The following is a 72,089-nucleotide window of genomic DNA, read 5'->3' on the forward strand; positions in this document are numbered from 1 at the left end:
ACCACATCTTAGATGATCCAAACAGTTGAGCTGCCCGGTTCTGAGCATCCAAAATCACACCCTTAGGGTAGAAGAGGTCATCCAGCTCAGGTAGCCCGGGCAAGTCATGCAAAAACGCCCCCGCGCCAATAAAGTTCGACAACAAAGACGGAACAACTTTCCATTGGTTGTGTCCAGGGAAGTGAAAGCAGGACATGTCTTCGGCTGCAGTTGATTCCAGTGCCTGAACCAGAGGGGAGAAACCATATTGGGCCGCTCCTGAAGGTTCAACAAGAGTAGCTTCAGTTTCAGATATTCTTGGCTTGTTCCATGAAGTGTCACAATGTGATATGGCATGTCGGCTAGGTGATTCCTGCGAGACTAAAGAAACTCTGGATTGGCACATGAGATGGAAGAAGGTGGAGATGAACATACACTTGACTCGTTAGCATGATCGATCAAAGATTGCAAAGTAGGTAATCTATGTTGTAATCATGAACAACGTCGGACAACGCAAACTAGAAAGCATCTTCAGTTAAGCAGTGTCTGAATGAAAGCAACACATTCATCAGTAGGAGCACACTAGAACAGAGCCGACCAGCTCCCACGCGGTCATGCTCAAGCGGTGCGGGCTTGCGGCCACCCTTCGTCTCCCATCCCCGTTCGCCGCGCCTCGAAGGCCCGCCCCCTCCCAAGCCCCGTAAGCGCATGGAGCCCCCTCGTGCCCCACTGTGGCAGCACGTCATCGCCGGCTGCACCGGCCACCGGTGGAGCGTCGTGCCGGAGCAGCCGTCTGCCAGCGCGTCCCGTAGTACACGGATGCACTGTTCCCTGATAGATGTAGTGCCTGGCGGATGCAGTGAATGTCACGAGGAAAAACTAGTGTTGTGTTGGCCAGCCGGACCATAGCAAGCAATTCGACGAACAGGTTGTGTGCACTGGAGTAGAAGGCGATGAGACTGACACCATTGCGGATCGAGGAAGTGCAGGAGAGGAGGTTACCGTGCGTAGAGAGAGGAGGGGTGGTGGTATGCTGCTGGGAGGAAGAAGCATGGCCGACTGTCTAGTCGTGGTCGAACTCGCAACAGTGACCTTTTTTTTTTTGAAAAACGACGAAGCAGAGTGATGTTTTTTTTTTGAGAAACAACGAAACAGAGTGATGTGCAGGGGGGGAGGGGGGGGGGGGTAATCTGATGTAGTGTATATGGCCGTCTCATTTTCGGCTCAAATTTGAGTTGGCTTTGCATCGGCGCGGACAAAGCGTGGACGCACGTGATACCCGCCTTGATCATCTCCATGGTCCGCCTCCCTTCCTCATTGGTTTCCCACTCCTCACTGCCGTAGCCGCCGCCGCCTATTCCCAGCCGTACAACACCGGCAAGGCACAGCGCCGCATCCAACAACCTCCCCAACTTGGATTTTCCTAGCTGGCTTTGAAAAAAACTAGACAGTTACACCTCTTACATATAAAAAAAGATAAAGATGTTCGCAAATGTAAAATATGTTTTCAGGAAATTAAAAATGTTTGAAAATATGTTCTCAAATTAAAAAATGTTCTCGAGTACAAAATGTGCTCATTTGAAATAACAAATCTCAAAATCTGAAAGATGTTCCGTAATAAAAATATTCTGGAATACAAAAAATGTTCTCCAATTCAAATAATTATTAAATTAATTAAAAATATTGGATTAAAGTGCACCATTTTTTATAATTTGAGAACTTTTTTCTGAAAATAAAAGGAAACAAAAGGGAAAAAAAGAAGAAAAAGGTAAACAGGGGTAGAGAAAAGTAAGACAAACATTCTAGAAGGTTCCTAAAATATGGAAAATTTACAGTCAAAATCTTCCCGCTAACTAGCTAAATGGGCCAGTGAAATTAGTCGCTCGCCTGGCAAAATCTGTGCGATTGGCAGATTATTTGTTGCGATAAGAAGTAAATAGGATTCGCAGATCCACCCCCCCCCCCCCCCCCCCCCCCCGCCGAAATAATCATGTCGCGGCCAAAATTTGCTTCACGTGTTGAAATTTTTGGAACAGCCCACGAGCGAACTGAGGCCACCTATAACTCTATGCCTCGCAAAAGAAAGACTCCCTATATGTACAAAAAGCATAAACATTCCCAAGAACGCGGACAATAACTAACTAGGGGTTATCTTTTACAAAGGTTGTCTCCAACAAAATTTTTTTTCAAAAAAGAAGGATTGCCCCCGGCCTCTGCATCAGAATGATGCATGCAGCCCTAACTGAGACATGTGATGCAACACATTGTAGTTAACCGATAGTTTTTGGTGGATTTTTGCCACGGATCATGATGAGAGGTTGATGAACATGTTTTTTTTTGGCTAGATATAAATTTCAAACTAGAATATCTAGTGATCTGAGCGTTCAAATGATGAACCGTTATGTTCCCTGCGTCGATATCTTCAAAACAAGGGACCATGTTAATAAATTTCAATGACTTTCTTTTTCCCGAATCAACTTGTATTTCGGACTCCGACCGTAGTAAACTACGGGATTACAGTTAGACTTTTTTCTATATTTGGATGAATTTCATCTCAAAATTCAAAGATTATTCGGCCAATTCGTTTGAATTTTCAAAAATTCAACCATTTCGGAGCTTGATTTATCTTTTCTTTTTTCAAACGAAACCCAAAATCTTGCACGTGATTGATGCACACCGGGATCTCCAAGTCGATACAACGGTGATGAAAATAGGGTGTGTCTAGAACACATCTAGATGTGACATAACTATGTCACATCTAAGTTTTGTTTGTGGCCCTCTTACTTGTTTTTTTGCCTGATGATGTTTTTTCCTTCGCCCTGGGTGCCTTGCTGTGTTTTCTTTCGTACAGTGCCCCCGACTGGCCAACACCATTTTATACACTTCGAACAGTAATAAAAGTAATAAAGAAGTGAAGGCATCATGGATTGAACAAGGAACCTAACAACTTATTTGCGCTCTCCACTTACCACTTGATGTGATTAGATTACATGTACTAAGTGGAACGCGCAACATTAAGAAATCATCAGCAGCGACATAAACACACAGAGATCGGTTTTTGAAACTCGAACCTTTTTAAATCGTTGACTTGCAATTGGCCCCCTACAAACATACGTCCCTCCTAGTTGCAAGTGGATGGTTGCCTTGTAACTGGGCCCCAACAAACATATGCCCCCTAGTTGTGAGTCGATTGTTGACTTGCAACTGGGCCCCTACAAACATACGCCCCCCTAGTTGCGAGTCGATGGTTGACATGCAATTGGGGTCACTATTAAAAAGTATGATGCGTCCTAGTTGCGAGTCGATGTTTGACTTGTAACTAGGCCCCGACAAACATATGCTCCTTCCTAGTTGCGGGTCGATGGTTGACATGCAACTGGAGTCATTACAAAAAATTATGGCGCGTCCTAGTTGCAAGTCGATGGTTGACTTCCAACTGTGTCCTACAAAGATTCGTCCCCTCTAGTTACGAGTCGATGGTTGACATGTAACTGGGGCCACTACAAAAAAGTATGAGACGTCCTAGTTGTGAGTCGATGGTTGACTTGCTACCGGGCCCTACAAACATGTGTTCCCCACCTAGTTGCGAGTGATGGTTGACTAGCAACTAGGGTCCTACAAACATATGCTCCCCCTATTTGCGAGTCGATGATTGACTTGCAACTAGGCCATTACACACATACATCCCCTAGTTGTGATTCGATGGTTAACATGTAAATGCGGACACTGCAAAAAAGAATGACGCGTACTAGTTGTAAGTTGATGGTTCACTTGCAACCGGGCTCCTACAAACATAGGTCCCCCTGGCGAGTTGATGGTTAAGACTTGCAACTGGGGCCCTACAAACATATGTCCCCCTTAGTTGCGAGTCGATGGTTGACATGCAATTGGGAAAACTACAAAAAAGTACGACACGTCCAGTTACGAGTTGATGATTGACTTGCAACTTGGCCCCTACAAACATACGCCCCCCCTAGTTATGAGTTGATGGTTGACATGCAACTGGGGCAAATACAAAAGAATACGACGCGTCCTACTTGTGAGTTGATGGTTAGCTTGCAACTGGGCCCCTACAACACATACGCCACCCTAGTTGTGAATCGATGGCTCACATGCAACTAGGGCATCTACAAAGAAGTACGATGCGTCCTAGTTGCGGGTCGATGGTTGACTTGCAACTAGGCCCCTACAAACATATGCGTCCTTGTTCACATGCAACTAGTCAATGGCTCACATGCAACTAGGGCCAGTACAAAAAAGTCCGACGCGTCCTAGTTGCGAGTCGATGGTTGACTTGCAACCCGACACCTACAAACATACACCCCCACTAGCTGCGAGTCGTGGTTGACATGCAACTGGGCCACTACAAAAGTATGACGCGTCCTAGTTTCGAGTCGTTTGTGGACTTGCAACTAGGCCACTACAAACATACGCCCTCCCTAGTTGCAAGTTGATGGTTGATTTGCAACTGAGGGCCCTACGAACATATGCCCTCTAGTTGCAAGTCGATGGTTGGCTTGCAACTGCACCCCCCCCCCCCCCCCCGCGACAAACATACGCCCCCTAGTTGTGAGTCGGTGGTTCACTTGCAACTGGGGCAACTACAAAAAAATTGATTTTCGTGATGACTACTTGTAAATGAGGCGACTACAAAAACTACAAACTAGAATTGGGAAATTTTCTTTTTGTGAACAAACAACTAGGCAAACACTTGCATATGTAGTATACAAAAGAAATCAACATGGAAAAAAAGTGCATTAAAAATAGGGGAAAACAAAAAAAACATGCCCTGGCATATGTGTACCACACACCCGCCAGGTCAGGTCATCTCCTTCGGATTTGTATCAAAACAATAGAAATGGAAGACCATGGGAGGGAAGTGACGACTCGAGGGAGGCTGCTGTATCGATGTGATATACTCTCTGCTAGACCCGTCTATTCTAAAAAAAAGCCCAACACAAACGAAGGCAATGCCGGCCCAACAAAAAAAAGAAAAATAAAGGCAAAAGCAGCCCGGCTCCACTGTAGGCCTTCCGGCCCAACATGCTCTACAACATGGCGTGGATCGATCACGACATGTGCGATCACTCGAGCGCGAAAAATAAAGACACGTAGATCAGATGGCTGGACATCTAATGTGAGATCACTAAATTTCATCTAGATGTGTTTTAGCAATCCCGCTTAAAAAAATCAAAAAGAAAAAAAGAAACACAAACACGGAAATGGCGGAAAAACACATGGACAAGGATGCACATATAACTCGTGCTGGGACAACAACAACACGTGAGCCGTGCTAAAAAGATATGAATCTTGAAAATTGCATATATATATATATAGAGAGAGAGGAAAAAAGAAGAAAAAGAACATCACAGCCTAAAACAAAAGGGAAAAGCCAAGCCTAAAACAAACAAGAGAGGGCAAAAAAAAATGTCGGTAGCCCACGTAGAGATGCCAAAGAGCAGCACAGCAGGCCAATAGGGGCAATATGAACAGTGACATCTTTTTACTGTTACCTGCAACTGGCCCTCCCCAACGTCCAATTATATGCATTCCTGCCTCCGCCACTGACAACGGCACCGTGCAACAGGAACAGGCCGACAGTAGCATAGAGCAGCATACACACAGCCCACACACAAACAAAACCACAGCCGTGCAAATACAACAGATGGCAGTTCGAATCTTAGAGCCTTCAGATCATGTGGTGGAGAGGTTAGATGTGACATAGTTAATTTTTATCTAGATGTGAGTTAGCCAAACTGATAAAAATATATAAGCTGGTGAAAGAAATTTCTTGTTGGTTGATGTTTGGCACCGCAAAAGTAGCGGATTGCCAAATTTGAAAAATCATCACACAGACTTCTCTTTTTATGATCACATTCTATTAGCACCAACCTATGAATTCATGAATCTAAATTTCAAACCACACATGTATAGAGTTACTAATTACATCCAGAAGACTTGGGCGTCAAAATATTCATTGTAACTGGACACGTAGTAAGAGCGAGCGCGCCAGCAAGCCTTGGCCACGGGTTCGCCGTCCTCGTCACGCCCGACACAAAAGAATGTCAGCCGGAGAAGACAGGTGCCGCCATTGCCCAAGCACTTCTGTTCGTCTTCCCCCTCGGGTGCTCTCAGGCGCTCCATGAGACAGTACTCACTCCTGCCTTCGTGGGATGCCATGGGCACGAGCTTGGCGTCGACGTGGCTCCATCCAGCTGTGGTGTCTTTGTCGAGGCAGAACAGCTTCTCCCTGCCGACCTTCCACTCCGACGGCTCTGAAGCGACATTGCCGATGCAGAGGTATCCGTCGACGTCTGTGCGTCTCCAATGGCCGTAACGGTGGTCGTTGACGGCGTGGAGCCCAAGCCACGCGTCTAGGTCACCGTCGTAGTGGGCATGGCCGACGACTGGCAGCTGCCAGTCGCCGCGCTCTGTCCACTCGTGCCTCGTCGTGCTGAAAGAGAAGGTCGTGTTCGCGTTGCGATCGGAAACCAAGATCTCATAGTCATGCGGCGGCGCTCCTGGCGGCGCGTGCACTGCATGCGCTGTGATGTTATCGGCATAGAAGGGGAGCATTAGAAGATTTTCGTTCCAGCTCCAACACCACCGCGATGAATGGGACAATGGCCGCCAATCCCATAACATGTCGCGGCCGGGGCCGCTGCGGTCACCGCCGTCGTTGGTCAAGCAGTGCAAGCCCGAGGCACAGCCGCCTACATACTTGTAATACCTCTCCGATCCATTGGACTCGAACATGTACAGCCTGTTCCCGACGGCAATGGCGGCCTCGTAGCCACCAGCGAGCAGGAGGGTTTTGGGGAGCTGAGGCGAGACGACCTGCACGGCCGTCTTGGTGTCGTAGATGAGGACGCCGCCGAATTCGTCGTCTTTCCCCCACGGGTCTATGGTGGGGCTGGTACATATGGCGACGATGCTGCTGCCTACGGCGGCGAACTGGGCGCGGTCGCCGATGGTCGGAAACCCCACGCGGAGGACCGGAGGCTCCGGGAGGCGCTGCGTGCGGCCGTCCAGACCGTCGTCGTTGGTGAGGTCCAGCTTGTGGATGCCGTAGCCGTCCTTGTGGTCGTCCACCACCAGGTATAGATGCCGCTTCGTCGTGGCCACCGCCGCCGCCGCCCGTCCTTGTGAATCGCCATCGGAGTTGGAGGCGTATCCCCGTGAACCGATCAGGTTTTTGCCAGCAAGAACGGCTGTCGGGTGGCTCGCATGGCGGTGGGCAGGCCGGAGACCGGAGAGGAGAGGGTGCGACCGGCTGAGGACTGAGGAGCGATCGCCACGCCAACATTGCGGCGACTGCCAGAGCCTAGGGTTTCGGAAGACCCACCTACGATCGGTGAAGGGTAATTATTTGCAAGCCCATGATAATACAGCTCGACCATTGATCTCGATCTGCGGCCGCCGCGCAGCTCAGCCGGATCATAGGATGGAAACCTTGCGTGCATGGGTACTCCTTCGTGTTGGATTTCTCATCTCTCACCCGGTCACCCCAATATTCATGTACCGCCACTTGACAAGTACTCCCTGTGTCAACTAATATAAGACTTTTTAGATGAGGGAGTACTTACTCATTCTGAATTATAAAATGTTCTACTCCATCTGATCAGCGACAATTAATATGGCTAGAAAGGAGTAACTTTTTTCTGAATCATGGCATGTTTTAGTGTTTCTTCATTCATTTCAATCTGTATGTAGTTCACACGGTGCAACTTACAAAAAAAACTGTTAGGTGCAGTTCAGAAAAAGGCACATAGTATTATGCATTTTCCCGCATGGAATCGATTTCATACAGATCAGACAAGGCAATAAATTCAGTACCTGACAAACTATAGTTAGTTTCCATGGAGAACCCTAGCTAGATTTTTTTCTCTAATCTTGGTTAAGCAATCTGTACAACTGTGGGAGGTACAATAGAGCATGATGATATGGAACATTATCCAGTACATGCATCTAAAATCAGACGAGGATGAACTGGTCGCATCGTATATAGGGGAAGAAGAAAAGAATCTTCTGACATGCTCAACTTCTGAGGAAGGAATCATGCTAAGCTTTTATAAGTAGCCTTACTTGCCTATCATGCTTTATCATTGAACTTACAGTCTCTACGACTACGACCAACACAGTCTGCAAAAAAATTAAGACAAACGTTAAATTACACTCCCTCAGTTTGAGCGTCAACTAATTCCGGAAGAAGGAAGTAGTATAATAAAGATGTCAAAAGGTCAAGTAAGAGAAACTGTACATAATGCAATCAGTCAGCATTCTAAGCAAGTTAATAAACACGACTATTTAAGCTGAGATGTTTGCTACCTCAAGGAACAATCAGCCAGCATTCTAAGGAACATTCAGTATTGTGCTCACAGAGGGATGGATAGTTACCTGAAGGCAGGTGTAAGTCAAACCAGTGGCGAAGTAGAAATTTGCGTTACCAGTACCCTGTCAATATTTTCATGTTAGTAACACTACACAACATGTGTGTGTGTGCGCGCGCGCGTGTGTGTGGAGAGAGAGAGAGAGAGAGAGAGAGAGAGAGAGAGAGAGAGAGAGAGAGAGAGAGAGACCGACCCTCCAGATCCATAGGTTATGCATGACAGGGCTAAGGAGAGAGACTCCAATATATCCAAAAAACAAGAAGAAGGTGAATTGCATCTCTGCAGGATGGAAAGTCAAAGAGCATTATATAACTTCTTATGATATTAGACACTAATTCAAAAATATTGATAACCGGCATTTTAGGTACTGGCTAATTCATTGGCGAATAGGCCTAGAAGTCCCAGATATAGAGCTGAATCTCCAGCCTTCAAGATAAGCATCATGAATTTAGGAATAAAAACAAGAGAGCAAAACACGAAACTAAACTAAACGTCAACCTTCCTTATGCAGCCAAGGGGTTAAATTCATCAGAAATACCATGTAAAATATACTCACTGAGGGATAAGATTTCAGCATTGCTACAATATTATTGTTGTGTAAACAAAGGCAAGGAAGCACGGTCGATGCTTCAAACAGATAGCCAATGGCAACACCATAAAAATGATGTTCATATTAAAGACTATAAGAAAGAAGCTTCTCTGAAGAAGTCAAAGACTTCGGCAAAGAAATACCTGCATTAATCCTCAAACGAATTAGATTATTCAAATTAACTTGGTTTCCAATTACACTTTCTTAAGACTTACCACAACACGCCAATATTTGGTGATAAATCCTTCACTATAAGGATAAAACCATATGTCCTGCAAAACCAATGCACACAGGTCAATTCTAGGCATTTGGTAACACATAAAAGCCAGTCAATTGGAATGCACACAAGTCGATAATAGGCATTTTGGTAACAGATAAAAGCCAGTCAATTGCAACAAAAGACAACTTTGAGTAAACAACAAAGCTGACATGTTGGGGAAATGGAGAGGATAGGAAATAATGCTGATCAGAGTATGCAAATATCCAAAATTAAATTGAATTCATAAATAAGAGATGTATTCATTTCTCCTTTAAAATTCATCGTGAATGGGCAAAGTCTTAACAGAAAATATTACAGTCTTTCACATGACTTTTGGCTACAAAAGAATTAAATGGTCGAACATCTTACTTTTCAAACATCTCCGGAAGGCCACCCACTTTATTTAGAATAATGCTGTTCAAGAACAGCACATAACATGACCAGATAAAACACCCACAATATGAAGTGGAGTATTGGTTTCCATGGGAATTGTCCAAAACCTTTTTGGCTAGTGCTTTTTCCATTATCTGACATGTCAAGTTTATTGGCACTTGAGCCTTTTTGAAGAAATACTTTAGTTGGAGGGGTATCTGGACCATAACCCAATAAAAGAACAACCTAAAAAACTAACAGTTAGGAGATCAGCAATGCAGATAAATGGCATGTACATACCATCGAACATGAAAAAAAATGGTTGTGGCACATACAGGTAGAATTAGAATTGCAGGATAAAGAGAAAGATGTGTTGCCATAACATATCCAAAGGCAGCAAGCGGTGCAAGACCTACAAAAATAACAAGAGTGTTTTAACTGGCATTAGACTTGGGCAATTCTAGGTTATCTGAAGATCAATATACTATCTTCCATAAAAATGTTATTAACCGAGGATTTGCCAAATAAAAGGCCAAGAAACAATAAGGCAAACTAATAGTTTAAGTAACATAAGAGATATATTGAAAAACAGAGAAGGCTGGAGGGAAACACATCGAGTTCCACTTACGTGAACAGGCTCCATGTAACATTATCACGGCCATTAAATTGTCAACTGGTGATGTACATGAACCCACACAGGTGATTATTGTCGTCCAAGGGTTCCACACGTATATTAGAGAAGCAAGTATCACCTGCGCTTACGTTCACTGTAAGTATGCGCTTACGTTCACTGTAAGTATCAACAAAAAATGATAATTAGCAGTATAAGCAATTACCATTAGTACGCATCACAAGCACAAAGCATCTGACTCAAAGAGAGTGATGTTCCATTCACACCTTTCCAGACAAGGGTGTATATTTTCCGCTTACGAACACCAAATTCGCACTATCAGGCAAGCTGAGGATTATACACATTAAATTCCATGAGGCAAATCCATAACCCTTTTTATTCCTAGTAAAGGAGAAGTCACAAAAGTGGGTTTCCTTCTTTAAGAAAATATGAACCTTAGAATGATAACTACTTTACAAATAAAACATCTCCAAGATCTCACTTTCAGAGCATGTACGTCACAAGTATCAAAAATTCAAAGCCATTGTGGTCATTCGTACATAGCAAAATAAGTAGAGAGTGGTACCAAACAAAAGGCAAGTTTCTATAACACTATATAGCATACCAATTATCAGGTTAAACACACCGTTGGATCTAATGTGATCGGACAACCCATATTGAGTCAAATCAATTCCATACCCACGAGGCAGTACATACATTGTTTCGATCTTAAAAATCTGACGACCAGTTTCACACGGATTCACGGCCAAGCTCATGGCCGCACTTCCTTTGTCGTTGGTGTCAGAAGTCAGTAATTAGTAGAAGCCTTTAGAGATTCATGTGCATTCCTCTGTCCAAGATACCTTTCTTTTCTCACGTGTGCTCACCATGCTGGTAATTTCTCGAATATGTCAATATGTCAGTTACCCTATTGCACGAAGATTTTTATTTTTGGGACTGGTAAGATCAGTTCGTTGTACACTGTAAGGAGATGTATTTGCTTGCACGACGGTACACGTGGAGCAATGAAAGAAGGCTGCCAACCATGGAAAAGGTCGACCACGTGTTCACTACAAACTCCTGAGAGGACTTGCACCCGTCCTGTCTGCTTATGGCGCTTGGATCCGCAGTATCCGACCACTGCCCACTCTCACTTGACTTGGATGCTGCGCTCCACATGGGTAGGAGGTTTCGGTTCGAGGCGTTCTGGCCAAAAGCAGAGGGGTTTTTGGACATCGTGGCAGAGGCATGGCACTCGGTCCCATCTTCCGGTAATCCGTTCAAAGTGTTGGATTTGAAGCTCCGGGCCACTGCCAAAAACCTACAACGGTGGAGTGAGCGGTGGACCGGGAACATCAAGATGCAAATCCTCATCGCTCATGAGATCATATTCAGGCTTGATGGGGCAGCGGACAAGCGCATTCTTACGGATCATGAGCATGGGCTACGAAAAGTGTTAAAGAGGAAGCTGCTAGGATTAAGCTCTTTGGAAAGAACAATCGCCCGACAATGATCCCGCATGCTTAAGCTCAAGGAGGGGGCGCCAACACTGGGTTCTTCCATCGGCACGCATGTCATAGGCAACGCAAGAACGCCATTCTCACCTTGCGGCTGAAGGAAATATGCCCTAGAGGCAATAATAAAGTTATTATTTATTTCCTTATATCATGATAAAAGTTTATTATTCATGCTAGAATTGTATTAACCGGAAACATAATACATGTGTGAATATATAGACAAACAGAGTGTCACTAGTATGCCTCTACTTGACTAGCTCGTTAATCAAAGATGGTTATGTTTCCTAACCATTGACAAAGAGTTGTCATTTGATTAAACGGGATCACATCATTAGTTGAATGATTTGATTGACATGACCCATTCCATTAGCTTAGCATCCGATCGTTTAGTATGTTGCTATTGCTTTCTTCATGACTTATACATGTTCCTATGACTATGAGATTATGTAACTCCCGTGTGCCGGAGGAACACTTTGTGTGCTACCAAATGTCACAACGTAACTGGGTGATTATAAAGGTACTCTACAGGTGTCTCCAAAGGTACATGTTGGGTTGACGTATTTTGAGATTAGGATTTGTCACTCCGATCGTCGGAGAGGTATCTCTGGGCCCTCTCAGTAATGCACATCACTTATGTTGGAAATATGCCCTAGAGGCAATAATAAATTGATTATTATTATATTTCCTTGTTCATGATAATCGTTTATTATCCATGCTATAATTGTATTGATAGGAAACTCAGATACATGTGTGGATACATAGACAACACCATGTCCCTAGTAAGCCTCTAGTTGACTAGCTCATTGATCAATAGATGGTTACGGTTTCCTGACCATGGACATTGGATGTCGTTGATAACGGGATCACATCATTAGGAGAATGATGTGATGGACAAGACCCAATCATAAGCCTAGCACAAGATCATGTAGTTCGTATGCTAAAGCTTTTCTAATGTCAAGTATCATTTCCTTAGACCATGAGATTGTGCAACTCCCGGATACCGTAGGAGTGCTTTGGGTGTGCCAAATGTCACAACGTAACTGGGTGGCTATAAAGGTACACTACAGGTATCTCCGAAAGTGTCTGTTGGGTTGGCACGAATCGAGACTGGGATTTGTCACTCCCTGTAAACGGAGAGGTATCTCTGGGCCCACTCGGTAGGACATCATCATAATGTGCACAATGTGATCAAGGAGTTGATCACGGGATGATGTGTTACGGAACGAGTAAAGAGACTTGCCGGTAACGATATTGAACAAGGTATCGGGATACCGACGATCGAATCTCGGGCAAGTATCGTACCGCTAGACAAAGGGAATTGTATACGGGATTGATTAAGTCCTTGACATCGTGGTTCATCCGATGAGATCATCGTGGAACATGTGGGAGCCAACATGGGTATCCAGATCCCGCTGTTGGTTATTGACCGGAGAGTCATCTCGGTCATGTCTGCATGTCTCCCGAACCCGTAGGGTCTACACACTTAAGGTTCGGTGACGCTAGGGTTATAGAGATATTAGTATGCGGTAACCCGAAAGTTGTTCGGAGTCCCGGATGAGATCCCGGATGTCACGAGGAGTTCCGGAATGGTCCAGAGGTAAAGAATTATATATAGGAAGTGCTATTTCGGCCATCGGGACAAGTTTCGGGGTCACCAGTATTGTACCGGGACCACCGGAAGGGTCCCGGGGGTCCACCGGGTGGGGCCACCTGCCCCGGGGGGGCACATGGGCTGTAGGGGGTGCGCCTTGGCCTATATGGGCCAAGGGCACCAGCCCCAAGAGGCCCATGCGCCAAGAGAAGATAAAAAGGGGAGAGTCCTAAAGGGGGAAGGCACCTCCGAGGTGCCTTAGGGAGGATGGACTCCTCCCCCCCTTGGCCGCACCCTTCCTTGGAGGAAGGGGCAAGGGCTGCGCCTCCCCCCTCTCCCTTGGCCCTATATATAGTGGGGAAAAGGAGGAGCAACAAGACCTAAGGCCTGGCGCCTCCCTCTCCCTCCTGTGACACATCTCCCTCCTCCCGCAGCGCTTAGCGAAGCCCTGTTGGAATCCCGCTACTTCCACCACGCCGTCGTGCTGCTGGATCTCCATCAACCTCTCCTTCCCCCTTGCTGGATCAAGAAGGAGGAGACGTCGCTGCTCCGTACGTGTGTTGAACGCGGAGGTGCCGTCCGTTCGGCGCTAGGATCATCGGTGATTTGAATCACGACGAGTACGACTCCATCAACCCCGTTCACTTGAACGCTTCCGCTTAGCGATCTACAAGGGTATGTAGATGCACTCTCCTTCCCCTCGTTGCTGGTCTCTCCATAGATAGATCTTGGTGACACGTAGGAAAATTTTGAATTTCTGCTACGTTCCCCAACAGTGGCATCATGAGCTAGGTCTATTGCGTAGATTCTATGCATGAGTAGAACACAAAGTAGTTGTGGGCGTTGATTTTGTTCAATATGCTTGCCGTTACTAGTCTTATCTTGATTCTACGGTATTGTGGGATGAAGCGGCCCGGACCAACCTTACACGTACTCTTACGTGAGACCGGTTCCACCGACAAACATGCACTAGTTGCATAAGGTGGCTGGCGGGTGTCTGTCTCTACCACTTTAGTCGGATCGGATTCGATGAACAGGGTCCTTATGAAGGGTAAATAGCAATTGGCATATCACGTTGTGGTTTTGCGTAGGTAAGAAACGTTCTTGCTAGAAACCCATAGCAGCCACGTAAAACATGCAAACAACAATTAGAGGACGTCTAACTTGTTTTTGCAGGGTATGCTATGTGATGTGATATGGCCAAAAGGATGTGATGAATGATATATGTGATGTATGAGATTGATCATGTTCTTGTAATAGGAATCACGACTTGCATGTCGATGAGTATGACAACCGGCAGGAGCCATAGGAGTTGTCTTAATTTATTTATGACCTGTGAGTCAACATAAACGTCATGTAATTACTTTACTTTATTCTTAACCGTTAGCTGTAGTAGTAGAAGTAATAGATGACGTGACAACTTCAAGAAGACACGATGATGGAGATCATGATGATGGAGATCATGGTGTCATGCCGGTGACGATGATGATCATGGAGTCCCGAAGATGGAGATCAAAAGGAGCAAAGTGATGATGGCCATATCATGTCACTATTTGATTGCATGTGATGTTTATCATGTTTATGCATCTTATTTGCTTAGAACGGCGGTAGTAAATAAGATGATCCCTCATTAAAATTTCAAGAAGTGTTCTCCCCTAACTGTGCACCGTTGCTACAGTTCGTCGTTTCTAAGCACGCCGTGATGATCGGGTGTGATGGATCCTTACGTTCACATACAACGGGTGTTGACGAGCCTAGCATGTACAGACATGGCCTCGGAACACAGCAAAACACTTAGGGTTAACTTGACGAGCCTAGCATGTACAGACATGGCCTCAGAACACAGAAGACCGAAAGGTCGAGCATGAGTCGTATAGAAGATACGATCAACATGAAGATGTTCACCGACGTTGGCTAGTCCGTCTCACGTGATGATCGGACACGGCCTAGTTGACTCGGATCATGTAATCACTTAGATGACTAGAGGGATGTCTATCTAAGTGGGAGTTCATAAGATGAACTTAATTATCCTGAACAAAGGTCTTTGCAAATTATGTCGTAGCTCGCGTTTCAGTTCTACTGTTTAGATATGTTCCTAGAGAAAAATTAGTTGAAAGTTGATAGTAGCTATTATGTGGACTAGGTCCGTAAACTGAGGATTGTCCTCATTGCATCATAGAAGGCTTATGTCCTTAATGCACCGCTCAGTGTGCTGAACCTCGAACGTCGTCTGTGGATGTTGCGAACATCTGACATACACATTTTGATAACTGCGTGATAGTTCAGTTAAACGGTTTAGAATTAAGGCACCGAAAACGTTTTTGAAACGTCGCGAAATATATGAGATGTTTTGAGGGCTAAAATTGGAATTTCAGGCTCGTGCCCACGTCAAGAGGTATAAGACCTCCGACGATTTTCTTAAACCTGCAAACTAAGGAGAAAAGCTCAATTGTTGTGCTTGTGCTCAGATTGTCTGAGTACAACAATCGCTTGAATCAAGTGGGAGTTGATCTTCCAGATGAGATAGTGATGTTTCTCCGAAGTCATTACCACCAAGCTGCTAGATCTTTGTGATGAACTATGATATGCCAGGGACATATATGATGATCCTTGAGATATTCGCGATGTTTGACTCCGCGAAAGTAGAAATCAAAAGGGAGCATCAATCGTTGATGGTTAGTAGAACCACTAGTTTCAAGAAGGGCAAGGGAACAAAGGGATACTTCACGAAACGACAATTCAGCTGCTGCTCTAGTGAAGAAACCCAAGGTTGAACCCAAACCCGAGACTAAGTGCTTCTGTAATAAGGGGAACAACCACTGGAGCAGAATTACCCTAGATACTTGGTAGATTAGAAGGCTGGCAAGGTCGATAGAAGTATATTGGATATACATTGTGTTGATGTGTACTTTACTAGTACTCCTAGTAGCACCAGGGTATTAGATACCGGTTCGGTTGCTAAGTGTTAGTAACTCGAAATAAAAGCTACGAAATAAACGGAGACTAGCTAAAGGTGAGCTGACGATATGTGTTGGAAGTGTTTCCAATGTTGATATAATCAAATATCGTACGCTCCTTCTACCATCGAGATTGGTGTTTGTGTTGAGCATAGACATGATTGGATTATGTCTGTCGCAATATGGTTATTCATTTAAGGAGAATAATGGTTACTCTGTTTATTTGAATAATACCTTCAATGGTCTTACACCTAAAATGAATGGTTTATTGAATCTCGATCGTAGTGATACACATGTTCATGCCAAAAGATAGTAATGATAGTACCACCTACTTGTGGCACTGCCACTTAAGTCATATCGGTATAAAACGCATGAAGAAGCTCCATGTTGATGGATCATTGGACTCACTCATTTTTGAAAATTTTGAGACATGCGAACCATGTCTATTGATGTGTATGCATGAAGAAACTCCATGCAAATGGACCGTTTGGACTCACTTGATTTTGAATCACTTGAGGCATGCAAATCATACCACATGGGCGAGATGACTGAAAGCCTCGGTTTCAGTAAAATGGAACTAGAAAGAAAATTGTTGGAAGTAATACATTTTGATGTGTGCAGTCCAATGAGTGCTGAGGCATGTAGTGGATATCGTTATGTTCTTTCTTCACAGATGGTTTGAGTAGATGTTGAGTACGTTTACTTGATGAATCACGAGTCTGAATTATTGAAAGGTTCAAGTAATTTCAGTGTGAAGTTGAAAGATCGTCGTGACAAGAGGATAAAATATCTATGATATGATCATAGAGATGAATATCTAAATTACGAGTTTGGCACAGAATTAAGACATTGTGGAAATTGTTTCACAACTAATACAGCCTGGAACACCATAGTGTGATGGTGTGTCCGAACATCATAACTGCACCCTATTAGATATGATGCATACCATGATGTCTCTTATCGAATTACCACAATAGTTTATGGGTTAGGCATTAAAGACAACCACATTCACTTTAAATAGGGCACCACGTAATTCCGATGATATGACACGGTATGAACTATGGTTTAGAGAAACCTAAGCTGTCATTTCTTAAAAGTTTGGGGCTGCGACGCTTATGTGAAAAAGTTTCAGGCCGATAAGCTCGAACCCAAAGCGGATAAATGCATCTTCATAGGACAACCCAAAAACAGTTGGGTATACCTCCTGTCTCAGATCCGAAAGCAATTGTTTCTAGAATCGGGTCCTTTATTGAGAAAAGTTTCTCTCGAAAGAATTGAGTGGGAGGATGGTGGAGACTTGATGAGGTTATTGAACCGTCACTTCAACTAGTGTATAGCAGGGCACAAAGAGTTGTTCCTATGGCACCTACACCAATTGAAGTGGAAGCTTATGATATTGATCATGAGACTTCGGATCAAGTCACTCCCAAACCTCGTGGGATGACAAGGATGCGTACTACTTCAGAGTGGTACGTAATCCTGTCTTCGAAGTCATGTTGCTAGACAACAATGAACCTACGAGCTATGGAGAAGCGATGGTGGGCCTGGATTCTGATAAATGGCTTGAGGCCATAAAATCCGAGAGAGGATCCATGTATGAAAACAAAGTGTAGACTTTGGCAGAATGGCTCGATGGTCGTAAGGCTATTGAGTGCAGATGGATTTTAAAAGGAAGACGTACAATGATGGTAAATGTCACCATTAAGAAATCTCGACTTGTCGTTAAGATGTTTTTCTGACAAGTTCAAGGAGTTGACTACGGTGAGACTTTCTCACTCGTAGCGATGCTAAGAGTCTGTTGGAATTATATTAGCGATTACTGCATTATTTATGAAATCTTGCAGATAGGATGTCAAAACATTTTTTCCTCGACGATTTTCTTAAGGAAAGGTTGTATGTGATACAACCGGAAGGTTTTGTCAATCCTGAAAGATGCTAATAAGTATGCAAAGCTCCAGCAATCCTTCTGAGGACTGGAGTAAGCATCTCGGAGTTGGAATGTATGCTTTGATGAGATGATCAAAGATTTTGGGTTTATACAAAGTTTATGAGAAACTTGTGTTTCCGAAGAAGTGAGTGGGAGCACTATAGAATTTCTGATGAGTATATGTTTTAACATATTGTTGATCGGAAATGACGTAGAATTTCTGGAAAGCATATAGGGTTATTTGGAAAGTGTTTTCAATGGAAAACCTGGATTAAGCTACTTGAGGATTGAGCATCAAGATCTATAAGGATAGATCAAAACGCTTAATGGTACTTTCAAATGAGCACATACCTTGACATGATCTTGAAGGTGTTCAAGATGGATCAGTCAAAGAAGGAGTTCTTGCCTGAGTTGTAAGGTATGAAGTTAAGACTTAAAGCTCGACCACGGCAGAATAGAGAGAAAGGACGAAGGTCATCCCGTATGCTTAAGACATAGGCTCTACAGTATGCTATGCTGTGTGCCGCACCTGAAGTGTGCCTTGCCATGAGTCAGTCAAGGGGTACAAGAGTGATCCAAGAACGGATCACAGGACAGTGGTTAAAGTTATCCTTAGTAACTAGTGGACTAAGGAATTTTCTCAATTATGGAGGTGGTAAAAGAGTTCGTCGTAAAGGGTTACGCCGATGCAAACTTTGACACTAATCCAGATTATTCTGAGTAGTAAACTGGATTCGTATAGTAGAACAGTTATTTGGAATAGCTCCAAATAGAACGTGGTAGCTACATCTAGGAGATGACATAGAGTTTTGTAAAGCACACACGGATCTGAAAGGTTCAGACCCGTTGACTAAAACCTCTCTCACAAGCAACATGATCAAACTCTAGTAAACTCTTGGGTGTTAGTCACATGGCGATGTGACCTGTGAGTGTTAATCACATGGCGATGTGAACTAGATTATTGACTCTAGTGCAAGTGGGAGACTGTTGGAAATATGCCCTAGAGGCAATAATAAATTGATTATTATTATATTTCCTTGTTCATGATAATCGTTTATTATCCATGCTATAATTGTATTGATAGGAAACTCAGATACATGTGTGGATACATAGACAACACCATGTCCCTAGTAAGCCTCTAGTTGACTAGCTCGTTGATCAATAGATGGTTACGGTTTCCTGACCATGGACATTGGATGTCGTTGATAACGGGATCACATCATTAGGAGAATGATGTGATGGACAAGACCCAATCATAAGCCTAGCACAAGATCATGTAGTTCGTATGCTAAAGCTTTTCTAATGTCAAGTATCATTTCCTTAGACCATGAGATTGTGCAACTCCCGGATACCGTAGGAGTGCTTTGGGTGTGCCAAATGTCACAACGTAACTGGGTGGCTATAAAGGTACACTACAGGTATCTCCGAAAGTGTCTATTGGGTTGGCACGAATCGAGACTGGGATTTGTCACTCCCTGTAAACGGAGAGGTATCTCTGGGCCCACTCGGTAGGACATCATCATAATGTGCACAATGTGATCAAGGAGTTGATCACGGGATGATGTGTTACGGAACGAGTAAAGAGACTTGCCGGTAACGATATTGAACAAGGTATCGGGATACCGACGATCGAATCTCGGGCAAGTATCGTACCGCTAGACAAAGGGAATTGTATACGGGATTGATTAAGTCCTTGACATCGTGGTTCATCCGATGAGATCATCGTGGAACATGTGGGAGCCAACATGGGTATCCAGATCCCGCTGTTGGTTATTGACCGGAGAGTCATCTCGGTCATGTCTGCATGTCTCCCGAACCCGTAGGGTCTACACACTTAAGGTTCGGTGACGCTAGGGTTATAGAGATATTAGTATGCGGTAATCCGAAAGTTGTTCGGAGTCCCGGATGAGATCCCGGACGTCACGAGGAGTTCCGGAATGGTCCAGAGGTAAAGAATTATATAGAGGAAGTGCTATTTCGGCCATCGGGACAAGTTTCGGGGTCACCAGTATTGTACCGGGACCACCGGAAGGGTCCCGGGGGTCCACCGGGTGGGGCCACCTGCCCCGGGGGGCCACATGGGCTGTAGGGGGTGCGCCTTGGCCTATATGGGCCAAGGGCACCAGCCCCAACAGGCCCATGCGCCAAGAGAAGAGAAAAAGGGGAGAGTCCTAAAGGGGGAAGGCACCTCCGAGGTGCCTTGGGGAGGATGGACTCCTCCCCCCCTTGGCCGCACCCTTCCTTGGAGGAAGGGGCAAGGGCTGCGCCTCCCCCCTCTCCCTTGGCCCTATATATAGTGGGGAAAAGGAGGAGCAACAAGACCTAAGGCCTGGCGCCTCCCTCTCCCTCCCGTGACACATCTCCCTCCTCCCGCAGCGCTTAGCGAAGCCCTGTTGGAATCCCGCTACTTCCACCACGCCGTCGTGCTGCTGGATCTCCATCAACCTCTCCTTCCCCCTTGCTGGATCAAGAAGGAGGAGACGTCGCTGCTCCGTACGTGTGTTGAACGCGGAGGTGCCGTCCGTTCGGCGCTAGGATCATCGGTGATTTGAATCACGACGAGTACGACTCCATCAACCCCGTTCACTTGAACGCTTCCGCTTAGCGATCTACAAGGGTATGTAGATGCACTCTCCTTCCCCTCGTTGCTGGTCTCTCCATAGATAGATCTTGGTGACACGTAGGAAAATTTTGAATTTCTGCTACGTTCCCCAACAACTTAAACCTTGCAAGCAATGCAACTAATGAGTTAGTTGCGAGATGATGTATTACAGAACGAGTAAAGAGACTTGCTGGTAACGAGATTGAACTAGGTATTGGATACCAACAATCGAATCTCGGGCAAGTAACATACCGATGACAAAGGGAACAACGTATGTTGTTATGCGGTCTGACCGATAAAGATCTTTTTAGAATATGTAGGAGCCAATATGGGCATCCAGGTCCCGCTATTGGTTATTGACCGGAGACATGTCTCGGTCATGTCTACATTGTTCTCGAACCCATAGGGTCTGCACGCTTAAGGTTTCAATGACAGTTATTATGAGTTTATACGTTTTGATGTACCGAAGGTTGTTCGGAGTCCCGGATGTGATCACGGACATGACGAGGAGTCTCGAAATGGTCGAGACATAAAGATTGATATATTGGACGGCTATATTCGGACACCAGAAGTGTTCCGGATGATTTCAGAGAAAACCAGAAAGCCGGAGGGTTACCGGAACCCCCCCGGGAGAAGTAATGGGCCATATGGGCCTTAGTGGAGAGAGAGAGGGGCAGCCAAAGGTGGGCTGCGTGCCTCCTCCCCCCCTGGTCCGAATTGGACTAGGAGAGGGGGGGCGGCGCCCCCCTTTCCTTCTCCCTCCCCACTTCTTTCCCCCTCCTAGTAGGAGTCCTACTCCTACTAGGAGGAGGACTCCTCCTTGGCGCGCCATAGGGGCCGGCCGGCCTCCTCCTCTCTTGAACCTTTATATACGGAGGCAGGGGCACCCCAGAAAGACACAAGTTGATCCATGTGATCATATTCTTAGTCGTGTGCGGCGCCCCCTGCCACCATAGTCCTCGATAATATTGTAGCGGTGCTTAGGCGAAGCCCTGCGACAGTAGTACATCAAGATCGTCACCACGCCGTCGTGCTGACGGAACTCTTCCCCGACACTTTGCTGGATCGGAGTCCGGGGATCGTCATCGAGCTGAACGTGTGCTAAAACTCGGAGGTGCCGTAGTTTCGGTGCTTGATCGGTCGGGCCGTGAAGACGTACGACTACATCAACCGCGTTGTCATAACGCTTCCGCTGTCGATCTACAAGGGTACTTAGATCACACTCTCCCCTCTCGTTGCTATGCATCACCATAATCTTGCATGTGCGTAGGAAAATTTTGAAATTACTACGTTCCCCAAAAGTGGCATCCGAGCCTAGGTTTTATGTGTTGATGTTATATGCACGAGTAGAACACAAGTGAGTTGTGGGCGATATAAGTCATACTGCTTACCAGCATGTCATACTTTGGTTCGGCGGTATTGTTGGACGAAGCGGCCCGGACCGACATTACGCGTACGCTTACGCGAGACCGGTTCTCCCGACGTGCTTTGCACATAGGTGGCTTGCGGGTGACAGTTTCTCCAACTTTAGTTGAACCGAGTGTGGCTACGCCCGGTCCTTGCGAAGGTTAAAACAGCACCAACTTGACAAACTATCGTTGTAGTTCTGATACGTGGGTAAGATTGGTTCTTGCTTAAGCCCGTAGCAGCCATGTAAAACTTGCAACAACAAAGTAGAGGACGTCTAACTTGTTTTTGCAGGGCATGTTGTGATGTGATATGGTCAAGACATGATGCTGATTTTATTGTATGAGATGATCATGTTTTGTAACCGAGTTATCAGCAACTGGCAGGAGCCATATGGTTGTCGCTTTATTGTATGCAATGCAATCACGCAGTAATGCTTTACTTTATCACTAAACGGTAGCGATAGTCGTGGAAGCATAAGATTGGCGAGACGACAATGATGCTACGATGGAGATCAAGGTGTCGCGCCGGTGACGATGGTGATCATGACGGTGCTTCGGAGATGGAGATCACAGGCACAAGATGATGATGGCCATATCATATAACTTATATTGATTGCATGTGATGTTTATCTTTTATGCATCTTATCTTGCTTTGATTGACGGTAGCATTATAAGATGATCTCTCACTAAAATTATCAAGAAGTGTTCTCCCTGAGTATGCACCGTTGCGAAAGTTCTTCGTGCTGAGACACCACGTGATGATCGGGTGTGATAGGCTCTATGTTCAAATACAACGGGTGCAAAACAGTTGCACACGCGGAATACTCAGGTTATACTTGACGAGCCAAGCATATACAGATATGGCCTCGGAACACAGAGACCGAAAGGTCGAGTGTGAATCATATAGTAGATATGATCAACATAGTGATGTTCATCAATGAAACTACTCCATCTCACGTGATGATCGGACATGGTTTAGTTGATTTGGATCACGTGATCACTTGGAGGATTAGAGGGATGTCTATCTAAGTGGGAGTTCTTAGGTAATTTGATTAATTGAACTTAAATTTATCATGAACTTAGTACCTGATAGTATCTTGCTTATGTATGTTTGATTGTAGATAGATGGCCCGTGCTGTTGTTCCGTTGAATTTTAATGCGTTCCTTGAGAAAGCAAAGTTGAAAGATGATGGTAGCAATTACACGGACTGAGTCCGTAACTTGAGGATTATCCTCATTGCTGCACAGAAGAATTACGTCCTGGAAGCACCGCTGGGTGCCAGGCCTGCTGCTGGAGCAACACCAGATGTTATGAACGTCTGGTGGAGCAAAGCTGATGACTACTCGATAGTTCAGTGTACCATGCTTTACGGCTTAGAATCGGGACTTCAACGACGTTTTGAACGTCATGGATCATATGAGATGTTCCAGGAGTTGAAGTTGATATTTCAAGCAAATGCCCGAATTGAGAGATATGAAGTCTCCAATAAGTTCTATAGCTGCAAGATGGAGGAGAACAGTTCTGTCAGTGAGCATATACTCAAAATGTTTGGGTATAATAATCACTTGATTCAGATGGGAGTTAATCTTCCATATGATTGCGTTATTGACAGAATTCTCCAATCACTGCCACCAAGCTACAAGAGCTTCGTGATGAACTATAATATGCAAGGGATGAACAAGACTATTCCCGAGCTCTTCGCAATGCTGAAAGGTGCGGAGGTAGAAATCAAAAAGGAGCATCAAGTGTTGATGGTCAACAAGACCACTAGTTTCAAGAAAAAGGGCAAAGGGAAGAAGAAGGGGAACTTCAGGAAAAACGGCAAGCAAGTTGCTGCTCAAGAGAAGAAACCCAAGTCTGGACCTAAGCCTGAAACTGAGTGCTTCTACTGCAAGCAGACTGGTCACTGGAAGCGGAACTGCCCCAAGTATTTGGCGGATAAGAAGGATGGCAAGGTGAACAAAGGTATATGTGATATACATGTTATTGATGTGTACCTTACTAATGCTTGCAGTAGCACCTGGGTATTTGATACTGGTTCTGTTGCTAATATTTGCAACTCGAAACAGGGACTACGGATTAAGCGAAGATTGGCTAAGGACGAGGTGACGATGCGCGTGGGAAACGGTTCCAAAGTCGATGTGATCGCGGTCGGCACGCTACCTCTACATCTAACTTCGGGATTAGTATTAGACCTAAATAATTGTTATTTGGTGCCAGCGTTGAGCATGAACATTATATCTGGATCTTGTTTAATGAGAGACGGTTATTCATTTAAATCAGAGAATAATGGTTGTTCTATTTATATGAGTAATATCTTTTATGGTCATGCACCCTTGAAGAGTGGTCTATTCTTATTGAATCTCGATAGTAGTGATACACATATTCATAATGTTGAAGCCAAAAGATGCAAAGTTGATAATGATGGTGCAACTTATTTGTGGCATTGCCGTTTAGGTCATATCGGTGTAAAGCGCATGAAGAAACTCCATACTGATGGACTTTTGGAGCCACTTGATTATGAATCACTTGGTACTTGCGAACCGTGCCTCATGGGCAAGATGACTAAAACACTGTTCTCCGGTACAATGGAGAGAGCAACAGATTTTTTGGAAATCATACATACAGATGTATGTGGTCCAATGAATATTGAGGGTCGTGGCGGATATCGTTATTTTCTCACCTTCACAGATGACTTAAGCAGATATGGGTATATCTACTTAATGAAACATAAGTCTGAAACATTTGAAAAGTTCAAAGAATTTCAGAGTGAAGTTGAAAATCATCGTAACAAGAAAATAAAGTTTCTATGATCTGATCGTGGAGGAGAATATTTGAGTTACGAGTTTGGTGTACATTTGAAGCAATGCGGAATAGTTTCGCAACTCACGCCACCCGGAACACCATAGCGTAATGGTGTGTCCGAACGTCGTAATCGTACTTTACTAGATATGGTGCGATCTATGATGTCTCTTACTGATTTACCGCTATCGTTTTGGGGTTATGCTTTAGAGACGGCCGCATTCATGTTAAATAGGGCACCATCGAAATCCGTTGAGACGACACCTTATGAACTATGGTTTGGCAAAAAAGCAAAGTTGTAGTTTTTGAAAGTTTGGGGCTGCGATGCTTATGTGAAAAAGTTTCAACCTGATAAGCTTGAACCCAAATCGGAGAAATGTGTCTTCATAGGATATCCAAAGGAAACTATTGGATACACCTTCTATCACAGATCCGAAGGCAAGACTTTTGTTGCTAAATTCGGAAACTTTCTGGAGAAGGAGTTTCTCTCGAAAGATGTGAGTGGGAGGAAAGTAGAACTTGTTGGGGAACGTAGCATAAATTCAAAAATTTCCTACGTGTCACCAAGATCAATCTATGGAGTCATCTAGCAACGAGGGAGGAGTGGATCTACATACCCTTGTAGATCGCACGCGGAAGCGTTCAAGAGAACGGGGTTGATGGAGTCGTACTCGTCGTGATCCAAATCACCGATGATCCTAGCGCCGAACGGACGGCACCTCCGCGTTCAACACACGTACGGAACGGAGACGTCTCCCATGCCTTGATCCAGCAAGGAGGAGGGAGAGGTTGATGGAGATCCAGCAGCACGACGGCGTGGTGGAAGTAGCAGGATTCCAACAGGGCTTCGCTAAGCGCTGCGGGAGGAGGAAGATGTGTCACGGGAGGGAGAGGGAGGCGCCAGGGCTCAGGTTGGTTTGCTCCTCCTTTTTCCCCACTATATATAGGGCCAAGGGAGAGGGGGAGGCGCAGCCCTTGCCCCTTCCTCCAAGGAAGGGTGCGGCCAAGGGTGGGGAGGAGTCCATCCTCCCCAAGGCACCTCGGAGGTGCTTTCCCCTTTTAGGACTCTCCCCTTTTTCTCTTCTCTTGGCGCATGGGCCTCTTGGGGCTGGTGCCCTTGGCCCATATAGGCCAAGGCACACCCCCTACAGCCCATGTGGCCCCTCGGGGCAGGTGGACCCACCCGGTGGACCCCCCGGGACCCTTCCGGTGGTCCCGGTACAATACCGATGACCCCGAAACTTGTCCCGATGGCCGAAATAGCACTTCCTATATATAATTCTTTACCTCCGGACCATTCCGGAACTCATCGTGACGTCCGGGATCTCATCCGGGACTCCGAACAACATTCGGGTTACCGCATACTAATATCTCTACAACCCTAGCGTCACCGAACCTTAAGTGTGTAGACCCTACGGGTTCGGGAGACATGCAGACATGACCGAGACGTTCTCCGGTCAATAACCAAAAGCGGGATCTGGATACCCATGTTGGATCCCACATGTTCCACGATGATCTCATCGGATGAACCACGATGTCAAGGACTTAATCAATCCCGTATACAATTCCCTTTGTCTATCGGTATGTTACTTGCCCGAGATTTGATCGTCGGTATCCAATACCTAGTTCAATCTCGTTACCGGCAAGTCTCTTTACTCGTTCTGTAACACATCATCCCGTGATCAACTCCTTGGTCACATTGCGCATATGATGATGTCCTACCGAGTGGGCCCAGAGATACCTCTCCGTCACACGGAGTGACAAATCCCAGTCTCAATTCGTGCCAACCCAACAGACACTTTCGGAGATACCTATAGTGCACCTTTATAGCCACCCAGTTACGTTGTGACTTTTGGCACACCCAAAGCACTCCTACGGTATCCGGGAGTTGCACAATCTCATGGTCTAAGGAAATGATACTTGACATTAGAAAAGCTTTAGCATACGAACTACATGATCTTGTGCTAGGCTTAGGATTGGGTCTTTGTCCATCACATCATTCTCCTAATGATGTGATCCCGTTATCAATGACATCCAATGTCCATGGTCAGGAAACCGTAACCATCTATTGATCAACGAGCTAGTCAACTAGAGGCTTACTAGGGACATGGTGTTGTCTATGTATCCACACATGTATCTGAGTTTCCTATCAATACAATTATAGCATGGATAATAAACGATTATCATGAACAAGGAAATATAATAATAACTAATTTATTATTGCCTCTAGGGCATATTTCCAACAGTCTCCCACTTGCACTAGAGTCAATAATCTAGTTCACATCGCCATGTGATTAACACTCACATGTCACATCGCCATGTGACTAACACCCAAAGAGTTCTGGGTTTGATGATGTTGCTTGTGAGAGAGGTTTTAGTCAACGGGTCTGAACCTTTCAGATCCGTGTGTGCTTCACAAATCTCTATGTCATCTCCTAGATGTAGCTACCATGTTTTACTTGGAGCTATTCCAAATAACTGTTCTACTTGGAGCTATTCTAAATTGTTGCTCCATTATATGTATCCGGTATCTCTCTACTCAGAGCTATCCGGATAGGTGTTAAGCTTGCATCGGCGTAACCCTTTACGACGAACTCTTTTACCACTTCCATAATCGAAAAAATTCCTTAGTCCACTAGTTACTAAGGATAACTTTGACCACTGTCCTGTGATCCGTTCTTGGATCACTCTTGTACCCCTTGACTGACTCATGGCAAGGCACACTTCAGGTGCGGCACACAGCATAGCATACTGTAGAGCCTATGTCTTAAGCATAGGGGACGACCTTCGTCCTTTCTCTCTATTCTGCCGTGGTCGAGCTTTAAGTCTTAACTTCATACCTTACAACTCAGGCAAGAACTCCTTCTTTGACTGATCCATCTTGAACAACTTCAAGATCATGTCAAGGTATGTGCTCATTTGAAAGTACCATTAAGCGTTTTGATCTATCCTTATAGATCTTGATGCTCAATGCTCAAGTAGCTTAATCCAGGTTTTTCCATTGAAAACACTTTCCAAATAACCCTATATGCTTTCCAGAAATTCTACGTCATTTCCGATCAACAATATGTTAAAACATATACTCATCAGAAATTCTATAGTGCTCCCACTCACTTCTTTGGAAATACAAGTTTCTCATAAACTTTGTGTACACCCAAAATCTTTGATCATCATCAAAGCATACATTCCAACTCCGAGATGCTTACTCCAGTCCTTAGAGGGATTGCTGGAGCTTTGCATCCTCATTAGCATCTTTTCAGGATTGACAAAACCTTTCGGTTGTATCACATACAACCTTTCCTCAAGAAAATTGTCGAGGAAACAATGTTTTGACATCCTATCTGCAAGATTTCATAAATAATGCAGTGACTGCTAATATAATTCCAACAGACTCTTAGCATTGCTACGAGTGAGAAAGTCTCATCGTAGTCAACTCCTTGAACTTGTCGGAAAACATCTTAACGACAAGTCGAGCTTTCTTAATGGTGATACTTACCATCATTGTCCGTCTACCTTTTAAAATCCATCTGCACTCAACAGCCTTACGACCATCAAGTAGTTCTTCCAAAGTCTACACTTTGTTTTCATACATGGATCCTCTCTCGGATTATATGGCCTCAAGCCATTTATCGGAATCCAGGCCCACCATCGCTTCTCCATAGCTCGTAGGTTCATTGTTGTCTAGCAACATGACTTCCAAGACAGGATTATGTACCACTTTGAAGTAGTACGCATCCTAGTCATCCTACGAGGTTTGATAGTGACTTGATCTGAAGTTTCATGATCACCATCATAAGCTTCCACTTCAATTGGTGTAGGTGCCACAGGAACAACTTCCTGTGCCCTGCCACACACTAGTTGAAGAGACGGTTCAATAACCTCATCAAGTCTCCACCATCCTCCCACTCAATTCTTTCGAGAGAAACTTTTCCTCGAGAAAGGACCCGATTTTAGAAACAATCCCATATTGCTTTTGGATCTGAGATAGGAGGTATGCCCAACTGTTTTGGGTGTCCTATGAAGATGCATTTATCCACTTTGGGTTCGAGCTTATCAACCTGAAACTTTTTTCACATAAGCGTCGCAGCCCCAAACTTTTAAGAAATGACAGCTTAGGTTTCTCTAAACCATAGTTCATACGGTGTCATCTCATCGGAATTACGTGGTGCCCTATTTAAAGTGAATGTGGTTGTCTCTAATGCCTAACCCAAAAACTATTGTGGTAATTTGATAAGAGACATCATGGTATGCATCATATCCAATAGGGTGCAGTTATGATGTTCGGACACACCATCACACTATGGTGTTCCAGGCTGTATCGGTTGTGAAACAATTTCCACAATGTCTTAATTCTGTGCCAAATTCGTAATTCAGATATTCATCTCTATGATCATATCATAGATATTTTATCCTCTTGTCATGACGATCTTTCAACTTCACACTGAAATTACTTGAACCTTTCAATAATTCAGACTCGTGATTCATCAAGTAAATGTACTCAACATCTACTCAAATCATCTGTGAAGAAAGAACATAACGATATCCACTACATGCCTCAGCACTCATTGGACTGCACACATCAAAATGTATTACTTCCAACAAGTTGCTTTCTAGTTCCATTTTACTGAAAACGAGGCTTTCAGTCATCTTGCCCATGTGGTATGATTTGCATGTCTCAAGTGATTCAAAATCAAGCGAGTACAAAACGGTCCATTTGCATGGAGTTTCTTCATGCATATATACCAATAGAAATGGTTCGCATGTCCCAAACTTTTCAAAAATGAGTGAGCCCAAAGATCCATCAACATGGAGCTTCCTCATGCGTTTTATACCGATATGACTTACGTGGCAGTGCCACAAGTAGGTGGTACCATCATTACTATCTTTTGGCATGAACATGTGTATCACTACGATCAAGATTCAATAAACCATTCATTTTAGGTGTAAGACCATTGAAGGTATTATTCAAATAAACAGAGTAACCATTATTCTCCTTAAATGAATAACCGTATTGCGATAGACATAATCCAATCATGTCTATGCTCAACGCAAACACCAATCTCGATGGTAGAGGGAGCGTGCGATGCTTGATCATATCAACATTGAGAACACTTCCAACACATATCGTCAGCTCACCTTTAGCTAGTCTCCGTTTATTCCGTAGCTTTTATTTCGAGTTACTAACACTTAGCAACCGAACCGGTATCTAATACCCTGGTGCTACTAGGAGTACTAGTAAAGTACACATTAACATAATGTATATCCAATATACTTCTATCGACAGCCTTCTCATCTACCAAGTATCTAGGGTAATTCTGCTCCAGTGGTTGTTCCCCTTATTACAGAAGCACTTAGTCTCGGGTTTGGGTTCAACCTTGGGTTTCTTCACTAGAGCAGCAGCTGAATTGTCGTTTCATGAAGTATCCTTTCTTGCCCTTTCCCTTTTTGATTTCTACTTTCGTGGTGTCAAACATCGCGAATATCTCAAGGATCATTATATATGTCCCCGATATATTATAGTTCATCACGAAGCTCTAGCAGCTTGGTGGTAATGACTTCGGAGAAACATCACTATCTTATCTGGGAGATTAACTCCCACTCGATTCAAGCGATTGTTGTACTCAGACAATCTGAGCACAAGCTCAACAATTGAGCTTTTCTCCCTTAGTTTGCAGGTTAAGAAAATCGTCGGAGGTCTTATACCTCTTGACGTGGGCACGAGCCTGAAATCCCAATTTCAGCCCTCGAAACATCTCACATGTTTCGCGACGTAAAAACCGTCTTCGGTGCCTCAACTCTAAACCATTTAATTGAACTATCACGTAGTTATCAAAACGTGTATGTCAGATGTTCGCAACATCCACAGACAACGTTCGAGGTTCAGCACACTGAGCGGTGCATTAAGGACATAAGCCTTCTATGAAGCAATGAGGATAATCCTCGGTTTACGGACCTAGTCCGCATAATTGCTACTATCAACTTTCAACTAAATTTTCTCTAGGAACATATCTAAACAGTAGAACTGAAGCGCGAGCTACGACATAATTTGCAAAGATCTTTTGACTATGTTCAGGATAATTAAGTTCATCTTATGAACTCCCACTCAGATAGACATCCCTCTAGTCATCTAAGTGATTACATGATCCGAGTCAACTAGGCCGTGTCCGATCATCACGTGAGACGGACTAGTCAACCTCGGTGAACATCTTCATGTTGATCGTATCTTCTATACGACTCATGCTCGACCTTTCGGTCTTCTGTGTTCCGAGGCCATGTCTGTACATGCTAGGCTCGTCAAGTCAACCTAAGTGTTTGCATGTGTAAATCTGTCTTACACCCGTTGTATGTGAACGTCTGAATAAAACACCCGATCATCACGTGGTGTTTCGAAACAGCGAACTGTCGCAACGGTGCACAGTTAGGGGGAACACTTCTTGAAATTGTTGTAAGGGATCATCTTATTTACTACCGTCGTTCTAAGCAAATAAGATGTATAAACATGATAAACATCACATGCAATCAAATAATAGTGACATGATATGGCCAATATCATATAGCTCCTTTGATCTCCATCTTAGGGCTCCATGATCATCTTGTCACCGGCATGACACCATGATCTCCATCATCATGATCTCCATCATCGTGTCTCCATGAAGTTGTCACGTCATCTATTACTTCTACTACTACGGCCAACGGTTAGCAATAAAGTAAAGTAATTACATGACGTTTATGTTGACATGCAGGTCATAAATAAATAAAGACAACTCCTATGGCTCCTGCCGGTTGCCATATTCATCGACATGCAAGTCGTGATTCCTATTACAAGAACATGATCAATCTCATACATCACATATATCATTCATCACATCCATTTGTCCATATCACATCACATAGCATACCCTGCAAAAACAAGTTAGACGTCCTCTAATTGTTGTTTGCATGTTTTACGTGGCTGCTATGGGTTTCTAGCAAGAACGTTTCTTACTTACGCAAAACCACAACGTGATATGCCAATTGCTATTTACCCTTCATAAGGACCCTTTTCGTCGGATCCGATCCGACTAAAGTAGGAGAGACAGACACCCGCTAGCCACCTGATGCAACTAGTGCATGTCAGTCGGTGGAACCTGTCTCACGTAAGAGTACGTGTAAGGTCGGTCTGGGCCGCTTCATCCCACGATGCCGCCGAATCAAGATAAGACTAGTAACGGCAAGCATATTGAACAAAATCAACGCCCACAACTACTTTGTGTTCTACTCGTGCATAGAATCTACGCAATAGACCTAGCTCATGATGCCACTGTTGGGGAACGTAGCATAAATTCAAAAATTTCCTACGTGTCACCAAGATCAATCTATGGAGTCATCTAGCAATGAGGGAGGAGTGGATCTACATACCCTTGTAGATCGCGCGCGGAAGCGTTCAAGAGAACGGGGTTGATGGAGTCGTACTCGTCGTGATCCAAATCACCGATGATCCTAGCGCCGAACGGACGGCACCTCCGCGTTCAACACACGTACGGAACGGAGACGTCTCCCATGCCTTGATCCAGCAAGGAGGAGGGAGAGGTTGATGGAGATCCAGCAGCACGACGGCGTGGTGGAAGTAGCGGGATTCCAACAGGGCTTCGCTAAGCGCTGCGGGAGGAGGAAGATGTGTCACGGGAGGGAGAGGGAGGCGCCAGGGCTCAGGTTGGTTTGCTCCTCCTTTTTCCCCACTATATATAGGGCCAAGGGAGAGGGGGAGGCGCAGCCCTTGCCCCTTCCTCCAAGGAAGGGTGCGGCCAAGGGTGGGGAGGAGTCCATCCTCCCCAAGGCACCTCGGAGGTGCTTTCCCCTTTTAGGACTCTCCCCTTTTTCTCTTCTCTTGGCGCATGGGCCTCTTGGGGCTGGTGCCCTTGGCCCATATAGGCCAAGGCACACCCCCTACAGCCCATGTGGCCCCCCGGGGCAGGTGGACCCACCCGGTGGACCCCCCGGGACCCTTCTGGTGGTCCCGGTACAATACCGATGACCCCGAAACTTGTCCCGATGGCCGAAATAGCACTTCCTATATATAATTCTTTACCTCCGGACCATTCCGGAACTCCTCGTGACGTCCGGGATCTCATCCGGGACTCCGAACAACATTCGGGTTACCGCATACTAATATCTCTACAACCCTAGCGTCACCGAACCTTAAGTGTGTAGACCCTACGGGTTCGGGAGACATGCAGACATGACCGAGACGTTCTCCGGTCAATAACCAACAGCGGGATCTGGATACCCATGTTGGCTCCCACATGTTCCACGATGATCTCATCGGATGAACCACGATGTCAAGGACTAATCAATCCCGTATACAATTCCCTTTGTCTATCGGTATGTTACTTGCCCGAGATTCGATCGTCGGTATCCAATACCTAGTTCAATCTCGTTACCGACAAGTCTCTTTACTCGTTCTGTAACACATCATCCCGTGATCAACTCCTTGGTCACATTGCGCATATGATGATGTCCTACCGAGTGGGCCCAGAGATACCTCTCCGTCACACGGAGTGACAAATCCCAGTCTCGATTCGTGCCAACCCAACAGACACTTTCGGAGATACCTGTAGTGCACCTTTATAGTCACCCAGTTACGTTGTGACGTTTGATACACCCAAAGCATTCCTACGGTACCCGGGAGTTGCACAATCTCATGGTCTAAGGAAATGATACTTGACATTAGAAAAGCTATAGCATACGAACTACACGATCTAGTGCTATGCTTAGGATTGGGTCTTGTCCATCACATCATTCTCCTAATGATGTGATCCCGTTATCAATGACATCCAATGTCCATGGTCAGGAAACCGTAACCATCTATTGATCAACGAGCTAGTCAACTAGAGGCTTACTAGGGACATGGTGTTGTCTATGTATCCACACATGTATTTGAGTTTCCTATCAATACAATTATAGCATGGATAATAAACGATTATCATGAACAAGGAAATATAATAATAACTAATTTATTATTGCCTCTAGGGCATATTTCCAACAATGCTTATGTGAAAAAGTTTCAACCTGATAAGCTCGAACCCAAATCGGAGAAATGTGTCTTCATAGGATATCCAAAGGAAACTATTGGATACACCTTCTATCACAGATCCGAAGGCAAGACTTTTGTTGCTAAATTCAGAAACTTTCTGGAGAAGGAGTTTCTCTCGAAAGATGTGAGTGGGAGGAAAGTAGAACTTGATGAGGTAACTGTACCTGCTCCCTTATTGGAAAGTAGTACATCACAGAAAATTGTTTCTGCGACACCTACACCAATTAGTGAGGAAGCTAATGATAATGATCATGAAACTTTAGGACAAGATACTACTGAACCTCGTAGATCAACCAGAGTGAGATCTGCGCCAGAGTGGTACGGTAATCCTATTCTGGAAATCATGCTGCTAGCTCATGATGAACCTACGAACTATGAAGAAGCGATGGTGAGCCCAGATTCCGCAAAATGACTTGAAGCCATGAAATCTGAGATGGGATCCATGTATGAGAACAAAGTATGGACTTTGGTTGACTTGCCCGATGATCGGCAAGCAATTGAGAATAAATGGATTTTCAAGAAAAAGACTGACGCTGACGGTAATATTACTGTCTACAAAGCTCGACTTGTCGCAAAAGGTTTTCGACAAGTTCAAGGGGTTGACTACGATGAGACCTTCTCACCCGTAGCGATGCTTAAGTCTGTCCGAATCATGTTAGCAATTGCCGCATTTTATGATTATGAAATTTGGCAGATGGATGTCAAAACTGCATTCCTGAATGGATTTCTGGAAGAAGAGTTGTATATGATGCAACCGGAAGGTTTTGTCGATCCAAAGGGAGCTAACAAAGTGTGCAAGCTCCAGCGATCCATTTATGGACTGGTGCAAGCCTCTCGGAGTTGGAATAAACGCTTTGATAGTGTGATCAAAGCATTTGGTTTTATACAGACTTTCGGAGAAGCCTGTATTTACAAGAAAGTGAGTGGGAGCTCTGTAGCATTTCTGATATTATATGTAGATGACATATTACTGATTGGAAATGATGTAGAATTTCTGGATAGCATAAAGGGATACTTGAATAAGAGTTTTTCAATGAAAGACCTGGGTGAAGCTGCTTACATATTAGGCATAAAGATCTATAGAGATAGATCAAGACGCTTAATTGGACTTTCACAAAGCACATAGCTTGACAAGATTTTGAAGAAGTTCAAAATGGATCAAGCAAAGAAAGGGTTCTTGCCTATGTTACAAGGTGTGAAGTTGAGTCAGACTCAATGCCCGACCACTGCAGAAGATAGAGAGAAAATGAAAGATGATCCCTATGCTTCAGCCATAGGCTCTATCATGTATGCAATGCTGTGTACCAGACCTGATGTGTGCCTTGCTATAAGTTTAGCAGGGAGGTACCAAAGTAATCCAGGAGTGGATCACTGGACAGCGGTCAAGAACATCCTGAAATACCTGAAAAGGACTAAGGATATGTTTCTCGTATATGGAGGTGACAAAGAGCTCATTGTAAACGGTTACGTTGATGCAAGCTTTGACACTGATCCGGACGATTCTAAATCCCAAACCGGATACGTGTTTTCATTAAACGGTGGAGCTGTCAGTTGGTGCAGTTCAAAACAAAGCGTCGTGGCGGGATGAAGGAGCAAGCTATGTGAAGCAGAGTACATAGCTGCTTCGGAAGCAGCAAATGAAGGAGTCTGGATGAAGGAGTTCATATCCGATCTTGGTGTCATACCTAGTGCATCGGGTCCAATGAAAATATTTTGTGACAATACTGGTGCAATTGCCTTGGCAAAGGAATCCAGATTTCACAAGAGAACCAAGCACATCAAGAGACGCTTCAATTCCATCTGGGATCTAGTCCAGGTGGGAGACATAGAGATTTGCAAGATACATACGGAGCTGAATGTAGCAGACCCGTTGACTAAGCCTCTTCCACTAGCAAAACATGATCAGCACCAAAGCTCCATGGGTGTTAGAATCATTACTGTGTAATCTAGATTATTGACTCTAGTGCAAGTGGGAGACTGAAGGAAATATGCCCTAGAGGCAATAATAAAGTTATTATTTATTTCCTTATATCATGATAAAATTTTATTATTCATGCTAGAATTGTATTAACCGGAAACATAATACATGTGTGAATATATAGACGAACAGAGTGTCACTAGTATGCCTCTACTTGACTAGCTCGTTAATCAAAGATGGTTATGTTTCCTAACCATTGACAAAGAGTTGTCATTTGATTAAACGGGATCACATCATTAGTTGAATGATCTGATTGACATGACCCATTCCATTAGCTTAGCATCCGATCGTTTAGTATGTTGCTATTGCTTTCTTCTTGACTTATACATGTTCCTATGACTATGAGATTATGTAACTCCCGTGTGCCGGAGGAACACTTTGTGTGCTACCAAACGTCACAACGTAACTGGGTGATTATAAAGGTACTCTACAGGTGTCTCCAAAGGTACATGTTGGGTTGACGTATTTCGAGATTAGGATTTGTCACTCCGATCGTCGGAGAGGTATCTCTAGGCCCTCTCGGTAATGCACATCACTTAAGCCTTGCAAGCAATGCAACTAATGAGTTAGTTGCGAGATGATGTATTACATAACGAGTAAAGAGACTTGCTGGTAACGAGATTGAACTAGGTATTGGATACCGACGATCGAATCTCGGGCAAGTAACATCCGATGACAAAGGGAACAACGTATGTTGTTATGCGGTCTGACCGATAAAGATCTTCGTAGAATATGTAGGAGCCAATATGGGCATCCAGGTCCCGCTATTGGTTATTGACCGGAGACATGTCTCGGTCTTGTCTACATTGTTCTCGAACCCGTAGGGTCCGCACGCTTAAGGTTTCGATGACAATTATTATGAGTTTATACGTTTTGATGTACCGAAGGTTGTTCGGAGTCCCGGATGTGATCACGGACATGACGAGGAGTCTCGAAATGGTCGAGACATAAAGATTGATATATTGGACGGCTATATTCGGACACCAGAAGTGTTCCGGGTGATTTCGGAGAAAACCGGAAAGCCGGAGGGTTACCGGAACCCCCCCGGGAGAAGTAATGGGCCATATGGGCCTTAGTGGAGAGAGAGAGGGGCAGCCAAAGGTGGGCTGCGCGCCTCCTCCCCCTGGTCCGAATTGGACTAGGAGAGGGGGGCGGCACACCCCTTTCCTTCTCCCTCCCCACTTCTTTCCTCCTCCTAGTAGGAGTCCTACTCCTACTAGGAGGAGGACTCCTCCTTGGCGCGCCATAGGGGCCGGCCGGCCTCCTCCTCTCTTGAACCTTTATATACGGAGGCAGGGGCACCCTAGAAAGACACAAGTTGATCCACGTGATCATATTCTTAGCCGTGTGCGGCGCCCCCTGCCACCATAGTCCTCGATAATATTGTAGCGGTGCTTAGGCGAAGCCCTGCGACAGTAGTACATCAAGATCGTCACCACGCCGTCGTGCTGACGAAACTCTTCCCCGACACTTTGCTGGATCAGAGTTCGGGGATCGTCATCGAGCTGAACGTGTGCTAAAACTCGGAGGTGCCGTAGTTTCGGTGCTTGATCGGTCGGGCCGTGAAGATGTATGACTACATCAACCGCGTTGTCATAACGCTTCCGCTGTCGATCTACAAGGGTACGTAGATCACACTCTCCCCTCTCGTTGCTATGCATCACCATAATCTTGCGTGTGCGTAGGAAAATTTTGAAATTACTACGTTCCCCAACAGCGGCATAATGAGGAGATTGTCACAGGCCAAGACAACATTGCTAGAGTAGTCGACGCCCACTTTGCTCGCACGTTTGGCTCGCCCCAACAGCGGACTCATGCGCTGGACTTGGACCAGTTAAACCTCCCAACCCGGGACATGCCAAACCTGGAGACACCTTTCTTGCCGGAAGAAGTGGAGAAGATCATCAAGTCCATGCCGTTGGACAAACCACCAGGCCCCGATGGTTTCACGGGCAGGTTCTACGCCACTTGTTGGCAGATCATCAAGGAGGATTTCATGCGTGCCTTGGACCAATTTTTCCGTGGAGTTATGCGAGGCTTGGCGGCCATCAACCGGGCAGTGGTAACACTTCTACCAAAGAAAGAGGGTGCAGTGGATCTTAAAGATTTCAGGCCAGTCAGTCTAGTTCATGGGGCCATCAAGATCTTTGACAAAATACTCGCAACAAGGCTTGCGGACGAGCTGCCGTTTTTAGTGGGAAATCATCAAAGTGCCTTTGTGCGGGGCCGCACTTTGCACGACAACTTCATGCTCGTTCAGTGCACAACAAGGAGATTACATGCTCTCAGAGACCCAACGGTTCTACTCAAACTTGATATATCCAAGGCCTTTGATACGGTGAAGTGGCCCTTCCTCCTGGAAGTAATGACGCGGCTGGGTTTTGGGAGAAGATGGACTGAGTGGATATGTGGACTGCTTGCCACCTCGACGACGAAGATTGCATTGAATGGTGTGTCAGGGGAGACGATTTACAATGCGTGTGGGCTAAGGCAAGGGGATCCGATTCCCCCCCCCCCCCCATGCTCTTCATCCTCTGCATGGAGCCACTGCAAGCCTTGTTCAGCAAAGCCACGGAGCAGGGCATCTTCGCCCCTCTGGCTAGTAATGGAGTGCACCAGCGGCTGCCCATGTTTGCCGACGACGTCATGCTGTTTTTCAAGCCCTCGGATCAGGAAATACGGGCTTGCAAAGAGATCCTGACACTATTTGGGGCTGCCTCGGGCCTGGTGGTTGATCTAGCTAAGAGCGCGGCACTACCCATCCGCTGCTCAACGGAGGAGTTGGAGGCAGTTTGCACCGCTTTGGCCTGCACAAGTGCATCTTTTCCGTGCAAGTATCTTGGCCTACCGCTCTCAATCAGAAAGGCCACCTTCGCGCAGTTCCAATACATGGTGGAGCAACTCGCTAACCACCTGCCCAACTGGAAGGCTGCTACCCTACCCAAAAGCGGACGGCTCATCCTCATCCTCTCAGTCCTATGCGCAATCCCCATACATGCAATGCTTGCCCTAAATATACCTCCGAAGACCCTCACCGCTCTGACGAAGATTTGTAGAGGTTTCCTCTGGTGTGGTAAGATGGAAGCGCAGGTTGGCAACAGTGTCGTGGCATGGGACTCGGTGTGCCGCCCTAGATGGGCCGGATGACTTGGCATACCAAACTTGAGGTGGTTGAACACCGCGATGATGGCCAGATGGCCATGGCTACAGCGTACCGATCATACAAGACCTTGGGCAGAATTCCAAATCGCAGTCCCGGCAGAATTAAGAGCACTCTTGCAAGCTGCGACTACAACTAAGGTGGGGCATGGAAACGACACGCTCTTTTGGCAGGAAAAGTGGATCGACGGTTACCGAATCCAGGACCTGGCACCCATGCTATACTTGAAGGTACCAAGACAAACGAGATCTACACGAACGGTCACATAGGCACTTGCAAACCACTCGTGGGCGGCGGACATTGGGCCAAAGCTTACGACTGACATGCTCCGTCAGTTCCTGGATATATGGCAGCGAGTGGAGGAGGTGGCCCTGCAGGAGGATGCGCAGGACAAGCTTCAATGGGCGTGGGAGAAGGACGACATGTTTTCGGCACGATCGGCATATGCGGCCAAGTTCGCGGGCCTTGAGGTTGCACCAACGGCGGAATTCACATGGAAGTCACGGGCGCCTCTGCAGCGTCGCTTCTTCGTTTGGCTAGCCATGAGGAATAGGTGTTGGACCTCTGACCGCCTTGCTCGGCGGGGACTCCCCCACCAAAGCTCATGTCCACTATGCGGCCAACATGAGGAGACCATCACCCACATCATGATAGGATGTGTCTTTGCAAGAGAGGTCAGGAGCAAGGTGTGCCTGGCCTTGGGACGACCAGACCGCGCTCCAACAGCGACGGAGTTGCTTCCGGAGTGGTGCATCAGGCAGGAGGAAATTGGACAACACCGGAAGCTGGCTAGGACAATCTGTATCTTGGTCCTATGGGAGCTGTGGACTCACCGTAATGCCGTGGTCTTCGACGGAGCGGCGCCATCCACACTTATGGTGCTCAAGAGCATTGGAAGCGAGGCCAGAGCATGGAAGCAGGCAGGATTACTACGAGGGGAAGTCGAAGCGTTCTTGGATGACCTTGCTTTGTAGGAGAGTAGTGAGTAGTCCCTAATAGCGAGCTAGGCAAGTGGGATGGCCGAGGGCTATCCGTAAATAACTTTGTAACATCAAGTGTGGAGGGTTTCTACCCTTTCTTTCTATAATATATGATACGCACACTCGTGCGTATTTGAGAAAAATGATTAGTTCGTTGTAACACATATGGTCATAGGAGCGATTGGCCAATCACATCACAGGAGCATTACCGATTCGAGTACCTATAGACTATAGTTTTGTCCCTTTTTTGCATAAAATAGTTTTGAGCTGTTAATGGAATGTACATCAGATGCGTGCTTTTGCACGTACACCTACTAGTACCTCAAGATTCATTAAAGCACATCTCACGTTGCACGTATAGCCTACTAGTAGCTCAAGATTCAATAAAGCATATCTCACGTAACTAGTATGACTCATCAGAATTGTTCACTGCTTTTGTGAGGTCAAGAGACTTCAAGCTTCTGTTACGTGCCATTTGGAGTGTACGCCCAGCTGATCGAATGTGTTGGAATACACCCGCTCCTCACGTATCGCGTGGCTGACTGCAAGACCGCTTCCTCAGGCTGCCCAACGGCCACCTGCATTACGTGGGTAGTTATCCCTAGAGTTTAGGCACTATCAGCTCTTGCCGTTGCCTCCACGATCCACTGCTCTCTGTCTCTCATTGTAATGTCTATATGTACTCCTGAAACAATGAATACAAGCAGTGTGTGAGATAGTATAACTCAACTTGGTTTCAGACGCTAGCACCTCCGGTCCTCCTTTCCCCCAAAGCTTCCGCTATGCATCGCCTCCTCCGCCGCACACGCTTAGCGGACTACGACGCGCCAGCCTCCGCTTCGATCGCCGCCGTCCCATCGCCACCGCCACGCCTACCGCGGTTGCCTCCTCCCAGGCCACGCCACGGCCCCGACTGCATCTACGACCTGCCGCGCCCACCTCAGCGATCTGGGCAAGGCGCCTGTTCCTGAAGGCGCTGTGGCGTCGTCTTCCTCCTCCTCGGCACCCGTGGGCGTTCTTCGTACTGCCGGGAGCGTCTCTGCCCCGCGCCTCGCACTGGGTGCCCAGGGCAGGGCCCTCGTTCCCCACCCCGGGCCTGGCACCTCCGACGCCGGCCCCTCCTCGTCCACCGGCCTTCCTCCCTCGATCGCACACTACTTCACCACCAAGCTCCAACTCGAGTCTGGTAACTACTCCCGCTGGCGTCAACTTTTCTACCTCATTGCATGCAAGTACGAGGTTCAGCACCACCTCGACGTCGCCGCCGAGCCGCTCGGCCAGAGTGTCGTGTGGCGCAACGACGATCTGTCCACGGTGTTGTGGCTGCACGGCATCGTCGCCGAAGACCTCATGGACGCCGTGGCGTCCCTCGACAGCACCACCCACGACATCTGGATGCAGCTCCACGTCCTCTTCATGGACAACCAGCCGGGGCGTGCCGTCATCCTCGGTGCCGAGTTCCGGAACTTCGTTCAAGGGGATCTCTCCATCACGGAATATGGTCGGCGCCTCAAATCCCTTGCCGACGCGCTCGAGAACGTGGGCGAACGCATCACCGACCAGTCGCTCACCCTGCAGCTCATCCGCGGCCTCAACCGCCGCTTCCAGGTCATGGCGACCCTCCTGCCCATGCAGTTGTCCTTTCCCCGCGCCTGCTCATGGAGGAGATCGCCTCAAACGAGCGCGCTCGCCTCGACGGTCGTCCAGAGGCCACCGCCACCGCCCTCACCATCGGCCAGGGGGCCGGCTCCTCCTCCGACCGTGGCTCCGTCGACTGGGGCAAAGGCCCTGTCACCGTGCCCGCTGGTGATTGCGGCTCCACCGATCGGGACAGGCCCGTGCTTGGCCGTGGGCGCGGCCGTGGCCGCGGCCACGGTGCCCCGCCTGCTGCTGGTGGGTCCTCGTCCGGACATGGCGCACCCTCTCCAGGCTCCGTCGCGCCGCCGCCGACTGGCTACTTCGCCCCGTACGGTGCACTCATCCTCGGGCTGTCTCCACCTCGGGCCCCCGGGCCGCACCAAACGTTGCGGGGGTCCTAGGCCCGCGTCCTCCGCCACCACATCAGGCCTACCCCGTGGCCGCCGCCTCTCCGTCCGATGGTCCGACCTGGGAGCAGTACAACCAGCTGTACGCCGCGCTCCGGAACCTCTCCGTCCACCAGCAGCAGGCCGGCGGCGCTACGGACTGGATCCTCGACACAGGCGCCACGTCGCACGTCGCAGGTACGGCGAGCACTCTCACCTCGTATCATTCCCCGTCTATGCGTCATTCCTCTGGCATTCTCGTCCGCGATGGTTCTAACCTCCCTGTTACTGCTGTCAGCTCCACCTCTCTCTCAAATTTCTCTCTTAAGGACGTGCTCATCTCCCTTGCTATTATACGCAATTTAATTTCCGTTCGTCGTTTTACTCAAGATAATTTCTGTTCTATAGAATTTGATCCCTTCGGTTTTTTCGTGAAGGACCTAGCAACGGGGAGCATAATCATGAGGTCCAAGAGCCATGGGGATCTTTATCCCTTCTTCTCCAACTCCGGCATCCAAGCAGCTCTTTTCGTCATCAGCAATGGCCTATGGCATCTTCGTTTAAGCCACGCCAGCAATAAAACCGTGTCTTCCTTAGCTAGTGATTTCCTTCCAAACTGTAATAATGACTTGCCTACAACTGTTGTATGCGCATCATGAAAACTAGGCAAGCAGCCCCGGCTGCCCTTTCCCAATTCTGTATCAAAAACCAGTGCGCCCTTTAGCTAGTACACTGTGATTTGTGGACTTCGCCTGTTCCTAGCTTTTCTGGTTTTCAATATTACCTCGTGATACTTGACGGCTACTCTCATTATTCATGGACGTTTCCCTTACGTAACAAATCTGATACTGCTGACACGGTTCATCGCTTCTTCACCTATGTTCTTACGCAGTTCCACGTAGTCATCCAATGCATGCAGTGCGACAACGGCGGCGAATTTCTCACCTCCTCCTTGCGCTCTCTCTTCTCCAGCCACGGCTCCTCTTTCCGCCTCTCGTGCCCTCACACCTTGCCGCAAAACGGGAAAGCCGAGAGACTCATCCAAACCACCAATGATATCCTCCGTGTGCTTCTCATTCACGCGCACCTCCCGCCTCCGTTCTGGGTCGAAGCTCTCCACACCGCTACCTACGTCCTCAACTGGCGTCCCTCTTCGACCATCAACTAATCCACTCCTCACTTTCTTCTCCTTGGACACCACCCAACATATGATCACATGCGTGTCTTTGGCTGCCTCTGTTTTCCCAATACCATCGCCACCAGCCCACATAAACTCGCCCCTCGATCTACCCGGTGTGTCTTCCTTGGCTACCTGCTGGAACAGAAAGGCTACCGCTGCCTAGACTTAAACACCCGCAATGTAATCATAAGTCGTCATGTTATGTTTGATGAGACCTGCTTTCCCTACCTTCCAGCCGTCTCCACACGATCTCCACCCCTTTCTGTTGCCACAGAAAATCCCGGCGCCCCTATCCACCCTGAGCCGCATATCTCGTACCGGTCCTATCCAGTATCTTCCCCGGGATCCGCGCCATCCTCAGCTCCAGTAACCCCTCCTGCTGGCCCGCCACCAAATCTCCCCGCCAGCCCCTCCCCGAGACACGCGTCGCCCCCACCTACAGAGCCCACGCCCCCGTTCACTCCCTGTGTGCCACCTCCTCGGGACCATGCCCCACACAACGACATCGCCCCAGGGTCCCCCCGCACGTCCCCATCCCACACGCCTGCTCCCCCTGACAGCTCCCATGCAGCCATACCGCCCGTGCCACCTGTCCCGCGGCTCCCCCCTCGTGCCATACAGATCACGCCCCCTGCTAATGCACATCGCATGCAAACTCGAGGGAAATCTGGTTTTGCTCAACCAAAAGTTCTTCACGTTGTTGCTCCCAGTATTAGTCCGATTCCTTCCTCCTATCGCGTCGCACTTAAGGATCCGAACTGGTACACCGCCATGCTAGAGGAAAATAATGCACTGATTCGGAATGAAACTTGGTGTTTAGTGTCTCGTCCTGCAGGTGCGAACGTCGTCACGGGTAAGTGGATCTTCTGTCACAAGTTCCATCCAGATGGCATGCTCGCTCGGTACAAAGCGCGCTGGGTGCTTCGAGGGTTCACACAGCAAGCTGGCGTGGACTACGCTGAGACCTGTAGCCCCGTCGTCAAGTCGTCCACCATCCGGATGGTTCTGAGCCTCGCCACCGGCCGGTCATGGCCCATTCATCAGTTGGACGTCAAGATCGCCTTCCTCCACGGTCACCTCTCCGAGACGGTGTACAGTCACTAGCCGTCTGGCTTCGTTGATGCTGCCTCGCCATCGCATGTTTGCCGGCTGAACCGTCCACTGTACGATCTCAAGCAGGCGCCACGTGTGTGGTTCACGTGCTTCACCACCTACCTGCGGACGCTGGGCTTCGTGACGTCTCGGTCCGACTCGTCGCTCTTCGTGCTTCGGCGGGGTGACCAGCTGGCCTACCTACTATTATACGTCGACGACATCATCCTCACCGCCAGCTCCACCACTGTGCTCAACTCCTTCATCGAGGCTCTTCATCGCGAGTTTCCGATGACCGATCTAGGTGCCCTACACCACTTCCTCGGCGTCAACGTCACCATGACTGCGCGTGGGCTGTTCCTCTCCCAGGAGCAGTACGCCCTGGAGATCCTCGACCGAGCTGGCATGCTCAAGTGCAAGCCCATCTCCACTCCGGTCGACACGTTGGCCAAACTCTCCACCGACACCGGGCCACTCTTCCACGACCTGTCTCTCTACCGCAGTTTGGCTGGCGCTCTGCAGTACACCACACTGATGCGCCCGGACCTCTCCTATGCCGTTCAGCAGTGCTGCATGTTTATTATGCATGCGCCGCGTGACTGCCACTTCCAACTGGTGAAGCGCATCCTGCGGTACCTATGCAGCACGACGCATCTTGGGCTTCAGATCCATCCGCGACACCAACACCGACCTCGTGGCTTACTCCGATGCCGACTGGGCTGGCTGCCCCGACACTCGCAAGTCCATCTCGGGCTACTGCGTCTTCCTCGGCCCCAACCTGCTCAACTGGTCGTCGAAGCGCCAGAACACCGTCTCTCGGTCCAGTGCCGAGGCGGAATATCAGGCGGTCGCCAACGCCGTCGCTGAGTCAGTTTGGCTCCGCCAACTTCTCGGTGAGCTCCATCAGCTTCCGTCACGTGCCACGGTGGTCTACTGCGACAACATCAGCGCCACCTACATGGCGAGCAACCCGGTGCAGCACCAACTCACAAAGCACATTGAGATCGATCTCCACTTCGTGCGCGAGCGCGTTGCCCTCGGTGAGATACGCGTCCTCCATGTGCCCACGAGCTCGCAGTTCACCGATATCTTCACCAAGGGGCCACCGACGGGCGTCTTCCTCGACTTTCGGTCCAGTCTCAACATTGGCGAACCCCATGTTGTGACTCCGGGGGGGGGGGGGGGGGGGGTGGGTTTGGAATACGCCCACTCCTCACGTCTCGCGTGGCTGACTGCAAGACCGCTTCCTCAGGCTGCCGCCCAACGGCCACCTGTATTACGTGCGTAGTTATCCCTAGAGTTTAGGGCACTATCGGCTCTTGCTGTTGCATCCACGATCCACTGCTCTCTCTCTCTCTCTCATTGTAATCTGTCTATATGTACTCCTGAAGCAATGAATACAATCAGTGTGTGAGATAGCATAACTCAACTGAATGAGCATAGCAGTTATAAAATCTATAGCCACAAAAACCAAACTGTGTGGTGATTTCATGAGTGTGACATTACATGACTGTCAACAAAATGCAAAAGTCGTGAAAATAATCATGGTTACACTTTTTTTTGGGGTGGGGGGTAGGGTTCAAACGATACCATGGGCAAGACAAAGAACATAAAAAGTAAAGCCTAAGAAAATTGATTTTCTTTTATGAAAATCAGGTATACTTGAACAAGTTATCAATCTTAGAAAACCATATACTGGTTTAAATGAAAAGTACGGAGTTCATAGCAACTTATTTACCTGCAATATATATGAGAATGGTGTCCACCTGACCCGTGACATCATGGAGTGTTAGAATGCTAACATTTCATATGGCGTTCAACAGTGGCGACATCAAAGAAATGATCAAAGAAGCATCAAAACGAAGGACCAATCACCTTTTACTGGTTAGCGGACCAAGAACCGATAGAAGCAAAGGGGAACCATGATACATCGAACCTGAAAAACAAATCATTCAACAGGCTGGACCATCCCTTACAAGTTCAAACTGTTAACACATCAACATTGCAAAGAGCAAAATATCACGGCTAGTTGCTAAGCTTGTAATGTAATCGCAAGAAGCATGTAGGTCTCTGATGCTAAGTAGGAGTCATATCATATTTCATTCATCAGGAGTTATCAGTAGTTCATTACAGAAGTTAACATGAAATAGCGCCTAGCAGTATTCAGTAGAAACCCAGTCAAGCATTTTAAAAATTGCTATGTAGTGCCTAGTAATACCACCACCCACCGGACTATCCTAGCCTCAAAATTAGTAGTTCTGATGCAAATGTGAAGTGCTAAAATTTTAATATCGAATCAGGATTCACTAAGACAGAAATAAAGCATTGGGTTGAACTCTTCTTTGGGCAAAGCGAGCAAAGAGGGGAGGTGCGTAACATACCGGAATAGGGTGACATGGACGCCTGCTTCGGCCAGTATCCTTCTGCCACTGCAACATAGGCAGGAGGCAACGAGATGTCCAATTACGGCAAAACAGAAAAGGTTTGGGGTTTGGAGGGGAAGGACTGAGAGCAAGGAGGTGTGCTTACGGCGGCGAAGGGATGTGAGGGGGGTGGAGACCTCCGGGCGGGAGGCAAGGTGAAGGTCTCCACCGAAGAGCACCAGAATGAGGCGGAACCCGATAGCAGCAGCAGCCATCGACCAGTAGTGTCGGATCGCCATTGCCACTGATCAGTGGCGGACTAAAATGCACTGATACGGATACGTGTTTCAGTATTGGGCCGATGTGGATATGTAAATTCGGCATTTTGGAAAAGTGCCAATAAGGGAATACATTTTGCTATTTTTTAATTCACAAAAAAAGTATAGAAGCTAGGAACAGCAGATTACCTTCGTGTTTGCTCTCCAGTGGATGTCGAAGCAGCTCCAAGCCCCTCCAGTTGACAATGTTGATGCCCTGTTCCAACTCCAAAGTTCCAAAGGGGTAGAATTAGACTTTTAGTAAGTGTAAAACGGATATGGAGCATCAAATCAAATCATTAGTTAGCCGTACATTTATCATGGCATAACACAAAAGGTGGAACCTGAAGATCAATCAGCTAACATGCAAAAGGAGAAAGAATCACTTCAAATGGTAATATTTTAGGTCTGACTGCTAAAATCAACAACACAGCATGGCAGTACCAATATATTCCCAATCATGCGGTGGTAATGTATTCGTATACGTTTTGTGAGGTGCACTTAGAGAAGATAATGTTTGCTCTTTTATAAGTAGTATAGATTTTAGGAAACGAGGCAGTGTGTTGTGCGTTATTTGTTGGGCTTCATCTTCCTCCGGCCCATCTCCTAAGCTCATGCCCCTCCCATTTCTTTTTACTCTGCATTTAAGGTTTATTTAAATATCCATCCTTCCCTAAAAAAATCCATCCCAATGGAACCATATTCTCCTAGACTCAATTTTGGTGATTTTTTCCCTCACATATTTAAATAAAAAACATATAAATAATCTTGTTGTGGTTTTGAACTGACATGTCAATTTTTGGACGGTTTTGACCGATGTTTAGGATGTTGACTTCCTCTCTCTTTTCCCCAAGCCTCTCCCGTGTTGTGTACGCGGAGAACGCTGGTCACTGTACAGGTCATACCATTACCGGCAACGTAGTCATTCCCAAAGGGGTCATCTATTAATCGTATAGGCTATTTCGACTTGAATTATGTGAGTGACAAGGTTGATAGTAAGTCAACTTCGAGTACTTGCCAATTCATAGGTAGATCAATTGTTTCTTGTTCTTCCAAGAAATGGAACTCGGCTCCCTGTAGCCAAGTTGAATACATCTCTATGAGATCATTAGCTCTTTTGGATGCTATGGTATCTCTGTCCAGCATATTCCACTTCTAGTGACAATGAGAATGTCATAAAGATTGCCCACAACCCATACCAACACTCAAGAACCAAACTATCGATATCTGCCACCACTTCATTGGTGATCATGTAAACAAGGTGACATTATCCTTGATCATGTGACAATCGACGAGAAACCATAGGTGGTAAAGATTGATCCCCACACATTCCAGATTGTTCTTTTATGATATCTTCCTTATATTCTTCATGAGATGGACCACAAGCTATCATCATGCACTAATGGATTTGTAATTTATGTCCAAACTTTCATCTTAACACGAAAGTTTCTTAAAAGTAATAGTTTTCACATCAATCCTATCAGATTTGTCACCACCTAGAATATCACTACATTCAAGTGGAAGGCAACCAATTCCAAGAAAAATGATCAATTTTCTTCAAAAGGCATTTGAAGAATCAAATTCCATTGTCTCTTGTAAGCTAACAAAATCCAACATTTTATCCCGAAGCATATTTTTCACACAAGTGCTAAAACATTTATTTCCAACATCCCTACAACTACAAATAATACATACCATTGACACTCTGGATTTTCCTTTCTGGTCTTTTAGCTAGATAATATATCACACAGAGGGTAATATGCCTAAGCCCTAGAGGACGCACACAATCCGTATCCCGGAAGATTAAGGTGCTCATTATCATCAATTACTGCTTTGTCCATATCTGCATTTTACGTCGTTGGAATTTCTAGTACAACTGTGAGCGACATGTTTGTTTACGCGACCTCCCATCACATATATTGAGTTTCATTAGTTTACGTGAGGAATCTATGTTTGAGAGTTTTTTATCCTTTCATTTTTAGAAAAATCATTTTGGTTCGTGTTCACTTTTTGTTTAGAAGGAACGGCTGATTGATTCAGTTTTGTTTAAATGCATGTTCGTCATTAGAGATGATCATCTGTAATGTAATGTTATCAAAGTAAGATAAGCAAAAGAATAAGGAACCCCTGATCGATTACACTACTTTCATAGCTTTGGTATTATCACCAACAGGTAAGAAATAAGAGTAAGACATGATACACAACATTGAAAATGTGCGAGCCCTAAATATATGATCGCCACATTATGATATTCATATGTTCAGCTAGCTTGAGTGGACTCCTCAAAGGTGCAATGTTGATATCCTCTACCTCCTCGAGCGGGATGTGCTTGGTCTGGTCGTCGTTCAACAAACCAACCCAAGGTTCCAAGTCCAACCCCCAGCTCAACAACTTCCTGCTGGTAGCAACTTCACCAAGTTCCTTTAGCCGAGAGAACCTTTCTAAGACATGCTAGTAAGCATTTACCAGGCATCCTTCTAAGATGTTTTAATTCTCTGACCCCGTCCCCTCTTACCCATAATTTCTTGAAAGGGAGTGCATATATATGGCTTAGGCATCCGGTAGTAAACTCTCATCATGTATGTGACTTTTGACTTCTGGGTCTGGAGAATCTATAGTTCGCTTGCTGTGAGACGGTAGTTCGTCTCGCCTCAAGAGACCCCATAGTGAGACGGTCTAGCAGGAGCCAGTTGCTTTGTTTTGTTCACTTTCTGTTTTTTATATTTCAAAATATCCTAAATGTATATATTTTTAAAAACACTTACTTAATTTTTTTAAAGTCACCACGCATTGAAAAAATATTCATGAAATGTAAAATTTTGTTCGTATAGTTTGTAAAAAAACATCCATATAATTCAGAAAAACGTTCACCACATTTTAAAAAGTTTGCAGTTTAAAAGAATATGTTTCTGACATTTTTTAAAACATCATAAAGTATAAAAAATCATGTAATTTTGGAAAAAAAATTAGTACTCCTTCCGTAAATTAATATAAGAGCGTTTAGATCACTAAAGTAGTGATCTAAACACTCTTATATTAGTTTATAGAGGGAGTACCATTCAAAAAAATTTATGACATTAAAAAAATTGTTGGGAACACTTAAAGAATGTCCAACATTATAAAAATAGTCATGGCTTTTATAAAAAATGTTCAACATGTGTTTTAAAAAAATGTCCATTGCATATTTATAATGTTTGACGTGTATTTGAAAAATGTTTAACATGCATCTGAAAAATGTTCAACATGTATACATTTGCTTCCAGCATGTATTTGAAGAAAATATGCCCTAGAGGCAATAATAAAGTTGTTATTTTATATTTCCTTATTCATTATAAAGTTTTATTATTCATGGTAGAATTGTATTGATTGGAAACTTAAATACATGTGTGAATACATAAACAAATACCGTGTCCCTAGTAAGCCTCTACTAGACTAGCTCATTGATCAAAGATGGTTATGGTTTCCTAACCATAGACATGTGTTGTCATTTGATAACAGGATCACATCATTAGGAGAATGATGTGATGGACAAGACTCATCCATTAGCTTAGCATATTGATCATTCAGTTTATTGCTATTGCTTTCTTGATGTCAAATACATATTCCTTCGACTAGAGATTATGCAACTCCCGAATACCGGAGGAATACCTTGTGTGCTATCAAACGTCACACCGTAACTGGGTGATCATAAAGATGCTCTATAGGTATCTCCGAATGTGTCTTTTGAGTTGGCATATATCGAGATTATGATTTGTCACTTCGAGTATCGGAGAGGTATCTCTGGGCCCTCCCGGTAATACACATGATAAGAAGCCTTGCAAGCATAGTGACTAAGAAGTTAGTTGCATGATGATGTATTACGGAACGAGTAAAGAGACTTGCCGGTAACAAGATTGAACTAGGTATGAAGATACTGACGATTGAATCTCGGGCAAGTAACATACCGATAGACAAAGGGAATTACGTATGTTGTCATTAGGTTCGACCGATAAAGATCTTCGTAGAATATGTAGGAGCCAATATGGACATCCAGGTTCCGCTATTAGTTATTGACCGGAGAGGTGTCTCGGTCATGTCTACATAGTTCTCGAACCCGTAGGGTCCGCACGCTTAACGTTCATTGACGATATAGTGTTATATGAATTATATGATTTGGTGACCGAATGTTGTTTGGAGTCTCGAATGAGATCAGGGACATGACGAGGAGCTCTGGAATGGTCCGGATGTAAAGCACTAGTAGAAAAGCGGGCTTTGGTCCAGGCCGGGTAACCCCATTAGTCCCGGTTCAGTCCAGAACCGGGACCAATGGGGGCATTGGTCCCGGTTCGTGAGCCCAGGGGGCCGGCCGGGCCACGTGGGCCATTGGTCCCGGTTCATCTGGATCTTTTGGTCCCGGTTGGTGGGATGAACCGAGACCAATGGGCCTCGCTCCTGGCCCACAACCATTGGTCCCGGTTCGTGCCTCAAACCGGGACTAAAGATTAGACCTTTAGTCCCGGTTTGAGGCACGAACCGGGACTAATGGGGATGAGACCTTTAGTCCTGGTTCGTGCCACGAACCGGTACTAAAGGTCCCATTTTCAAACTCTACCCCCCCCCCCGGTGGATCGCCTTTTCAGTTTAAAAAAATAAAAGAAAATGATGGAAATATCAAAAAAATAAAAGAAAATAGGTTTCCCATGTGATATGTGGTCCAGTTGTTGGGAAAATTTGCAAATGTGAATTTTGACTTTATTTGCAAAATCTCTCTGAAATTTGTAAAAATGGGCATAACTTTTGCATACTAACTCGGATGAAAAAGTTTTTTATATGAAAAATCATCTACTCGAAAAGTTACATCCGAATTTAACGGGGCAACCTAGTTAAATATTTTCAAAATCCTCAAAAACCTAATAGAAAAAAAGTTACGGGGCTTTTAAGATCTAGAGTGAAAAAAATCGAAAAAAATTCAAACAGTGGGCAAACTGTGGTCAAACAATGGTCAAACTAATTATTCTAGAATATTAGTGTTACTAAATAATTATTTCAGTTATTTCAATTTTGGTTAAATCTGGTCAAACTGTGGTCAAACTGTGGTCAAACAATGGTCAAACTAATTATTCTAGAATATTAGTGTTACTAAATAATTATTTCAGTTATTTCAATTTTGGTCAAATCTGGTCAAATTGTGGTCAAACTGTGGTCAAACAATGGCCAAACTAATTATTCAAGAAATATTAGTGTTACTAAATAATTATTGTTTTTTAAAACAATAGTTTCAAAATAAAACTATGAAATGTGTCACTTCATGCTCAAGCAAAATTCCTGAAGGTTAATAGGATTGACATCTTAGTATTGTTAGGAAAACAACAAGTGCAGACTTGGAGCGAGCGAGAATAGAACCCGGAAGTTAAGCCTGCTCAGGTTGGGGGAGTGGGAGGATGGGTGACCGTTCGGGAAGTTAGATGATTTGGAATGATGAGGGGTGATTAGAGGATAAATTGAGAAGTGATGAGGGGTGGTGATTACATACTAGAGGTTAAAATAATTCAGAAATTTGAAAACAAAAAAAATTCAAAAACAAATTTCAAAAAAAAAATCATAAAATTTCCTTTAGTCCCGGTTGGTGTTACCAACCGGGACTAAAGGTGGAGCTCCACGTGGCCGCGCCCTTTAGTCCTGGTTCTGGATTGAACCGGGACTAAAGGGAGAGGCATTAGTACCGACATTTTAGTCCCGGTTCCAGAACCGGGACTAAAGGCCCTTATGAACCGGGACTGAAGGACCTTTTTCTACTAGTGAAGATTGATATATAAGACGATGATATTTGGACAGCAGAAGAGTTTCGGGATGTACTGGGTAGAAATCGGGTCACCGGAAGGGGTTCCGGACACCCGGAGAGGTTAATGGGCTATATGGACCAAAGGGGGTGGGGACACTGAAGGAAATATGCCCTAGAGGCAATAATAAAGTTATTATTTATTTCCTTATTTCATGATAAATGTTTATTATTCATGCTAGAATTGTATTAACCGGAAACATAATACATGTGTGTGAATACATAGACAAACATAGTGTCACTAGTATGCCTCTACTTGACTAGCTCATTAATCAAAGATGGTTAAGTTTCCTAACCATATACAAGAGTTGTCATTTGATTAACGGGATTGCATCATTAGGAGAATGATGTGATTGACTTGACCCATTCCATTAGCTTAGCACTTGATCATTTAGTATGTTGCTATTGCTTTCTTCATGACTTATACATGTTCCTATGACTATGAGATTATGCAACTCCCGTTTACCGGAGGAACACTTTGTGTGCTGCCAAACGTCACAACGTAACTGGGTGATTATAAAGGTGCTCTACAGGTGTCTCCAAAGGTACTTGTTGAGTTGGCGTATTTCGATATTAGGATTTGTCACTCCGATCGTCGGAGAGGTATCTCTGGGCCCACTCGGTAATACACATCACTCTAAGCCTTGCAAGCATTGTAACTAATGAGTTAGTTGTGGAATGATGTATTACGGAACGAGTAAAGAGACTTGCCGGTAACGAGATTGAACTAGTTATTGAGATACCCATGATTGAATCTTGGGCAAGTAACATACCGATGACAAAGGGAACAACGTATGTTGTTATGTGGTTTGACCGATAAAGATCTTTGTAGAATATGTAGGAGCCAATATGAGCATCCAGGTTCCGCTATTGGTTATTGACCGGAGACGTGTCTCGGTCATGTCTACATAGTTCTCGAACCTGTAGGGTCCACACGCCTAATGTTCGGTGACGATTTGTATTATGAGTTTATGTGTTTTGATGTAACGAAGGGAGTTCAGAGTCCTGAATGAGATCGGGGACATGACGAGGAATCTCGAAATGGTCGAGACATAAAGATCGATATATTAGACGACTATATTCGGACATCGGAATGGTTCTGAGTGATTCGGGTATTTTTCGGAGTACTGGAGAGTTACGGGAATTCGCTGGGGAGTATATGGGCCTTATTGGGCTTTAGGGGAAAGAGAGAGGAGAGGCTGCGCGCCCCCAATGTTTAGTCCAAATTGGACTAGGGGTAGGGCGGCGCCCCCTCCTTCCTTCTCTTCTCTTTCCCTTTCCTTCTCTCCTACTCCTACTACTTGGAAGGGATCCTAGTTCACTAGGAAAGGGGGAATCCTACTCCCGGTGGGAGTAGGACTCCCCTAGGGCGTGCCATAGAGAGGGCCGCCCCCCTCCTCCACTCCTTTATATACGGGGAGGTGGGCACCCCTTGGAGACACAACAATTGATCATTGATCTCTTAGCCGTGTGCGGTGCCCCCTCTAGCATAATCCACCTCGATCATATCGTAGCATTGCTTAGGCAAAGCCCTGCGTCGGTAGCATCATCATCACCGTCATCACGCTGTCGTGCTGACGAAACTCTACCATGAAGCTCTGCTGGTTCGAAGTTCGTGGAACGTCATCAAGCTGAACATGTGCTAAACTCGGAGGTGCCGTACGTTCGGTTCTTGGATCGGTTGGATCGTGAAGACGTATGACTACATCAACCGCATTGTGCTAACGCTTCCGCTTTTGGTCTACGAGCGTACGTGGACACACTCTCCCCTCTCGTTGCTATGCATCACCATGATCCTGAGTGTGCGTAGGGAATTTTTTGAAATTACTATGTTTCCCAACAGTGGCATCCGAGCCAGGTTTATGCGTAGATGTTATATGCATGAGTCGAACACAAGTTAGTTGTGGGCGATACAAGTCATACTGCTTACCAGCATGTCATACTTTGGTTCGGCGATATTGTTGGATGAAGCGGCCTGGACCGACATTACACATACGCTTATGCGAGACTGGTTCTACCGACGTGCTTTGCACATAGGTGGATGGCGGGTGTCAGTTTCTCCAATTTTAGTTGAACCGAGTGTGGCTACGCCCGGTCCTTGAGAAGGTTAAAACAACACTAACTTGACAAATTATCGTTGTGGTTTTGATGCGTAGGTAAGAAAGGTTCTTGCTCAGCCCGTAGCAGCCACGTAAAACTTGCAACAACAAAGTAGAGGATGTCTAACTTGTTTTTGCAGGGCTTGTTGTGATGTGATATGGTCAAGACGTGATGAGATATAAGTTGTTGTATGAGATGATCATGTTTTGTTGAAGTTATCGGCAACTGGCAGTGGTTGTCTCTTTATTGCATAAGATGCAAGTGCCATGTAATTGCTTTACTTTATCGCTATGCAATAGCAATAGTTGCAAAAGCAATAGCTGGTGAGACGACCATGTGACGACACATTGATAAAAGATCAAGATGATGGAGATCATGGTGTCATACCTGTAAGAATGTAGATCAAGACACTACTTTGGAGATGGAGATCAAAAGCACAAGATGATGATGGCCATATCATGTCACATATTTGGATTGCATGTGATGTTTATCTTTTATACATCTTATTTTTCCTTAGTTCGGCGGTAGCATTATAAGATGATCTCTCATTAAATTTCAAGGTAAAAGTGTTCTCCCTGAGTATTCACTGTTGCCAAAGTTTGTCGTGCCGAGACACGACGTGATGATCGGGTGTGATAAGCTCAACGTTCATCTACAACGGGTGTAAGATAGTTTTGCACACGCAGAAATACTCGGGTTAAACTTGACGAGCCTAGCATATGCAGATATGGCCTCAGAACACTGGAGACCTCGAAAGGTCGAGCGTGAATCATATAGTAGATATGATCAACATAGTGATGTTCACCATTGAAAACTACTCCATCTCATGTGATGATCGGACATGGTTTAGTTGATTTGGATCACGTGATCATTTAGATGACTAGAGGGATGTCTATCTAAGTGGGAGTTCTTAAGTAATATGATTTATTGAACTTTAATTTATCATGAACTTAGTCCTGATAGTATTTGCATAACTATGTTGTAGATCAATAGCTCGCGATGTTGCTCCTCGTTTATTTTGATATGTTCCTAGAGAAAAACTATGTTGAAAAATGTTAGTAGCGATGATGCGGACTAGCTCTGTAATCTGAGGTTTATCCTCATTGTTGCACAGAAGAATTATGTCCTTGATGCACCGCTAGATGACAGACCGATTGCAGGAGCAAAAGCAGACGTTATGAACGTTGGGCAAGCTCGATATGATGACTACTTGATAGTTTAGTGCACCATGCTTTACGACTTAGAACCGGGGCTTCAAAGACGTTTTTGAAATGCCACGGAGCATATGAGATGTTCCAAGAGTTGAAATTAGTATTTCAGACTCATGCCCATGTCAAAAGGCTTAAGACCTTTGACAAGTACTTTGCCTACAAGATGGAGGAGAATAGCTCAATTAGTGAGCATGTGTTCATAATGTGTGAGTAATACAATCGCTTGAATCAAGTGGGAGTTAATCTTCTAGATAAGATAGTGATTGACAAAGTTCTCTAGTCACTATCACCAAGTTACTAGAACTTCATGATGAACTGTATTATGCAAGGGATGACGGAAACGATTCCCAAGCTCTTCGTGATGTTGAAATCGATGAAGGTAGAAATCAAGAAAGAGTATCAAGTGTTGATGGTTAACAAGACCACTAGTTTCAAGAAAAGGGAAAAGGGATAGAAGGGGAACTTCAAGAAGAACGGCAAGCAAGTTGCTACTCAAGTGAAGAAACCCAAGTCTGGACCTAAGCCTGAGACTGAGTGCTTCTACTGCAAAGGGACTGGTCACTGGAAGCGGAACTGCCCCAAGTATTTGGCGGATAAGAAGGATGGCAAGGTGAACAAAGGTATATTGGATATACATGTTATTGATGTGTACTTTACTAGTGTTTATAGCAACCCCTCAGTATTTGATACTAGTTCAGTTGCTAAGAGTAGTAACTTGAAATGGGAGTTGCGGAATGAACAGAGACTAGTTATGGGTGAAGTAACGATGTGTGTTGGAAGTAGTTCCAATAATGATATGATCATCATCGCACACTCCCTATACTTTCGGGATTAGAGTTGAACCTAAATAAGTGTTATTTGGTGTTTGCGTTGAGCATGAATATGATTTGATCATGTTTATTGCAATACGGTTATTCATTTAAGTTAGAGAATAATTGTTGTTTTGTTTACATGAATAAAACCTTCTATGGTTATACACCCAATGAAAATGGTTTGTTGAATCTCGATCGTAGTGATACACATATTCATAATATTGAAGCCAAAAGATGCAAAGTTAATAATGATAGTGCAACCTATTTGTGTCACTGCCGTTTAGGTCATATTTGTGTAAAGCGCATGAAGAAAATCCATGCTGATGGACTTTTGGAATCACTTGATTATGAATCAGTTGATGCTTGCGAACCATGCCTCATGGGCAAAGATGACCAAGGCTCCGTTCTCCAGAACAATGGAGCGAGCAACTGACTTATTGGATATAATACATACTGATGTATGAGGTACGATGAGTGTTGAGGCTCGCGGCGGGTATCGTTATTTTTCTGACCTTCAGAGATGATTTGAGCAGATATGGGTATATCTACTTGAAGAAACATAAGTCTGAAACATTTGAAAAGTTCAAAGAATTTCAGAGTGAAGTGGAAAATCATCGTAACAAGAAAATAAAGTTTCTATGATCTGATCGCAGAGGCGAATATTTGAGTTACGAGTTTGGCCTTCAATTAAAACAATGTGGAATAGTTTCACAAACTCATGCCACCTGGAACACCACAGCGTAATGGTGTGTCCGAACGTCATAACCGTACTTTATTTGATATAGTGCAATCTATGATGTCTCTTACCGATTTACCACTATCGTTTTGGGGTTATGCATTAGAGACAACTGCATTCACATTAAAAAGGGCACCATCTAAATCCATTCAGGCACCGTATGAACTGTGGTTTAGCAAGAAACCTAAGCTGTCGTTTCTTAAAGTTTGGGGTTGTGATGCTTATGTTAAAAAGTTTCATCTTGATAAGCTCAAACCTAAGTTGAAGAAGTGCGTCTTCATAGGATACCCAAAAGTAACTATTCGGTACACCTTCTATCACATATTTGAAGGCAAGATATTTATTGCTGAGAATGGATTCTTTCTAGAGAAGGAGTTACTCTCGAAAGAAGTGAGTGTGAGGAAAGTAGAACTTGATAACCTGCTCCCTTATTGGAAAGTAGTTCATCACATAAATATGTTTCTGTGACTCCTACACCAATTAGTGAAGAAGCTAATGATGATGATCATGTAACTTCAGATCAAGTTACTACCGAACCTCGTAGGTCAACCAGAGTGAGATCCGCACCAGAGTGGTATGGTAATCCTGTTCTGGAAGTCATGTTAATTGACCATGACGAACCTACGAACTATGAGAAAGCGATGATGAGCCCAGATTCCGCTAAATGGCTTGAGGCCATGAAATCTGAGATGGGATCCATGTATGAGAACAAAGTGTGGACTTTGGTTGACTTTCCCGATGATCGGCAAGCCATAGAAAATAAATGGATCTTCAAGAGGAAGACGGACGCTGATAGTAGTATTACTATCTACAAAGCTAGACTTCTCAAAAAAGGTTTTAACAAAGTTCAAGGTGTTGACTACGATGAGATTTTCTCACTCGTAGCGATGCTTAAGTCTATCCGAATCATGTTAGCAAATTGCCACATTTTATGAAATCTGACAAATGGGTGTCAAAAATACATTCCTTCATGGGTTCTGAGGGAGTCCTGGATTAGGGGGTGTTCGGATAGCCGGACTATACCTTCAGCCGGACTCCTGGACTATGAAGATACAAGATTAAAGACTCCGTCCTGTGTCCGGAAGGGACTTTCCTTGGCGTGGAAGGCAAGCTTGGTGATACGGATATGTAGATCTCCTACCATTGTATCCGACTTTGTGTAACCCTAACCCTCTCCGGTGTCTATATAAACCGGAGGGTTTTAGTCCGTAGGACAACATACGCAACAATCATACCATAGGCTAGCTTCTAGGGTTTAGCCTCTTCGATCTCGTGGTACAACTACTCTTGTACTACCCATATCATCAATATTAATCAAGCAGGACGTAGGGTTTTACCTCCATCGAGAGGGCCCGAACCTGGGTAAAACTTCGTGTCCCTTGCCTCGTGTTACCATCCGGCCTAGACGCACAGTTCGGGACCCCTACCCGAGATCCGCCGGTTTTGACACCGACATTGGTGCTTTCATTGAGAGTTCCTCTGTGTCATCGCCGTCAGGCTCGATGGCTCCTACGATCATCAATAGCGATGCAGTCCAGGGTGAGACCTTCCTCCCTGGACAGATCTTCGTCTTCGGCGGCTTCGCACTGCGGGCCAATTCACTTGGCCGTCTGGAGCAGATCGAAAGCTACGCCCCTGGCCATCAGGTCAGATTTGGAAGTTTAAACTACACGGCTGACATCCGCGGGGACTTGATCTTCGACGGATTCGAGCCACTGCCGAGCGCGCCGCACTGTCAGGACGAGCATGATCTAGCTCTGCCGCCGAACAGTGCCCTGGAGGCCGCACCCGCATCGGCTCCGACCCTTAATTCGGAGCCAACTGCACCGATCGAGGATGGGCGGTTGGACGCCACCTCGGGGGCTGCGATCCCAACGGCGATTGAGCCGAACACCAGCCCCGTACTCTGCGAGACTCGTGACTCTAAGGAGCCGGACTCCTCTCCGGACTCCGAACCCTTCGCGCCCCTGCCGATCGAATCCGATTGGGCGCCGATCATGGAGTTTACTGCCGCAGACATCTTTCAGCACTCGCCTTTCGGCGATATCCTGAAGACACTGAAGTCTCTCTCTTTATCAGGAGAGCCCTGGCCGGACTGCGGTCAGCAAGGTTGGGGTACGGATGATGAAGAAATTCAAAGCCCACCCACCACCCACTTTGTAGCCACTGTCGACGACTTAACCGACATGCTCGACTTCGACTCCGAAGACATCGACGGTATGGACGTCGATGAAGGAGATGATGAAGAACCAGCGCCTACTTGGCCCTGGAAAGCCACCTCGTCATATGACATATACATGGTGGACACCCCAAGAGAGGGAGATGGCGATGGAACAGCGGAGGATGACCCCTCCAAGAAACAGCCTAAGCGCCAGCGTCAGCGGTGCCACTCAAAATCCCGCCAAAACAAATATGGTGATTCCAGCACGGGAGACAATAATAGCCCGGAAAGTGCCGAAGAAAACCCCCTCCAGCAAGATTTAGCACAGGAGGATGGAGGAACCAGCCCTCATGAGAGAGCGGCAGACAGAGAGGTCGAGGACGATAATTATATGCCTCCCTTCGAAGACGAGGCAAGCCTCAATGACGACGAATTCGTTGTGCCAGAGGATCCCATCAAGAAAGAGCGTTTTCAACGCAGGCTTATGGCCACGGCAAGAAGCCTCAAGAAAAAACAGCAACAACTTAGAGCTGATCAAGATTTGCTAGTCGACAGATGGACTGAAGTCCTTGCGGCCGAAGAGCATAAACTCGAACGCCCCTCCAAGAGCTACCCAAAGCGCAGGTTGCTACCCCGATTAGAGGAGGAAGCACTTGATGAGGCCGACTGGCCACCTCGTGGCCGCGACAGAGAGGCCTCTCGGCCCTCCACTCAAGCTGCACCCCGTACCATGGCACGAGAATATGCGCCGAACTTACGAGAGATGTTGGAGGACATGGCAAGGCAAACAAGATCGATCTACGGATCGTGTGGGCGCCCCACGGCTCGAGACGGTAACCGTCACGCCGGCCCCAAATTCGGCAGGGCCAAACACAATAGACAAGGCTCATTGGAGCTACGTCATGATATAGCCTAGTACATAGGTGCCGCACACCCACTATGCTTTACAGACAAAATAATGGATCATCAAATCCCCGAGGGCTTCAAACCCGTAAACATCGAATCATATGATGGCACAACAGATCCTGCGGTATGGATCGAGGATTATCTCCTTCATATCCACATGGCCCGCGGTGATGATTTCCACGCCATCAAATACCTCCCACTGAAGCTTAAAGGACCAGCTCGGCATTGGCTTAACAGCTTGCCAACAGGATCAATCAGTTGTTGGGAGGACCTGGAAGCCGCATTCCTCAACAATTTCCAGGGCACTTATGTGTGACCCCCAGACACCGATGACCTAAGTCACGTAATTCAGCAGCCAGAGGAATCGGTCAGGCAATTCTGGACACGGTTCCTAACAAAGAAAAATCAAATAGTCGACTGTCCGGACGCTGAGGCCCTAGCAGCCTTCAAGCACAATATCCGTGACGAGTGGCTGGCCCGGCACCTTGGACAGGAAAAGCTGAAATCTATGGCAGCACTCACCACACTCATGACCCGCTTTTGCGCGGGAGAAGACAGCTGGCTTGCTCCTAGCAACAATATGACCAAGAGCCCTGGTAATTCGGACATCAGGGACAGTAGTGGCAGGCCACGTCGCAACAAGCAGAAGCGCCGCATTAACGGCGACAATGCTGAGGATACGGCAGTTAATGCCGGATTCGGAGGTTCTAAATCTGGTCAGTGGAAAAAGCCATTCAAAAGGAATCCTAGGGGCCCATCCAGTTTGGACCGAATACTCGACCGCTTGTGCCAGATACATGGCACCCCCGAAAAGCCAGCCAATCACACCAACAGGGATTGTTGGGTGTTCAAGCAGGCAGGCAAGTTAAACACCGAAAATGAAGACAAGGGGCTGCATAGCGATGACGACGAGGAGCCCCGGCCGCCGAACAACAGTGGACAGAAGGGTTTTCCGCCACAAGTGCGGACGGTGAACATGATATATGCAACCCACGTCCCCAAAAGGGAGCGGAAACGTGCGTTAAGGGACGTATACGCGGTAGAGCCAGTCGCCCCAAAGTTCAACCCCTGGTCCTCCTGCCCGATCACCTTTGATCGAAGGGACCATCCCACTAGCATCCGTCACGGCGGATTCGCCGCATTGGTTCTAGACCCAATCATTGACGGATTTCATCTCACTAGAGTCCTTATGGACGGCGGCAGCAACCTGAACCTGCTTTACCAGGATACAGTGCGGATAATGGGCATAGAACCCTCGAGGATTAAGCCCACCAAAACGACCTTTAAAGGCGTAATACCAGGTGTAGAGGCCAACTATACAGGCTCAATCACACTTGAAGTGGTCTTCGGATCTCCAGATAATTTCCGAAGCGAGGAGTTAATCTTCGACATAGACCCGTTTCGCAGTAATTATCACGCACTGCTCGGGCGAACCGCATTCGCTAAGTTCAATGCGGTACCACACTATGCATACCTTAAGCTCAAGATGCCAGGCCCTCGAGGAGTAATTACGGTCAATGGAAACATCGAACGCTCCCTCCGAACAGAGGAGCACACGGCGGCCCTTGCAGCAGAAGTACAAAGCAGCCTCTCCAGGCAGTTCTCCAGTTCGGCCACTAAATGACCGGACACCGTCAAGCGCGCCCGGAGTAACCTACAACAAGACCGCCTGGCACGATCCGAGCAGGCATAGCAATGCGGCCCCAACCCCAACCCTTGCAAAAAGGCGACGCCAGTACTTCGCGTACATAACTACGCTCTAGAGATACCATGGGTACAGGGGGAGGGGCACCATCACGGCACGACCAAAACACGGCTTAAACCGTACCAGGGGCTGCCAATTTTTTAATTTTCTCTTACTTTCAGGACTCCATCCTTCGAAAGGCCTGTTCGGCAGTTCAATTGCCGCACAAACGATGCAAGAACCAGGGAAGCAGACAAGCCACGCCGCATTACGGAACTCCCAGGTGGTCTCTATCACGAGCAGTATACCTGTTCCGCATACTATTCCGCAGCTTGCCCCTGGAACAGACATGTTAACTAGTCCAACCTTCCACTTATCGCATTATTTGTATCGTTCTGCTTTGATCGCAACCCTTTTTAATAAATAATGCATAGCTTTCGTCTATTTTTGCATTACCTTTTTTCTTTATATATGTTCCTTAACGACATGTTGCACCCGTACACGTTGGTACGGCCAAAATACGCCAGGGGCTTTAGTACCCCTCAATATGGTGTTAGAAGTCTGAACACTTTAACAAGTGCGGCACCTCAAACTTATAGCATTATATGCATCGGCTCCGAATCATGTCTTGGGTCAATAGTTGGGTTTGCCCGGCTCCTATGTTTTGGTGCCTTACGTTTCGCTATATCGGCTAAGGTAGCACTAGGAGAACCACTGCGATTGTGCCCCAGTTGAGCTGGGTCGAGCACCTCAGTGGAGAAAGCTAAAACTGACTGTCATGATGAAGCGAGAGCTGGTCGCTGTTCGAGAGGTTTTTTGAGTCCCTAAAGACTTATGCCGCTTAGGGCGAGGAGCCGGCTCTGTCCGGCCAAGTCATGGATAGCGCCCCGAACTCGGTCTTTCGAATACCAGGGGCTTCGCCAAAATTTAAAATTATAGAATTTTGTGGCTAAGTGAGAGCGTTCACGCATTATAGTCCGATTGCCTTGTTCGTTGGGCTGAGCGCCTCCCTCGAAGGACCCAAACATGGGAAAAAGAGCGCTCAGGTTTATCCCCGAACACCCCAGCACTAGCGGCACGGGGGCAGAAGCCGACGACTCGCCATCTCTCAGAATTGATAAACAGCCGCACAGAAGATAATATTTTAAATTCCAACAGCATTACTTAGCGCATATAAACAAGTTTTCAGCGCACAGGACAAAATGAGCAAGTTTCACTCAAAAATTACATCCCTAGAACATTCATCCGCCACAAGGCAGGCACCCTTCAGAACATCCTTATAGTAATTCTCGAGCTTGCGATGCTCTTTCCCCGGCGGTGGCCCGTACTTCACCAGCTTCTCAGCATCCAGCTTGCCCCAGTGCACTTTAGCACGGGCAAGGGCCCTACGGGCACCTTCAGTGTAGACGGAGCGCTTGATGACTTCGATCCTTGGACAGGCCTCCACCAGCCGCCGCACCAGCCCGAAATAGCTCCCAGGCAGAGCCCCTCCAGGCCACAGCTGAACAATGAGGCCCTTCATGGCCTGTTCGGCCACCTTGTGGAGCTCGACCAGTTGCTTCAGCTGGTCGCTCAGGGGCACGGGGTGTCCGGCCTCAGCATACTGAGACCAGAACACCTTCTCTGTCGAGCTGCCCTCCTCGGCTCGATAGAATGCGGCGGCATCGGACACACTTTGGGGAAGATCTGCGAACGCTCTTGGAGAGCTCCGGATTCGGGTAAGTAACAAGTAACTCACGTTTATGTGTTTGCTTTGCATAAAGAATGCCTTACCCGCCGCTATCTTCTTCACCTCATCCAACTCCTGGAGGGTCTTCTAGGATTCGGCCTTGGCAGACTTGGCATTTTCAATAGCCACCACGAGCTCGGACGCTCACGTCTTTGAGTCAAGCTCCAAACTCTTATGTTTTTCCATGAGAGCCCGGAGCTCTTGCCGCACCTTGCCAACCTCGGCCTCATACCTCTCCCGCTCGGTGCGCTCCGAGGCCACCCTATTCTCGGCCTCGACCAGCGCTTGCTTAAGGGTCGCCACTTCAGACGTGGCCCCTATAATAGCCACGATAATCCTGTCATTCTTTGCAATTGCACCTTTTTATATATTTTTAAAAACAAGGTATTTCTTACCTTCATTGTCCTCGATCTGCTTCTTAGCACGCCCGAGCTCTTGCTCGGACCGCTCGAGGTTCTGCTTTAGCGTGTCCACTTCCGCAGTCAGTGCGGCGGACGCAAGCAGGGAAGCCTACATACACATATTGACTCATTTTTGTTAGACTCCTGCGAATTCTATTTGAACCTCTATTCGGCTTTTCTTCCCGAACGCCAAAAAGAGCATCAGGGGCTACTGTCTATGCGGTAATATTATTTACACATTCTTTACTTACCTCAAAGCCTGTCAAAAGGCTAGTACAAGCTTCAGTCTGTCTGCTCTTGGCGGACTGAACCTTCTGAACCACTGAACTCATCATAGTGTGGTGCTCCTCGTCGATGGAGGCGCCTTGGAGCGCCTCCAACATATTGTCCGACGCCTCCGGTTGGACGAGGGCCGCCGGCACGGTGGACTTGCTCCTCTTGGAAGGAGGTCCCCCGCCGGACTCTGGAACCTTTGAAGGTTCCGGAGCGGTGTCCGGCCTAGAGCTGGACTTGGAGCCCTGGGGGGTTTCATCCCCTTTACTCCTGGAGTCCGGGAGGTCGCCTTGCGACGCATCCAGGACTACCTCCTGCCGGCTTGGAACCTGTTGGGACAACACTTCGGTGTCATCCGTAGGGCGGGGGGAGGAAGCCGTCAGAAGCGAGTTCACATCCGACGAGTCCAGTGAGCCGCTCGACGACGCATCGAGCCGGTCTTTGGGTAGGCTGCATAAACATATTCGACGTAAGGGAAAGCTGTGCAATAAACGAATACTATGAATTACTCTGGTATCCGGATACTTACGATTTTGCCAGGGGCTTGGCCCTGGGCTGCCACTCCTCTCCGCCATTGTTGGCGTTGGTGGAGTAGTCCGGAGGAAGGGTTTTCCCCTTCTTGGACCCTCCGGCCTCCCCAGAGAGGGCGGCCTTCCTTTTCTTCTCTCCTCCTATTGGAGGGGGAGAGTTCTCCTCTTCTTCCTCCTCGTCTTCACGGGAGGAATGCGCCTCGGAACCATCGGATGATGGATCCGACACCTCCTGGCGCCGGGCACTCTTTCGAGTCCCCGCGGCCTTTTTCGCGGCCTTCTTCTCCGGCACCACATAGGGTGCCGAAACCAGCAGCTTCGCCAAGCGAGCGTCCGCTGGGCCTTCGGGCAAAGGAGCCAGAAAGTTGATCTGTCCGAACGTCACCTGCCAATCCTGTCAAAGGTAAGGGAGCTTAGATCCCGCATGGAGTCAAACTATGAAAAACTGATACCCTGTAAAAGGAAAAAAACAACTTACCGCGAGAGCGTGACGCTGCGAACTGAATCTGCGATCCTCGGTAGCGGATGCGGGAGCCTCGGCGCCTTTGAAAAGCACCTTCCAGGCATCTTCGTACGTCGTGTCGAAGAGCCTGCTCAGAGTTTGGTGTCGCACCGGGTCGAACTCCCACAGGTTGAAAGCCCGTTGTTGACATGGGAGGATCAGGCGGATGAGCATAACCTGGACTACATTGACAAGTTTGAGCTTCTTGTCCGCTAAGGTTTCGATGCATGTTTGGAGTCCGGTCAGCTCTCCTTTTTTACCCCAAGACAGGCCCGTCTCCTTCCAGGAGGTGAGCCGCGTAGGGGGTCCGGATCGAAACTCAGAGGGTGCGACCCATTCGGCGTCGCGCGGCTCGGTGATGTAAAACCACCCCGATTGCCACCCCTTCAGGGTCTCCACAAAGGAGCCCTCGAGCCATAGGACGTTGGCCATTTTGCCCACCATGGCGCCTCTGCACTCCGCCTGGTTGCCGTGCACCACCTTCGGCTTCACGGTGAAAGTCTTGAGCCATAGGCCGAAATGGGGGCGGATGAGGAGGAAGGCCTCGCACACGACGATAAACGTCGAGATGTTGAGGACGAAGTTCGGGGCCAGATCATGGAAATCCAGGCCGTAGTAGAACATGAGCCCCTGGACAAATGGGTGGAGAGGGAAGCCCAGTCCGCGGAGGAAATGGGGGAGGAACACCACCCTCTCATGGGGCCTAGGGGTGGGGATGAGCTGCCCCTTTTCAGGAAGCCGGTACGCGATGTCGTTAGACAGGTATCCGACCTTCCTCAGCTTTTTGATGTGTCCCTCCGTGACGGAGGAGACCATCCACTTGCCTCCCGCTCCGAACATGGCTGGAGAAGGTTGAGGTGGGGAGTCCGGACTTGGGCGCTGGAGCTCGAGTGCGCAAGAATGGATAGGCAAAGGAGGAAGAAGGCGTAGGTGAAAAGGTGGATCTTTATCCCCTTATATGGGTGGACGCAACTACATGTCCCCACCAGCCTGGTAAAACTCGCTTATCTCCAAGCGCCGTAATCAATGGCGTGGTTGGGTTACCCACACCTGTATTGATGAGAATCCCGGGATAAGGGGACACGATCTCTGCTTTAACAAGACGTGCCAAGGAAACCGCCTCGCATAACGCGCTAAGGTGGGATAATGAAACGACTCGGATAAAGGCTTGGCCGTGTTGTGTCACGCTACGGAATACGTCAGCAGATTAGATTGGTGTAAATATTATTCTCTCCATGGCAATATGTGGAAACTTATTTTGCAGAGCCGGACACTATCTTTGTGTTCAAAATCTTCTATGAAGTACTTGGAGGAGGAACCCGCCTTGCAATGCCGAAGACAATCTGCGTGCCGGACTCGTCATCATTGAAGCCTGGTTCAGGGGCTACTGAGGGAGTCCTGGATTAGGGGGTGTTCGGATAGCCGGACTATACCTTCAGCCGGACTCCTGGACTATGAAGATACAAGATTAAAGACTCCGTCCCGTGTCCGGAAGGGACTTTCCTTGGCGTGGAAGGCAAGCTTGGCGATACGGATATGTAGATATCCTACCATTGTAACCGACTTTGTGTAACCCTAACCCTCTCCGGTGTCTATATAAACCGGAGGGTTTTAGTCCGTAGGAAAACATACGCAACAATCATACCATAGGCTAGCTTCTAGGGTTTAGCCTCTTCGATCTCGTGGTACAACTACTCTTGTACTACCCATATCATCAATATTAATCAAGCAGGACGTAGGGTTTTACCTCCATCGAGAGGGCCCGAACCTGGGTAAAACTTCGTGTCCCTTGCCTCCTGTTACCATCCGGCCTAGACCCATAGTTCGGGACCCTCTACCCGAGATCCGCCGGTTTTGACACCGACAGATTCCTTAAAGAAGAGTTGTATATGATGCAACTAGAAGGTTTTGTCAATCCTAAAGGTGCTAATGCTACCTCTTGAGCACTGTGTTGGATTTCCCCGAAGAGGAAAGGATGATGCAGCAAAGTAGCGTAAGTATTTACCTCAGTTTTTGAGATCCAAGGTATCGATCTAGTAGGAGGTTGCGCGCGCGTCCCCTAGTACCTGCACAAAGCAAATAACTCCTCGCAACCAGCGTGATAAGGGGTTGTCAATCCCTTCACGGTCACTTACGAGAGTGAGATCTGATAGATATGATAAGATAATATTTTTGGTATTTTTATGATAAAGATGCAAAGTAAAATAAAGGCAAAGTAAAAAAGCAAAGGAAATAACTAAGTATTGGAAGCTTAATATGATGAAGATAGACCCGGGGGCCATAGGTTTCACTAGTGGCTTCTCTCGAGAGCATAAGTACTCTACGGTGGGTGAACGAATTACTGTTGAGCAATTGACAGAATTGAGCATAGTTATGAGAATATCTAGGTATGATCATGTATATAGGCATCACGTCCGAGACATGTAGACCGACTCCTGCCTGCATCTACTACTATTACTCCACTCATCGACCGCTATCCAGCATGCATCTAGAGTATTAAGTTAATGAAAACAGAGTAACGCCTTAAGCAAGATGACATGATCTAGAGGGATAAATTCGTGCAATATGATAAAAAAAACATCTTGTTATCCTCGATGGCAAAAATACAATATGTGCCTTGCTGCCCCTACTGTTACTGGGAAAGGACACCGCAAGATTGAACGCAAAGCTAAGCACTTCTCCCATTGCAAGAAAGATCAATCTAGTAGGCCAAACCAAACTGAAAATTCGAAGAGACTTGCAAAGATAACCAATCATACATAAAAGAATTCAGAGAAGATTCAAATATTGTTCATAGATAGACTTGATCATAAACCCACAATTCATCGATCTCAACAAACACACCGCAAAAATATGATTACATCGAATAGTTCTCCTCAAGAGAGGGGGAGAACATTGTATTGAGATCCAAAAAGAGAGAAGAAGCCATCTAGCTAATAACTATGGACCCGAAGGTTTGAGGTAAACTACTCACACTTCATCGGAGAGGCTATGATGTTGATGTAGAAGCCCTCCGTGATGGATACCCCCTCTGGCGGAGCTCCGTAACATGCCCAAGATGGGATCTCGTGGATACAGGAAGTTACGGCGGTGGAATTAGTGTTTTGGCTGCGTATCTGATTGTTTGGGGGTACGTAGGTATATATAGGAGGAAGGAGTACATCGGTGGAGCAACAGGGGGCCCACGAGGGTGGAGGGCGCGCCTGGGGGGGGTAGGCGCGCCCCCCTACCTCGTGGCTCCCTCCTTTGTTTCTTGACGTGGGGTCCAAGTCTCCTAGATCATATTCGATGAGAAAATCACGTTCCCGAAGGTTTCATTCCGTTTGGACTCCATTTGATATTCCTTTTCTTCGAAACCCTAAAATAGGAAAAAAACATCAATTTTGGGCTGGGCCTCCGGTTAATAGGTTAGTCCCAAAAATAATATAAAAGTAGAAAATAAATCCCAATAATGTCCAAAACATTAGATAATATAGCATGGAGCAATCAAAAATTATAGATACGTTGGAGACGTATTGCTACCTCTTGAGCACTGCGTTGGATTTCCCCGAAGAGGAGAGGATGATGCAGCAAAGTAGCGTAAGTATTTCCCTCAGTTTTTGAGAACCAAGGTATCAATCCAGTAGGAGGCTACGCGCGAGTCCCTCGTACCTACACAAAAACAATAGCTCGACGCAACCAACGTGCTTAGGGGTTGTCAATCCCTTCACGGTCACTTACGAAAGTGAGATCTGATAGAGATGATAAATAATATTTTTGGTATTTTTGGTATAGAGATGAAAAGTAAAAAGTAAAAGCAAAGTAAAAGCAAAGCAATAATAAAGTGATGGAGATTGATATGATGAGAAAGAGACCCGGGGGCCATAGGTTTCACTAGTGGCTTCTCTCAAGAGCATAAGTATTCTACGGTGGGTGAACAAATTACTTTTGAGCAATTGACAGAATTGAGCATAGTAATGAGAATATCTAGGTACGATCATGTATATAGGCATCACGTCCGAGACAAGTAGACCGAAACAATTCTGCATCTACTACTATTACTCCACTCATCGACCGCTATCCAGTATGCATTTAGAGTATTAAGTTAAAAAAAGAGTAACGCCTTAAGCAAGATGACATGATGTAGAGGGATAGTTTCATGCAATATGATAAAAAACCATCTTGTTATCCTCGATGGCAACAATACAATACGTGCATTGCTGCCCCTTCTGTCACTAGGAAAGGACACCGCTGATACGTCTCCAACGTATCTATAATTTTTGATTGCTCCATGCTATATTATCTACTGTTTTGGACTATATTGGGCTTTATTTTCCACTTTTATATTATTTTTCGGACTAACCTATTAACCGGAGGCCCTGCCCAGAATTGCTGTTTTTTGCCTATTTCAGTGTTTCGGATAAACAGAATATCAAACGGAGTCCAAACGGAATAAAATCTTCGGAAACGTGATTTTCTCACCGAACGTGATCCAGGAGACTTGGACCCTACTGCAAGGGATCAAAGAGGTGGTCACGAGGGTGGGGGGCGCGCCCCATGCCTCGTGGGCCCCTCGGTGCTCCACCGACGTACTCCTTCCTCCTATATATACACACGTAACCCCAAACGATCAGAACAGGAGCCAAAACCCTAATTCCACTGCCGCAACTTTCTGTATCCACGAGATCCCATCTTGGGGCCTGTTCCGGAGCTCCGCCGGAAGAGGGCCGTCATCACGGAGGGCTTCTACATCATCCTAGCCCCTCCGATGAAGTGTGAGTAGTTTACCTCAGACCTTCGGGTCCATAGTTAGTAGCTAGATGTCTTCTTCTCTCTCTTTGAATCTCAATACAAAGTTCTCCCCCTCTCTTGTGGAGATCTATTCGATACAATCTTCTTTTTGCGGTGTGTTTGTTGAGACCGATGAATTGTGGGTTTATCATCAAGTTTATCTATGAATAATATTTGAATCTTCTCTGAACTCTTTTATGCATGATTGGTTATCTTTGCAAGTCTCTTCGAATTATCCGTTTGGTTTGGCCAACTAGATTGGTAGTTCTTGCCATGGGAGAAGTGCTTAGCTTTGGGTTCGATCTTGCGGTGTCCTTACCTAGTGACAGAAGGGGCAGCAAGGCACATATTGTATCGTTGCCATCGAGGATAACAAGATGGGGTTTATTTCATATTGCATGAATTTATCTCTCTACATCATGTCATCTTACTTAAGGCGTTACTCTGATTTTAACTTAATACTGTAGATGCATGCTGGATAGCGGTCGATGAGTGGAGTAATAGTAGTAGATGCAGAATCGTTTCGATCTACTTGTCATGGATGTGATGCCTATATACATGATCATGCCTAGATATTCTCATAATTATGCACAATTCTATCAATTGCTCAACAGTAATTTGTTCACCCACCGTACAAGACTTATGCTCTTGAGAGAAGCCACTAGTGAAACCTATGGCCCCCGGGTCTATTCTCATCATATCAATCTCCATCACTTTTATATTGCTTTGCTATTTACTTTGCCTTTACTTTTTACTTTGCATATTTATATCAAAAATACCAAAAATATTCTATCTATCAGATCTCACTCTCGTAAGTGACCGTGAAGGGCTTGACAACCCCTAATCGTGTTGGTTGCAAGTAGCTATCGCTTTGTGCAGGTACGAGGGACTTGAGCGTGGGCTCCTACTGGATTGATACCTTGGTTCTCAAAAACTGAGGGAAATACTTACGCTACTCTGCTGCATCATCCCTTCCTCTTCGGGGAAAATCAACGCAAGCTCAAGACGTAGCAAGAAGGATTTCTGGCGCCGTTGCCGGGGAGTCTACGCAAAAAGTCAATATACCAAGTACCCATCACAATCCCTATCTCTCGCATTACATTATTTGCCATTTGCCTCTCGTTTTCCTCTCCCCCCAATTCACCATTGCCGTTTTATTAGCCCTCTCTCTCTCCATCCTCCCTCTCTGTTTGCCTCTTTTTGTCCGCTTGCTTTTTGATTGCCCGTGTGTTAGATTGCTTGTTGTCGCGATGGATCAACCAAGATTTGGTGATCTTCACCTTA

The 72,089-nt window shown here is 46.2% G+C and overlaps 1 pseudogene; it reads right to left on the reverse strand.

Moving 5' to 3' along the window:
* Positions 1–8,040: 8,040 nt before the first annotated feature.
* LOC125554971 (uncharacterized) lies at positions 8,041–47,154 on the reverse strand (annotated as a pseudogene).
* Between the last annotated feature and the right edge of the window lie 24,935 nt (positions 47,155–72,089).

The sequence above is a fragment of the Triticum urartu genome, chromosome 4A (assembly GCF_056163025.1).
Source record: "Triticum urartu cultivar PI428250 chromosome 4A, HENAU_Tu73, whole genome shotgun sequence".
NCBI classification, from domain to species: Eukaryota; Viridiplantae; Streptophyta; class Magnoliopsida; order Poales; family Poaceae; genus Triticum; species Triticum urartu.